The 60,948-nt window shown below is 45.8% G+C and overlaps 1 long non-coding RNA gene across 1 annotated transcript; it reads right to left on the reverse strand.

Moving 5' to 3' along the window:
• Window positions 1–5,218: 5,218 nt before the first annotated feature.
• On the reverse strand, window positions 5,219–36,639 carry LOC139256593 (uncharacterized). The gene is made up of 3 exons (XR_011592189.1): window positions 36,556–36,639; window positions 24,819–24,975; window positions 5,219–5,463 (listed from the first exon to the last, which is right to left on the reverse strand). It is a non-coding gene; the product is annotated as an uncharacterized lncRNA (long non-coding RNA).
• Window positions 36,640–60,948: the final 24,309 nt, after the last annotated feature.

The raw sequence follows: 60,948 nt of genomic DNA on the forward strand, positions 1-60,948 counted from the left end.
AGCTTTCTGCAGTATTTAGCTCTCGGTATTTGACATATACTTCCCTTTTTTGCCTTATGCTACCCCGTTCAATTCGTCCATTGTATAAGATGTTTGTATGTTTGTTCAGATATTCAAATCACCTTAAAATAACTGCAGATTACATCAAAACTCCCCAGAAGTTGAAGCAGCCTTTTATATGAAAAGTCCTCCGATTTACAAAAGTGCGTCCATACCGCAGGGTCAAGGTCAGGAGAGAGCAGCTTTTTCTCAGCATTTGTTTCGACAAGCGATATTTTCGGCGATATGTGGGCGAGATTCAAAGTAACACTCGGCGATATTATGGGCATTAGTTTCCATTTTTCTGACATTTACGGCAAAAAAAATTGGGCGGGCAGTATTATTAATTCTCGGCGTTAACTATATGCCGAAAGTAATGATGGGCGATAAGTGAGCGATAAATGGGTGTAAGTTTCCATTTTTTTGCTAAATGGGCACTATCTGGGCGTTATACCTCATCTCAGTGTTAAAATGGATATTAAGTGGGCGGTAGTGATGCAAAACTTATGGAAAGTCTAGCCTTATATCTTTTACACTGATTCTATCCAAGTTAATATTCGGGTAGTTGAAATTCCCTACTATTACTGCCCTATTGCTTTGGCTCTTAGATATTTGCCTACATATTTGCTCTTCTATCTCCCTCTGCCTGTTTGAGGGTCTATAGTACACTCCCAGCAATGTGATTGTCTCATTTTTGTTCTTCAGTTCAACCCATATGGCCTCATTTGATGATCCTTCTAACATGTCACCCTCCTCACAATTGTAATTGCCTATTAACCAATATTGTGATACCTCCTCTGTTTTTATCCCACTATCTATCTCGTCCGAAAGCCCTGAAACCAAGAATATTTAAGAACATAAGTATTAGTAGCAGGAGTAGGCCATACAGCCCCTTGAGCCTGCTCCACCATTCAATAAGATCATGGCCTATATAAGAACCACTTTCCCACCCGATCTCCATATCCCTTGATGCCCCTAGAGTCCTAAAATCTATCTCTTTCAGTTTTGAATATACTCGATTCAGCATCCACAGCCCTTTGTGGTAGAGAATTTCAAATATTCACAACCCTCTGAGTGAAGAAATTCCTCCTCATCTCAGTCTTAAATGACTGACCCCTTATACTGAGACTATTCCTCCTAGTTCTAGACTCTCCAGCTAGGGGAAACAACCTCCCAGCATTTACTCTGCCAATCCCCCTCAGAATCTTGTACGTTTAGCTGCCATCCCTGCCCTTCTTTCAGCCAGAATTCAGTAATAGCTATGATATTATACTTCCACGTGTCTATCTGTGCTCTCAGTTCATCTGCCTTTTTACTAGACTCCTTGCATTGAAGTATATACCATTAAGCATTGCCAAACCGCTTTGTTGTCTATTTTCTAGCTTTTGTTTCCTCTGCTTTCCAAACTGCTTTCCCTTCTGAATCTATGCTTAGGTTCCCATCCCTCTGCCAACAGCACTAACAAACCTCCCTGCGAGGAAATTGGTCCCGGCCCTGTTAAGGTGCAATCCGTCCAGCTTGTACAAGTCCCAACTCCCCCAGAACAGTCCCAAAGCCTCAGGAATCTAAAGCCCTCCCTCCTGCACCATCCCGCCAGCCATGCATTCATCTGTTCTATCCTCCGAGCACTCACTAGCTCATGGCACTGGGAGTAATCCAGAGATTACTACCTTTGAGGTCCTGATTATCAATCTCTTTCCTAGCTCCCTAAAATCGGCCTGCAGGACCTCATCCCGCTTTCTACCTATGTCATTGGTACCAATATAGACAACGACATGACTGTTCACCTTCCCCCCATTTATATAGCGCCTTTCACGACCTCAGGATGTCCCAAAGCACTTCACAGCCAATTTTTGAAGTACAGTGGCTGTTGCAGTGAAACACAGCAGCCATTCTTTACACAGTAAGATCCCACAAATTGCAATGAGATAAATGACCAATTAAACTATTGGCTCCCAGTCACACTTGGACATTTAACGCTGTTCCTTCAAAATCACTGGGTCAAAATCCTGCAAATCCCTATATAAACCATTGTGGGAGCACCATCACCACAAGGACTGTAGCAGTTCAAGGAAAATGCCCACCATCACTGTCTCAGGATAACTAGGAATGGGCAATGAATGCAGTCTTGCCAGTGTGACCCACATCCCATATATAAATATAAAAAATGTCTTCAGAATGGCACGCACTATTTGAATTTCTAAGTGAAAGACAGATATCCATGCTTAAGGTAGATTTTTTTTATTGTTAACAGAAAAAATAAGCCAGGCATACAATGATCACCATTTTCCTGATATCATTGATGAAACTGAAAGCATTCTATATAAAGTAATAATGTTTTAGTAAAACAATATAAATCAGCAGAAGCTTTGTGATTTCCTTTATTCACTTCAGTGAAAAATCTTGTAACAGAACTTCTGCTCCCCTGAATTGCAAACCTAGGATGAGTCACATCCTGTTAACATTAAATCCTTGGTATTGCAGTCTTCTCGCTTGCCTTTCTTCTGACATCTAAACTACTTAAGAAATCGAAATGAATAATAAAAAGACATTTCATAATGTGTCGCTGATCCATTGTATATGAAAAATGCACGTCCACATTTAGTAACATTTTTAAATCTTTGATTATCAGGACCAAAAGAAAACAAATACAAAGATCACACCCACAGTAAGTAAAGCAAGCTTTGCCATCGCTATCGAACTGAAAACTTGTAGCTACAAGTGCTCTTATAAGTTGTGTAAAGTTGAATTCTCTGTTTCCAGTCCAAAAAAGTGATTAATATTCCATTGCTCAATAGGGAATGAACAATTTCCAGTCTCCTATCAACCAAGTCTCTTTAATCTGCAAACTTTCAGTCTCTCTTGCCGTATAAAAATTAAAAAATCCTAAAGCAAAGCAGCGCAAAGGAAAAGTACATTCAATATAAAGTACTTCTAGCTAGTTCATATTAAAAATTCCAAACTTGGAGGAAATAATCGCAATTTAAATCTTTTTTACAGCATGTGATTACATCTAAGGTTGCGGGTTTAAGTCCCACTCTAGGGGCCCAAGTTTCCACAAGAAAAAAAACGGGCGCCCCTCCGAGCTGGGCGCCCATTTCTCGCGCCTAAAACGGCGCCTAAAAAAATCCTCAGTATTCTCCACCTACTTACAGGTCCTGTAGCACTCGGCGCAGCCAGCACGAGCTGTGGGGGGGCGGAGCCAGGTCCCGGCGCTGAAAACAGTGCCGGGACCTCTGCACATGCGCGCTACAGTCGGCACGCAAGTGCAGTAGCTCCAGGCGCCGAACTGTGTGGGAGGGGCCCGAAGCACGCAGCCCCTAGCCCTGGCCCAATGGCCTCACTGGGGCTGCGTGAATGAGGCTCCTCCCACGGCCAGCTCCTGCTCCCCGCCCCCGACAAGACCCGACACTCACTTCCCCCCGTCCCCCCCCGCCGACCAGACCCGACCCGACACACGCTCCCCCCCCCCCCGCCGACCAGACCCGACCCGACACCCGCTCCCCCCCCCGACCCTTACTCTCACCCCCCCGCCCCGACCCGACACCCGCTCCCCCCCGCCCCCCGCCGACCAGACCCGACCCGACACCCGCTCCCTCCCCCGACCCCCGCTCTCCCCCCCCCCCCGCCCCGACCTGACACCCGCTCCCCCCCGCCCCCCGCCGACCAGACCCGACCCGACACCCGCTCCCCCCCCGACCCTTACTCTCACCCCCCCGCCCCGACCCGACACCCGCTCCCCCCCGCCCCCCGCCGACCAGACCCGACCCGACACCCGCTCCCCCCCCGACCCTTACTCTCACCCCCCCGCCCCGACCCGACACCCGCTCCCCCCCGCCCCCCGCCGACCAGACCCGACCCGACACCCGCTCCCCCCCCGACCCTTACTCTCATCCCCCCGCCCCGACCCGACACCCGCTCCCCCCCGCCCCCCGCCGACCAGACCCGACCCGACACCCGCTCCCCCCCCCGACCCCCGCTCTCCCCCCCCCGCCCCGACCTGACACCCGCTCCCCCCCGCCCCCCGCCGACCAGACCCGACCCGACACCCGCTCCCCCCCCGACCCCCGCTCTCCCCCCCCCCGCCCCGACCCGAGACCCGCTCCCCGCCCCAACCCAAGGCCCGCACCCCCCCCCGACCCGACCCGACCCGAGACCTGACCCGACACCCGCTCCCCCCCCGACCCTTACTCTCACCCCCCCGCCCCGACCCGACACCCGCTCCCCCCCGCCCCCCGCCGACCAGACCCGACCCGACACCCGCTCCCCCCCGACCCCCGCTCTTCCCCCCCCCCGCCCCGACCTGACACCCGCTCCCCCCCGCCCCCCGCCGACCAGACCCGACCCCCGCTCCCCCCCCGACACCCGCTCCCCCCCCCCCCGCCCCGACCCGACACCCGCTCCCCCCCCGACCTGACACCCGCTCCTGTTCCCCGAACCCCCCTCTCTTCCCCGACCTCCCCCTCTCTTCCCCCCTCTCTCTTCCCCCCCCCTCTTCCCCCCCTCTCTCCTCCCCCCCTCTCTCTTCCCCCCCCTCTCTCTTCCCCCCCCTCTTCCCCCCCTCTCTCCTCCCCCCCCTCTCTCTTCCCCCCCTCTCTCTTCCCCCCCCTCTCTCTTCTCCCCCCCCTCTCTCTTCCCCCCCCTCTCTCTTCTCCCCCCCCCTCTCTTCTCTCCCCCCCTCTCTCTTCTCCCCCCCCCTCTCTCTTCTCCCTCCCTCCCTCCCTCCCTCTCTCTCCCTCCCTCTCTTGCTCAGCGGCACGAACGGCTGCAGAATTCTCCCTGGCTGAAGCACTTTCACACAGGTAGGAAGATGGTTTATTTAATCTTTTCTTGGCTTATAAATGTTTATTCAGGTTGGATTTATTTGTATAATATTTGTAGAAGTATAAATAAGGATTTATTGTCGAATTTAATGAGTTCCCTTCCCCCTCCCTCCCCCCACCTCGTTCTGGACGCCTAATTTGTAACCTGCGCCTGATTTTTTAATGTGTAGAACAGGTTTTTTCAGTTCTACAAAAATCTTCACTGGCTCCATTCTACTTTACTTTGGAGTACATTTTCACTGTGGAAACTTTCAAATCAGGCGTCAGTGGCCGGACACACCCCCTTTTGAAGAAAAAATTCTGTTCCAAACTAGAACTGTTCTACCTGACTAGAACTGCAGAAAAAATAATGTGGAGAATTGCGATTTCTAAAATAGTCCGTTCTCCACCAGTTGCTCCTAAAAATCAGGCGTGAATCATGTGGAAACTTGGGCCTAATGAGTGCAGCACATAGTCTTGGCTCAGACTTCAGTGCAGTACTGAAAGAAAAGGCTTTCTCAGGGAAACCTGCGATGGGTAATAAATGCAGCCTTGCCACCATCGCCCACATCCTGAATGTGGCTCAAGATGTGGTTCTTGTACCCTTCAGTGCAGCGTCAACCTGAAAATAAATACATCCACTGTCAGTCATCATTGATAACATAATCTGGACATCAGGTGGGTGTTAACTATTGGTGCTGCAGGGAGCCTCGCCAACGGGCAGAGCAAATTGAAAATTTGTGCATGCACGACCTACAATTTTTTATCATTTGCGCTGACAGTGGATGAAGCTCTCTGCCATTGTACAAATCTCACAATTTATAAATGAATTAGTAATGGCCCTGAAATTGCGGTCGGAGGCTTCCCGCGGGTGGATGCCGCCGACCACAAAAATATTTACAAATGTCCCGGAGGAACAAAGACTTCTACCCCGCGGCCTCGATGCACAGCCCAGTGCAGAGGCCCACTTATTCCAGGAGGATATGTGCATCCTGGGATCACGTGGGACTAGACCAGCAATCACAATGTAGTATTCTCATTCACAGTAATAGGAGCTCCGAGCTCCCATTACTCTCAATGAGAATACCCCTAAAAATAAATAACACCCACAAACATAAATAAAAAAAACACTACTTTTTAAAAATTAAGGGAGATTGCATTAAATGTTTTAGAGAAAATTTCATTTTTTTTTAATTAAAAGAAAAATGTTTTAATAGTGTTAAAAATAAACTTACCATCATAGACAGTGTTTTTAATATAAAGATAAGTAACAACATTTATTTTTCTATCTATTAAAACTCATACGTGGTAAAAGCAGACCTTATGCCTGCTTTTACCAGGCATAAGAATTTGAAGGAAATTTGCTGGGCAACAGTTGAGCAAATAACTCAAATCTCAGCCCGTGAAGGCCCTTCTCCCAGGGGTGCATGCAATCGCATGTGTCGGGTTCAGGCGCATGCTCGTGTGCCTAAACCCGGAACTTGCGGGGCCTCTTTGGGCACTTGCACACATCATACGCACCCGGAGAGGCCGCAATTTCAGGGCCAATGTTTCCTTATTGAGTAAGAAAAACTGTGTATGTCTTCAGTGTGTATTCACGCTATAATATGGGTAAAAATCTAGACTCATAATTGCTTGCTTTATATAAAACATGTAGAAACAGAAATATTTAAAAAATCTTACTAAGCTACAAATATCCATTATTAGCTACAAGTTAAAAAGATCGACAGTTAACATGAGTATAATTTTTCCTATTATTTGTTTATATGTTTTACACAACACGCTTATTCCTCACTGTAAAACATTGCCCATGCTTCATAAATTTGAAGTGGATGGGCAGGTGATTGATCCTGTGGCTTTAAGAATATTATTTTCTAACCTGCTTTCAGGTGGCACCTCATTAATGCAGGAGAATTGAGGTCCCATGAAGGGGGAGCTACAAGATTTTGCCCCTCCCTCAATCGCCAAATTGCCTGCGAATGCTGGCTCCGCATCGGACTGGTGACACCATTGTTCTGACAATAATGAAAATCAGCCCCATGATTTCTAGACATCTCAACTGAGTTTCTAGTGAGTCTCTCTAGTGAGTCTCCATGATAGCAGTGGAGATTTGCAAAATTACTCCCTGGATTTAGAGCACCCAGCGTTCCTATGAATTTCAGATTACAGGAGTTTTTATAATTCATTCTTGGGATGTGAGCATCGCTGACAATGCCGACATTTATTATCCATCTCTAGTCACCCTTGAGAAGCTGGACCACAGATACAGAAAGTCATCAAACAAAGAAAGCACAGTGGTTTATTTTTAAACACCATGTAACAATAACTCAATATTTTTGTTTTAATTAATCAAATATAATTCCAGGGGTGTATGCATATTACATAAGAACATAAGAACATAAGAAATAGGAGCAGGAGTAGGCCATTCGGTCCCTCGAACCTGCTCTGCCATTTAGTACGATCATGGCTGATCCGATCATGGACTCAGGTCCACTTCCCTGCCCGCTCCCCATAACCCCTTATTCCCTTATCGGTTAAGAAACTGTTTATCTGTCTTAAATTTATTCAATGTCCCAGCTTCCACAGCTCTCTGAGGCAGCGAATTACACAGATTTTCAACCCTCTGAGAAAATAAATTTCTCCTCATCTCAGTTTTAAATGGGAGGCCCCTTACTCTAAGATTATGCCCTCTAGTTCTAGTCTTCCCCCATCAGTGGAAACATCCTCTCTGCATCCACCTTGTCAAACCCCCTCATAATCTTATACGTTTCGATAAGATCACCTCTCAATCTTCTGAATTCCAATGAGTAGAGGCCCAACCTACTCAACCTTTCCTCAAAGGTCAACCCCCTCATCTCCGGACTCAACCTAGTGAACCTTTTCTGAACTGCCTCCAAAGCAAGTATATCCTTTCTTAAATATGGAAACCAAAACATCACGCAGTATTCCAGGTGTGGCCTCACCAATACCCTGTATAACTGTAGCAAGACGTCCCTGCTTTTATACTCCATCCCCTTTGCAATAAAGGCCAAGATACCATTGGCCTTCCTGATCACTTGCTGTACCTGCATACTATCCTTTTGTGTTTCATGCACAAGTACCTCCAGGTCCCACTGTACTGCAGCACTTTGCAATCTATCTCCATTTAAATAATAACTTGCTCTTTTTTTTCTGCCAAAGTGCATGACCTCACACTTTCCAACATTATACACCATCTGCCAAATTTTTGCCCACTCACTTAGCCTGTCTATGTCCTTTTGCAGATTTTTTGTGTCCTCCTCACACATTGCTTTTCCTCCCATCTTTGTATCGTCAGCAAACTTGGTTACTTTACACTCGGTCCCTTCTCCCAAGTCGTTAATATAGATTGTAAATAGTTGGGGTCCCAGCACTGATCCCTGCCGCACCACACTAGTTATTGATTGCCAACCCGAGAATGAACCATTTATCCTGACTCTCTGTTAGTTAGCCAATCCTCTATCCATGCTAATATATTACCCCAAACCCCGTGAACTTTTATCTTATGCAGTAACCTTTTATGTGGCACCTTGTTAAATGCCTTCTGGAAGTCCAAATACGCCACATCCACTGGTTCCCCTTTATCCACCCTGTTCATTACATCCTCAAAGAATTTCCACAAATTTGTCAAACATGACTTCCCCTTCATAAATCCATGCTGACTCTGCCTGACCGAATTATGCTTTTCCAAATGTCCTGCTACTGCTTCTTTAATAATGGACTCCAACATTTTCCCAACCACAGATGTTAAGCTAACTGATCTATAGTTCCCCACTTTTTGTCTGCCTCCTTTTTTAAATAGGGGCGTTACATTTGCAGTTTTCCAATCTGCTGGGACCTCTTCAGAATCCAGGGAATTTTGGTAAATTACAACCAGTGCATCCACTATCCCTGCCGCCACTTCTCTTAAGACCCTAGGATGCAAGCTATCAGATCCAGGGGATTTATCTGCCTTTAGTCCCATTATCTTACTGAGTACCACCTCCTTAGTGATTGTGATTGTGTTCCTCCCTCCCATACCCCTTGACTATCCACTGTTGTTATTGTTAGTGTCCTCTACCATAAAGACTGATACAAAGTATTTGTTCAGAGTTTCTGCCATCTCCATGTTCACCATTACTAATTCCCCGGTCTCGTCCTCTAAGGGACCAACATTTACTTAAGCCACTCTTTTCCTTTTTATATACCTATTGAAACTCTTGCTATCTGTTTTTATATTTTGTGCTAGTTTACTTTCATAGTCTATCTTCCCTTTCTTAATCATTTTATTAGTCATTCTTTGCTGGCTTTTTAAAGCTTTTCAATCTTCTGTCCTCCCACTAGTTTTGGCCACCAGCAGGAAAGCTTAACATTTGACATTTATGTTGTCATAAATCTCTATCCTGGAAGGATATGTTGATGGGGTTCAATGTAGTAGGGTGGGAGGAAGCTCATGTGAAGCATAAAAACCTGCATGGAACCAATTGGGCCGAATGGTCTGTTCCTATGATGAACATTATCTGTGTAATTCTGTGAAATCTTGCTCACTGTGACAGCAAAAAATCCTCCAAACTTAAACGAAAATTACGCTGCCTTAGCAGTATTTTTGAAGCTGTACATTGGGTTATGATGTTTTAGCAATCAGACATTACATTCCAAAACCCGCCTACTACTATAATAAAAACGATTCCTTGCCACACAGTCACAGAGAAATGTTCATAGCATCACAATTACTATCGCTACTCTGTGTTATTAAAAATAAAACAATAGTACCTCCACATTGTGTGTTAAAAAAAGTTATACTCTCTTTTGAAAAATGTAAAACCACTGAAAAAAATGTCTGAAAATTTTTGTTAACCTAAACTGAAAAAGAAGCACTCATCAAAATCGGATTTAACATCAAATTATGATTTATTTTATAAAAAGATCAATTTCGTTATCTGCTGGAAGGCCTGTGAGATGAGGCTTCTGCTCTGCACTGGGGATCTGTGATATCACCATGGGCAGCAACCCAGAGCAGCTCAACGGGAAACAACAGAAGGCCACAACTTCAGACCAACATGACAGCCGATCCATAGGAACAACCACGACATGCGAAGATTCTTCAGCGCAGTCAAGCCCACCTACAGATCAAGCACCCAAAGCCCGATCCCACTGCTGGCAAACAACGGAGAGACACTCATTAAGGACACCGAGGCAGTCAGGGCCTGCTGGAAGGAGCACGTCGAAGATCTCCTTAACCGAGACTCTGCCTTTGACACAAGTGTCCTTGACTCCATCCTGCAGCATGCAATCCGCCACCATCTCAGCAAAACCCCAGCCCTGCACAAGGTAGAAAAGTCAGCTCAAAAACAACAAGGCATCAGGAGCAGATGGAATCCCAGCCGAGGTACTAAAGTATGGTGGAGAAACATGATTGGCACGAATGCATGACCTCATCTCTCTTATCTGGAAGGAGGAGAGCATGCCAGGAGATCTCAGAGATGCCGTAATCGTGACCATCTTTAAAAAGGGGGCCAAGTCCGACTGCAGTTACTACAGAGGAATCTCCCTGCTGTCGGCCACTGGGAAAGTCATTGCAAGAATCCTCCTCAATCTCGTCTTCTCCCTGTGGTTGAAGAGCTCCTCCCAGAGTCGCAATGCGGATTCCGCCCACTAAGGGATAGAACGAACATGATCTTCACCGCGCAACAACTACAAGAGAAATGCTGGGAACAGCACCAACTCTTGTACATGGCCTTCTTTGACCTCACAAAGGTCTTTGACACTGTCAACCGCGAGGGACTATGGAGGGTCCTCCTCCATTTCGGCTGCTCCCAAAAGTTTGTCACCATCCTCCGCCTGCTCCATGATGACATGCAAGCCATGATCCTGACCAACGGATCCACCACAGACCCAACCCACATCTGGACTGGGGTCAAGCAGGGCTGGTCATCGCATCAACGCTGTTCTCGATCTTCCTTGCTGCAATACTTAATCTCACTCTCAACAAGCTCCCCGCTGGAGTGGAATGAAACAATAGAACCAATGGGAACCTGTTCACCCTTCCCCACTTCCAGGCTAGAACTGAGGTCGCCCTATCCTCTGTCACGAGCTACAGTACGCGGACGACGCTTGCCTCTGCGCACACTCAGAGGCCGAACTCCAAGCCATCATCAACACCTTCACCGAGGCGTATGAAGCATGGGCCTTACACTAAACATCCGTAAGACAAAGGTCCTCCACCAACCTTGACACCGCCACACAGCACTGTCCCCCGGTTATCAAAATCCATGGTGAGGCCTTGGACAATGTGGACCATTTTCTATACCTTGGGAGCCGAGTATCAGCAAGGGCAGGCATCGATGAGGAGGTCCAACACTGCCTCCAGTGTGCCAGCGCAGCCTTCAGTCGCCTGAGGAATAGAGTGTTCGAAGACCAGGACTTCAAATCTGGCACCAAGCTTATAGTCTACAGGGCAGTAGTAATACCCGCCCTCCTATATGGCTCAGAAACGTGGACCATATACAGCAGGCATCTCAAAGCGCTGGAGAAGTACCACCAACGCTGCCTCGGCAAGATCCTGCAAATTCACTGGGAGGATAGGCGCACCAACATCAGTGTTCTTGCTCAGGCCATCCCCAGCATCGAAGCACTGACCACGCTCGACCAGCTCCGTTGGGCAGGCCACATTGTCCACATGCCCGACACGAGACTCCCTAAGCAAGTGCTCTACTTGGAACTCCTACACGGCAAGCAAGCCCCAGGTGGGCAGAGGAAATGTTTCAAGGACACCCTCAAAGCCGCCTTGAAAAAGTGCAATATCCCCACCAGCAGCTGGGAATCCCTGGCCCAAGACCATCCAAAGTGGAGGAAGAACATTCCGGAGGGTACTGAGCACCTCGAGTCCCGTAGCGCAGATAGCGGAAGGAGCGTGCGGTGAACCATATGCAGCACCCACCCTTTCTTTAAATCATTGTTTTCCCCACCTGTGACAGAGACTGTAATTTCCACATTGGACTGTACAGCCACCTGAGAACTCACTTTTAGAGTGGAAGCAAGTCTTCCTTGATATCAAGGGACTGCCTATGATGATGTGAGGAACATAGTGTTATATATGTAAACTTGTATTTACTCTGTACAGCTAACAGAGGGCTCATCCCTGGGAGTCCCAAGGGATCCCATAATCCCTTGGGATCAAAGATATTTAAGGAGGTTTCACAGGTTGGAGAGGCACTCTGGAGACCTGCAATAAAAGACTAAGGTCACACGTTACTTTGAGCTCACAGTGTTCAGTCTGATTCTTTCTCCATACAAACAACTGGCAACGAGATACAGATAGTGAACCCAAAGATGCAGAGAACAGTGGGCATCCTGGAGAAATTCTCGGAGGGAGATGACTGGGAAACTTTTGTGGAGAAACTCGACCAATACTTTTTGGCCAACGAGCTAGATGGGAAGAGAGTGCTGCCAAACGAAGGGCGATCCTCCTCACCTTCTGTGGGCCACCAACGTATGGCCTCATGAAGAATCTGCTCACTCCAGCGAAACCCACGGAGAAATCGTACAACAATTTGTGCACACTGGTCTGAGAGCATTTGAACCCGAAGGAAAGCGTTCTGATGGCGAGGAAGTGGTGAGTTATGTCACTGAGCTAAGGCGCCTTGCAGGACATTGCGAATTTGAAGAACATTTGGAGCACATGCTCAGAGACTTTTTCGTACTTGGCATTGGCCATGAAACCATACTTCGCAAACTTTTGACTGGGGAGACCCAAACCTTGAGTAAGGCCATAGCGATAGCCCAGGCATTCGTTGCCACCAGTGACAATACAAAGCAAATCTCTCAGTACACAAGTGCTGCTACAAGTACTGTGAACAAAGTGATGTTGTTTTCAAATCGTAACGTACGAAAAAGTCACACATACCTGCAGCTGCACATCCACAGATGTCTGAGTCCACCATCAAGGGTGATGAATGCAAGGCCATTAATACCTTGTCGGCGCTGCGCGGGTGATCATCGTTTCCATTTATGCCGATTCAAAGAGTACATTTGCAAGGGCTGTGGAACAATGGGACACCTCCAACGAGTGTGCAGGCGAACTGCAAAGCCTGTTAAACCTGAAAACCACCACGTTGCAGAGGAGGACAGATCCACGGAGGATCACGATGAACCAGAGCCTCAGATCGAGGAGGCAGAGGTACATGGGGTACACACATTCACCACGAATTGTCCCCCGATAATGCTGAATGTTGAACTAAATGGACTCCCAGTGTCAATGGAGCTGGACACGGGCGCGAGCCAATCCATCATGGGCAAAAAGACTTTCGATGGTTGTGGTACAACAAGACCTCAAGGCCAGTCTTAACTCCAGTTCGCACGAAACTAAGAACTTACACAAAAGAACTGATTCCTGTAATTGGCAGTGCTACCACAAAGGTCTCCTACAATGGAGTGGTGCACAAGCTACCACTCTGGGTGGTACCGGGCGATGGTCCTACGCTGCTCGGCAGGAGCTGGCTGGGAAAGATACGCTAGAACTGGGACGACGTCCGAGCGCTATCGCCTGCTGATGACACTTCGTGTGCCCAGGTCTTAAACAAATTTCCTTCGCTGTTCAAACCAGGCATCGGGAAATTCAAAGGAGCAAAAGTGCAGATCCATCTAATTCTGGGGGCGCAATCCATTCATCACAAGGCGAGAGCAGTACCGTGCATGATGAGAGAAAGGGTAGAGATTGAGCTAGACCGGCTGCAAAAAGAGGGCATCATTTCACCGATCGAGTTCAACGAGTGGGCCAGTCCTGTTGTCCCAGTCCTAAAGGGAGACGGCACCGTCAGAATCTGTGGCAATTACAAAGTAACTATCAGTCGTTTTTCCCTGCAGGACCAATATACACTACCAAAGGCCGATGACCTCTTTGCTACGCTGGTGGGAGGAAAGACATTCGCGAAGCTGGATCTGACTTCAGCCGACATGACGCAGGAACTGGAGGAATCATCGAAGGCCCTCACCTGCATCAACACGCACAAAGATCTTTTTGTTTATAATAGATGCCCATTTGGCGATATTCCAGAGAAATGTGGAAAGTTTACTGAAGTCGGTCCCGCACACATGTGGTCTTCCAGGACGACATCTTGGTCACAGTTCGGAACACAGTCGAGCATCTGCAGAACCTGGAGGAGGTTCTTAGTTGACTCAACCGCATGGGGTTCAGATTAAAATGCTCCAAGTGCATTTTCCTGGTGCCTGAAGTGGAGTTCTTGCGAAGGAGGATTGCGGCGGACGGCATCAGGCAAAGACAGAGGCAATTGAGAACGCACCGAGGCCACAGAACGTGATGGAGCTGCGGTCGTTTCTGGGACTCTTGAACTACTTTGGTAACCTCTTACCGGATCTCAGCACACTCTTAGAACCACTACATGTCTTACTACAAAAAGGGGCAAAAAGGGGCAAAAGCCAAGAAAATGCCTTTGTAAAAGCAAGAAAATTATTATGCTCAAACAAATTGCTTGTGTTGTATGATCAGTAGCGGGAGTCTGGGGAGTCCGAGGCCTATAAAAGACCCGAGAGTCGAGAAGGTGTGAGTTCGAGCAGTGTGAGTCCGGGCAGTCAGAGGCCTATAAAAGGCCGGAGAGTCGAGGAGGCAGGAGTTCGAGCAGTGGGAGTCCAGGGAGTCGGAGGACTATAAAAGGCCCGAGAGTCGAGGAGGCGGGAGTTCGAGCAGCGGGAGTCCGGGCAGTCAGAGGCCTATAAAAGGCCAGAGAGTCGATGAGGCAGGAGTTCGAGCAGCGGGAGTCCGGGGAGTCTGAGGCCTATAAAAAGCTCGAGAATTCAGGAGGCGGGAGTTTGAGCAGTGGGAGTCCGGGAAGTCGGAGGCCTATAAAAGGTCCGAGAGTCAAGGAAGCGTCGGAGAGGCCAGCTGGTGCAGAGACAGAAGGTAAACAAAGAAGCAGAAAGAAATCGAAAGGTGACGTCACAGCCAATGGGGTAAGTGATTGGCTGGTGATTGGTGAGTAGTTTTTCTTTCTCTTTTCCTTTATCAGTAGATAACCTTTATTGTTATTGTTGCCAAATTAAGTTAATCTAGGGGTTAGGTCATGGCAGGAGAGCTCGGACACGTGTCATGCACCTCCTGTGCTATGTGGGAACTCAGGGACGCTTCCAGTGTCCCTGACGACTACATGTGCTGGAAGTGTATCCTGCTGCAGCTCCTGACAGACTGCATTGCGGCACTGGAGCTGTGGGTGGATTCACTCTGGAGCATCCGTGATGCTGAGGATGCCGTGAATAGCACGTTTAGTAAGTTGTTCATACCGCAGATAAAGGTTACACAGACATATAGGGAACGGGTGACCAACAGGAAGAGCAGTGGAAGGAAGGTAGTGCAGAGGTCCCTTGCGGTCATCCTCCTCCAAAACAGATACACCGTTTTGGGTACTGCTGGGGAGATGACTCATCAGGGGAGGGCAGCAGCAGCCAAGTCCATGGGTGGCTCTGCTGCACAGGAAGGCAGGAAAAAGAAGGGGAATAGATCGACGTTTCTGCGGCCGCAATCGAGACTCCAGCATGGTATGTTGCCTCCCTGGTGCAAGAGTCAAGTATGTCTCGGAGCGGTTGCAGGACATGTTGGAGGGGGAGGGTGAACAGCCAGTTGTCATGGTGCATATAGGTACCAACGATATAGGTAAAAAACGGGATGAGATCCTACAAACTGAATTTAGGGAGCTAGGAGTAAAATTAAAAAGTAGGACCTGAAAGGTAGTAATCTCAGGATTGCTACCAGTGCCACGTGCTAGTCAGAGTAAGAATCGCAGGATAGCTCAGATGAATATGTGGCTTGAGAAGTGGTGCAGAAGGGAGGGATTCAAATTCCTGGGACATTGGAACCGATTCTGAGGGTGGTGGGACCAGTACAAACCGGACGGTCTGCACCTGGGCAGGACCGGAACCGATGTCCTGGGGGAGTGTTTGCTAGTGTGTTGGGGAGGGGTTAAACTAATATGGCAGGGGGGTGGGAACCTGTGCAGGGAAACAGAGGGAAGTAGAATGGGGGCAGAAGCAAAAGATAGAAAGAAGAAAAGTAAAAGTGGAGGGCAGAGAAACCCAAGGCAAAATCAAAAAGGGCCACATTACAGCAAAATTCTAAAGAGGCAAAGTGGGTTAAAAAGACAAGCCTAAAGGCTCTGTACCTCACTGCGAGGAATATTCGTAATAAAGTGGATGAATTAACTGCACAGGCAGCAATTAATGAATATGATAAAATTGGCATCACGGCGACATGGCTCCAGGGTGACCAAGGCTGGGAACTCAACATCCAGGGGTATTCAACATTCAGGAAGGATAGGCAGAAAGAAAAAGGAGGTGGGGTAGAGTTGCTGGTTAAAGAGGAAATTAACACAATAGTAAGAAAGGACATTAGCTTGGATGATGTGGAATCTGTATGGGTGGAGTTGCGGAATACCAAAGGGCAGAAAATGCTAGTGGGAATTGTGTACAGACCACCAAACAGTAGTAGTGAGGTTGGGGACATCATCAAACAAGAAATTAGGGATACGTGCGATAAAGGTACAGCAGTTATCATGGGCGACTTTAATCTACATATAGATTGGGCTAACCAAGCTGCTAGCAATACGGTGGAGGAGGATTTCCTGGAGTGTTTTAGGGATGGTTTTCTAGACCAATATGTCGAGGAACCAACTAGAAGGCTGGCCATCCTAGACTGGGTGATGTGTAATGAGAAAGGACTAATTAGCAATCTTGTTGTGCGAGGCCTCTTGGAGAAGAGTGACCATAATATGGTAGAATTCTTTATTAAGATGGAGAGTGACACAGTTAATTCAGAGACTAGGGTCCTGAACTTAAGGAAAGGTAACTTTGATGGTATAAGACGTGATTTGGCTAGAATAGACTGGCAAATGATACTTAAAGGGTTGACGGTGGATAGGCAATGGCAAACATTTAAAGATCACATGGATGAACTTCAACAATTGTACATCCCTGTCTGGAGTAAAAATAAAACGGGGAAGGTGGCTCAACCGTGGCTAACAAGGGAAATTAAGGATAGTGTTAAATCCAAGGAAGAGGCATATAATTTGGCCAGAAAAAGCAGCAAACCTGAGGACTGGGAGAAATTTAGAATTCAGCCGAGGAGGACAAAGGATTTAATTAGGAGGGGGGAAATTGAGTATGAGAGGAAGCTTGCCAGGAACATAAAAATTGACTGCCAAAGCTTCTATAGTTATGTGAAGAGAAAAAGATTAGTGAAGACAAACGTAGGTACCTTGCAGTCAGATTCAGGTGAATTTGTAATGGGGAACAAAGAAATGGCAGACCAGTTGAAGAAATACTTTGGTTCTGTCTTCACGAAGGAAGACACAAATAATCTTCCGGAAATACTAGGGGACCAAGGGTCTTGTGAGAAGGAGGAACTGAAGGAAATCCTTACTAGGCAGGAAATTATGTTATGGAAATTGATGGGATTGAAGGCCGATAAATCCCAGGGGCCTGATAGTCTGCATCCCAGAGTACTTAAGGAAGTGGCCATAGAAATAGTGGATGCATTGGTGATCATTTTCCAACTGTCGATCGACTCTGGATCAGTTCCTATGGACTGGAGAGTAGCTAATATCACAGCACTTTTAAAAAAGGAGGGAGAGAAAAAACGGGGCATTATAGACCGGTTAGCCTGACATCAGTAGTGGGGAAAATGTTGGAATCAATTATTAAAGGTGAAATAGCAGCGCAGTTGGAAAGCAGTGACAGGATTGGTCCAAGTTACCATGGATTTATGAAAGGTTGACAAATCTTCTGGAATTTTTTGAGGATGTAACTAGTAGAGTGGACAAGGGAGAATCAGTGCATGTGGTGTATTTGGACTTTCAAAAGGCTTTTGACAAGGTCTCACACAAGAGATTGGTGTGCAAAATTAAAGCACATGGCATGGGGAGTAATGTACTGATGTGGATAGAGAACTGGTTGGCAGACAAGAAGCAGAGAGTCGAGATAAACGGATCCTTTTCAGAATGGTAGGCAGTGACTAGTGGGGTGCCGCAGGGCTCAGTGCTGGAATGCCAGCTACTTACAAGATACATTAATGATTTAGATGAAGGAATTGAGTGTAATATCTCTAAGTTGGCAGCTGACACTAAGCTCGGTGCGGTGTGAGCTATGAGGAGGACGCTAAAAGGCTGCAGGGTGACTTGGACAGGTTAGGTGAGTGGGCAAATGCATGGCAGATGCAATATGATGTGGATAAATGTGAGGTTATCCATTTTGGTGACAAAAGCACAAAGGCAGAATATTATCTGAATGGCGGCAGATTAGGAAAAGCGGAGGTGCAACGAGACCTGGGTGTCATGGTACATCAATCATTGAAAGTTGGCATGTAGGTATAGCAGGCGGTGAAGAAGGCAAATGGTATGTTGGCCTTCATAGCTAGAGGTTTTGAGTATAGGAGCAGGGAGGTCTTACTGCAGTTGTACAGGGCCTTGGTGAGGCCTCACATGGAATATTGTGTTTAGTTTTGGTCTCCTAATCTGAGGAAGGACGTTATTGCTATTGAGGGAGTGCAGCAAAGGTTCACCAGACTGATTCCCGGGATGGCAGGACTGACATATGAGGAGAGACTGGATCGACTGGGCCTGTATTCACTGGAGTTTAGAAGGATGAGAGGGGATCGCATAGAAACATATAAAATGCTGAGGAGACTGGACAGGTTAGATGCAGGAAGAATGTTCCCATTGTTTGGGAAGTCCAGAACCAGCGGACACAGTCTAAGGATAAGGGATAAGCCATTTAGGACTGAGATGAGGAGAAACTTCTTCACTCAGAGAGTTGTTAACCTGTGGAATTCCCTACCGCAGAGAGTTGTTGATGCCAGTTCATTGGATATATTCAAGAGGGAGTTAGATATGGCCCTTACGGCTGAAGGGATCAAGGGGTATGGAGAGAAAGCAGGAAAGGGGTACTGAGGTGAATGATCAGCCATGATCTTATTGAATGGTGGTGCAGGCACGAAGGGCCGAATGGCCTACTCCTGCACCTATTTTCTATGTGTCTATATTTCTATCCATGTAAGCGTTTGGTACTAGCATGTGATGCATCATCATATGGCGTCGGGTGTGTATTGAACAAGCTAATGATTTCGGGAAACTGCAACAAAAGAACATAAGAACATAAGAATTAGGAACAGGAGTAGGCCATCTAGCCCCTCGAGCCTGCTCCGCCATTCAACAAGATCATGACTGATCTGGCCGTGGACTCAGCTCCACTTACCCGGCCGCTCCCCATAACCCTTAATTCCCTGATTGGTTAAAAATCTACCTATCTGTGATTTGAATACATTTAATGAGCTAGCCTCAACTGCTTCCTCGGGCAGAGAATTCCACAGATTCACAACCCTCTGGGAGAAGAAATTCCTTCTCAACTCGGTTTTAAATTGGCTCCCCCGTATTTTGAGGATGTGCCCCCTTGTTCTAGTCTCCCCAACCAATGGAAACAACCTCTCTGCCTCTATCTTGTCTATCCCTTTCATTATTTTAAATATTTCTATAAGATCACCCCTCATCCTTCTGAACTCCAACGAGTAAAGACCCAGTCTACTCAATCTATCATCATAAGGTAACCCCCTCATCTCCGGAATCAGCCTGGTGAATCGTCTCTGTACCCCCTCAAAGCTAGTATATCCTTCCTTAAGTAAGGTGTCCAAAACTGCACGCAGTACTCCAGGTGTGGCCTCACCAATCCCTTGTACAGTTGCAGCAGGACCTCCCTGCTTTTGTACTCCATCCCTCTCGCAATGAAGGCCAACATTCCATTCGCCTTCCTGATTACCTGCTGCGCCTGCAAACTAACTTTTTGGGATTCATGCACAAGGACCCCCAGGTCCCTCTGCACCACAGCATGTTGTAATTTCTCCCCATTCAAATAATATTTCCTTTTACTGTTTTTTTTCCAAGGTGGATGACCTCACATTTTCCGACATTGTATTCCATCTGCCAAACCTTAGCCCATTCGCTTAACCTATCTCAATCTCTTTGCAGCTTCTCTGTGTCCTCTACACAACCCGCTTTCCCACTAATCTTTGTGTCATCTGCAAATTTTGTTACACTACAGTCTGTCTTCTTATGCATCCAGGAGTCTGTCTAAGGCTGAGAGAGCTTACAGCATGATTGAGAAAGAAGCGTTAACGTTAATGTCTATGGGGTAAAGAAAATGCATCAATACCTGTTTGGGCTAAAATTCGAATTGGAAACTGACCATAAGCCACTTATATCCCTGTTTTCCGAGAGTAAAGGGATAAATACCAACGCATCGGCCCACATCCAGAGATGGGCACTCACGTTGTCCGCATACAACTACGCCATCCGCCACGGGCCAGGCACAGAAAACTGCGCCGATGCTCTTAGTAGGCTGCCATTGCCCACCACAGGGGTGGAAATGGCGCAGTCCGCAGATCTAGCCATGGTTATGGAAGAATTTGAGTGAGCAATCACCTGTCACTGCCCGGTAGATCAAAACCAGAACAAGCCAGGACCCCTTATTATCTCTAGTCAAAAGCTGTGTGCATCACGGGAGCTGATCCAGTGTCCCAGTGGAAATGCAGGATAAGATAAAGTCGTTCCAACGGCGCAAAAATGAAATGTCTATTCAGGCAGACTGCCTTCTGTGGGTCAATCGAGTAGTGGTCTCCAAGAAGGGGACCTCCAGAGTACCCACCCAGGCATCGTAATGATGAAAGCGATAGCCAGATCCCACGTGTGGTCACCCGGTATCGATGCGGACTTAGAGTCCTGCGTTCACAGATGTAATACATGCTCGCAGTTAAGCAATGTACCCAGGGAGGGGCCGCTAAGTTTATGGTCTTGTCCCTCCAAACCATGGCCTAGGGTACACGTCGACTATGCAGGCCCGTTCTTGGGTAAAATGTTCCTTGTGGTTGTCGACACGTCCTCCAAATGGATTAAATGTGAGATAAGGTCGGCTAGCACGTCTGCTGCCACTACTGAAAGCCTGCGAGCCATGTTTGCCTGGTGAGCGACAATGGGCCATGTTTTACCAGTGCTGAGTTCAAAGAATTCACGACCCGTAACGGGATCAAGCACGTCACATCTGCCCCGTTTAAACCAGCGTCCAATGGTCAGGCAGAGAGAGCAGTGCAAACCATCAAGCAAACTTGAAGAGGGTAACTGAAGGCTCACTGCAGACTTGCCTATCCCGAGTCCTGCTTAGCTACCGCATGAGACCTCACTCACTCACTGCAATCCCACCTACTGAACTGCTCATGAAAAGAGCACTTAAGACAAGGCTCTCGTTAGTTCACCCTGATCTACATGAACAGGTAGAGAGCAGGCGGCTTCAACAAAGTCCATACCATGATTGCGCAAATAAGTCAAGCAAGATTGAAATCAATAATCCTGTATTTGTATTAAATTATGGACAAGGTCCCAAGTGGCTTCCCGGCACTGTCGTGGCCAAAAGAGGAGCAGGGTGTTTCGGGTCAAACTTTCAAATGGACTCATTCACCGGAAACACTTGGACCAAATCAAACTCAGATTCACGGACTTTCCTGAGCAACCCACCTTGGACCCTACCTTTTTTGATCCCCCAACATACACACCAGTGGCAACCGGCACCACGGTTGACCAGGAAGCAGCCCAGCAGGGGATAACACACCAGGCAGCCCAGCAAGGCCAGCTGCATAACAGCCCAGCGAGGGCCCAACAAATGATTCAACAACACCAGTTTTCACACCGAGATGATCAACCAGGGCAAGAAGGGCCCCAGATCGACTCACATTGTAAATAGTTACAGTATTGACTTTGTGCGGGGGGGAGTGTTGTTATATATGTAAACTTGTATTTACTCTGTACAGCCACCAGAGGGCTCATCCCTGGGAATCCCAAGGGATCCCATAATCCCTTGGGAGCACAGGTCTTTAAGAAGGCTTCATAGGTTGGAGAGGCACTCTGGAGACCTGCAATAAAAGACTAAGGTCATACGTTACTTTGAGCTCACAGTGTTCAGCCTGACTCTTTCTCCATACACAACACATAGTAACAGAAGTAGGCCATTTAGCTCCTCAAGCTTGTTCTGCCATTCAATGAGATTATGGCTGATCTGTGATCTAACTTCACATACCTGCCTTTGCCTCATATCCCTTAATACCTTTGGTTAACATAAATGTGTCGATCTTAGATTTAAAAATAACAATTAATCTAGCATCATTTGCCATTTGTGGAAGAGAGTTCCAAATTTCTACCACCCTTCGTGTGTAGAAGTGTTTCCTAATTTAACTCCTGAAAGGTCTGGCTCTAATTTTTAGACTATGTCCCCTAGTCCTAGTTGCCCCAACCAGCAGAAATAGTTTCTCTCCATCTACCCTATCTGTTCTCCTAATATCTTGAAAACTTCGAACAGATCACACCTTAATCTAAATTCCAATGGCATAGGAGAGTGAGGGATCTGGGACATCTGGCGAGTGAGTTCCCATTGTCCGTGGCCTCTCAGTGGCGGAGCAGATGGCGCAAGTGAGGTCGACCTGGAGTCCAGGCCTGAATTGTGGCCTGGCAGGTAGTTACTGCCACTTTCTGGGGAGGGGGTAAGATTCTTCCACTGCAGTATGCAGCCTCTGGGGCAGGCCGGTTCCTTTGGCAGTATTTAAATCAACAAATTTCTCCTTGGCAGGGTCAGCAGGACAAGTCCTGGGTGGGAGCATCCTATCACTTACACAAGGCTGCATATCCTGCCATGGCTTTTGGGGATGGTTCGCTATCGGGTCATTGGAGCCCTTCCTGATCCTATCTTTGCCTGAAATCGACACATGCACATCCAACAGGAGATGTTGATTAGTGATCGATTTTTCTCTTCCCTCACCTATAAATAACGAGGAAAATTGTGGTACCTCACTCGCACCTTGGCTGAATTTGCCTTCAGCATAAACCAGGAATCAAACCTGGAATCTAATGATTTGCATTGCACAATGCACTCAGTGAATTTATATACTGGGCAAAGGGTGGCCACATTCCGAGTATCTTAATATTTCATATTTTGTTTTCTATTTTATTTTGGGCTCATCCAGGTAAGAGATGTTAATATTGTGGAATGGAATAATTTCCCCATTGTCAACATCATACACTAAAGGGCAGCTGTAACACAGGCCAGCTGTAGAATAAAGCTCCTCCTACTTTGCTCCAACATTGAGGCTATTTCCAACCTCAAAGGATGCACCAGTATAAATGTTTCTGCTTCCTATTCCACCTATCATTCGATCCAAAAATTATTGACCTTTTTGGCACATTCCCAGCGTTATTCCACAAATTCCACCATAATTTCTGGCATTTTATGGTATCAATCGAATTATGGAAGAATCAACTAAGGACAACAGCTTGAGAATATATAGCTCCTTTAACATAGAAAATTGGCCCTTGGTACTTTACAGAGGCATAATTGGACAAAAAGCAACACGATGGCAAAAAAGGAGCTATTAGGAGGGGTGATTAAAAGCTTGGTCAAAGAGGTAGGTTATAAGGAAGGTCTTAAAGGAGGAGGGAAAGTTGAGGGGTTTAGAGAGGGAATTCCAGAACGTAGGGCCAAGGCAGCTGAAAATGTGACCGCTGGAATTTTTAGTTTGAAATTAGATACCTGTTGCTCCCTGAACTGCAGTGAAAGTTTGTATTCTAACAGCCGTCTCACACAGATCTCTTCTTTAAAGATCTTCCTGTTCTGTTGAACTTTTACAAATAATTTATCTTCAGTCGGCTTTCTGGTGATTTTCAAAACATTCATTTGGCTGCTTTCCTATCAACATAAACACCATACCTGTTCTGATAAAAACAAAAGATAACAACCCTCCCCAAAAACCCAAGCAAACCTCTCTTGTCACATTAAGAACTCCCTTCCACATACAGCTTACCTTTAATGTGCAATGTAAACGGGTGGAAGTAATGCTGGGTGAGATTTCTGCCCAAAGATTTGGAAATCCTTCAATACTACTGCAGGCCCTTATTAGCAAGTAGGATGCAACTTAACTAAACTCCCGCTCAGAGATTTTATTAAGCAAGCATTCACTAGTGAATGAGGAAACATAGAAACATAGAAAATAGGTGCAGGAGCAGGCCATTCGGCCCTTCAAGCCTGCACCACCATTCAATAAGATCATGGCTGATCATTCCTTCAGTACCCCTTTCCTGCTTTCTCTCCATACCCCTTGATCCCTTTAGCCATAAGGGCCATATCTAACTCCCTCTTGAATATATCCAATGAACTGGCATCAACAACTCTCTGCGGCAGGGAAGTCCACAGGTTAACAACTCTCTGAGTGAAGAAGTTTCTCCACATCTCAGTCCTAAATGGCCTGCCCCTTATCCTGTGTCTCCTGGTTCTGGACTTCCCCAACATCGGGAACATTCTTCCCGCATTTAACCTGTCCAGTCCCGTCAGAATCTTATATGTTTTTATGAGATCCCCTCTCATCCTTCTAAACTCCAGTGTATAAAGGCCCCCAAAGTGGATAACCTCACATTTATCCACATTATACTGCATCTGCCATGTATTTGCCCACTCGCCTAACCTGTCCAAGTCACCCTGCAGCCTCTTTGCGTCCTCCTCACAGCTCACAGCACCACCCAGTTTCGTGTCATCTGCAAACTTGGAGATATTACACTCAATTCCATCATTTAAATCATTAATATATATATTGTAAAGAGCTGGGGTCCCAGCACTGAGCCCTGCGGCACTCCACTAGTCACTGCCTGCCATTCTGAAAAGGACCCGTTTATCCCGACTCTCTGCTTCCTGTCTGCCAACCAGTTTTCTATCCACGTCAGTACATTACCCCCAAGATGTCTAATTGAAGGATTAAGCCCAGTCAAAAAATGAATGGGGTCGGATGACATCACTGGATGTTGGTTTTCCCAGTTACTACACAACCAGCTCGTGATAGTAAGAGTGTTCCCACCAAGTGGAAATTTTAGTTCTAAATATGAAATTCTAACATACCATTTTGATCATATTGCTGAAGTCAGACTTTAATTCTTTGTTTTCCTCAAATTGCTTTATCTTTAATTAATTTTTCAGAGATGTGGTCACCAGCTGCCATATTCTTGGCTTTGGATTCTTGCCCTGAGTTCTAATCTTTCCTCTGAAGGACTTCCATCTAAAATGAAAAATAAATTGAGTTAGCATATTTTACATAATGAAAGGGGAGCATTACAGGACAAAATTTAAGTTTATTAATGATCAGATCGTAATTAACATATCTGTTTACCCATAAATAAACTATAAGTAGGTTGGCAGATAAGGCTGGATAGATGTGTGTTATTTCCTTTTGCTTTATGCAAAAACTAGATGACAGCTTCTTTACAAAATTATTTAAAACATAGTGTAAAGTATGAAGTGGGGCTTTCGAGCTCTGTTATAATTAAAGGGTTAAGAATTACAGGAGGCCAAATTGTTGAACCACAGGAGGCCAAACTATTGAACCACAAATAGCCAAACTGTTGAACCACAGGAGGTCCAGAAGGGCAGCTAAACAGGGCAAGAGGTCAAAAGTCTCATGTTGGAAAAACTCCATTTAGTATGAGACAAAGGCGACTGATTGTGTGATGCGAAAGGGAATTCGTCAAGCAACAATTGTGCACACGGGCTTTGGGCCAATTAAACGGCACAGGGGGGCCGTGCACGAGGCTGACATGTATCATTAAGTGTATAAAAGGTTTCTTGGAACTTTGTATCATTGGAGAGGCCTGGCAACAGACAACCAGCAGGCAAGTTCCCCACCGGTGTAAAATAAAGACTATTTGAATCTTCAAACCCAGATCTGGTGTTGAGTATTTATTTTAAATACTCCACGACAATGATTCAAATAGAGCATGTAGTGCAACACCCACACCCTGGCCGGCATCTTCCCAGCCCTGCGAGTGCAGATTTGGAGGCGGCTCTGATTGACAGCGGGTCGGGATCCTGCTCTAAACCTGCCTCTGTGTGAGTTTCTGACCTGACAAGTCTGCGTGCGGATCACAGACCTGACAGCAAGCGGCAGGTCAGTTAATTAAAGTCGTTAAGGGGTAGTTGAATGCTACTTAAGAGCATTTAAAGCAGGCACTTACAATCTTACCAACCTTCTGACGGGTTTGCCGTACCTCGGGGAACACGGCAGGGGTAAGTGGAGTCAGGTTCTCAATGACTCTATTGCTTTGGCAAGTTGACAGCTGAAGAAGTGGGACAAAAGTTATAATTTCACAGCTGTTCACTTTCCAATGTCAGAATCTGAAGCCTTCAGGAACTGGAAGAAACTTTTGAGCCGAATGCAGTTGGAAGTGTTTGCAGTGAACTGTCCATTCACTGTCATCTCCTTGGAACAATCTCTCTTACCATTGACAGATCTCTTCTGTCATTTCAACCTCACCTGCCATCTACTCCAACAGCATTGGTGCCCTTGAAAAAATCTCACCTTGGTCCATGGAATCCCACCACGATCAGCACCAACACCAAAATCACCAGGCACACGAGCGTCGCCAACAATAACACCAACCTTCTCCGCAATCACCTGGTGCTGCACAGAACACGGGGCATCAGCACCCAACCACATTGCTGCCAGGGATGGCCACACCATGGCTACATTTACTTCATTTGATGCTGTGCACCTTGGCCCCACACCAGCTCCATAGAGCATTCCTGCAATGCCCAAACCATTCCTTTCACACTCATCACCATTGTGAAGGGTACCGTTATGTCTTACCATTCACTACAACTCACTAAGCCACTTCCAAAGGTGCACACAAATCTGTCCAAGAACACGAAGTGTTCAAAATAAAGATTTCAATGTTTGACAACACATTAGCAGAAACTTTACATGAAGATTGGCTAAAACCCAAGTGCCTAGCCTTGCGAGTTATTAGTTGGTATGATTGGACAAGGATGAGGGTGAGAGTGAATGGTGGCTAGTGAGATGGGGAAGTGATAATGTGGATAGCGGGATGGGTGGAGGTGCAAGGTAAATTGGTGTGAGTAAGTTTGTGCAGGAGTAGGGTACGGAATGCAGAGTGATGGGGATGTGATGAATGGCACAGCAGGATGAGGCTGAGTTTGGCTTTGCAGTAACGTTTCGTGATCCACTAAGATCATTGAAAGGTTTGTGCCACTGTAACCAGCACCTGACGACATCCCTGCTTGTGCCCTCCTGTGCAATGTGGCTGCGTTGGTGTCCTGGAGAGGTCTTTTCCATACATTGGAAGGGAAGAGAACCTCTCTGCGTGCTGTGACTCCCTCTATAAGCATCTGGAGGGAGTCATGGGAGAGCCTGGGTCCAGCCGTATACCTTTGTGCAGTGTTTCTCAGTGTTTGCAGCAGTTCAATGCTGTAGATCACTGACAGAAGAACTGTCAAAATGAATGTGGCCATGGTCCCTTTAAGAAAACCAGCTGATGATATGTCATTAGATGACATCATCAGACCAGCTTCCTGTTAATTGGTTGGGAACCTCGCAGGGCGGGCTTAACAAGCCCATTAATGGAAGATTGCTATCAGAGGGTGGGCTGCAGCTGGGAGTGCTATAAGATTCAGCAAACATCGACAGCAAAAACTTAAATTGCTTGGTAACATTTTCTGTTACTGCAGAGAGCGGACAGCACTGACCTGGGGCAGGTCCAAACATGTTTAACTTGAATACACATCAGCTGGGCGGGAATGAGAATGGCTAAAAGCAGGAACATCATGGTTGATGGGTGCCTTTTGTCATGGAATGAGAAGCAATCAATGCGACATTAAGTAAAGTGGCTGCGTTTTCAGGCCATCGAAAGACAAAGGAAAGTTATTCGACCACAGACCCATCGGAGCCACACATCGTGGTACAGCCCAGTTGACAAATGAACAAGCCACAGACTTGAGTTTGCTTTTCAGTTGGACAGCCTCAGGGGAAGTACAGGTGGACTTTTGGCGTAAAAAGGAGCATTTTTGCAAGTATAAGAGAGGCAGTTTTGGCTGCCATCTCTCTCTCTCTCCCCCTCTCTTAAGCCTGCTTGCAATGCACAAGGACTGAGCACTCCATCTGGGATGGAGAGAAGAAACACCAGAGAGCCTTGCTACTTCGACTGGAAAGCTGACCTTGAGACTGGACTTGAAGACCCAGAAGATACGCCTCAGCGGGAGAAGCAGCGAGTAAGCCAGAAGGGTAATTGGTGAGCATTTACCCCAGTCCACACATCTTTAAGACCACCGCATAGTGTGAAAGGGTGTCGTGTGTCCAATCAAGCTTTAGGGGTTTTAGTGGGGAGGTTTTTGCAAGGATCATAAGCATATGCACATTCTGTTGCACAGATCCAGTGGTGCTATTTTGAATCTGAGCAGGGGTGTTTCAGATATGGGTACTTCGCGTTATGGGTCATTTTAGACAGGCCAGACTGTGTGTTGTACTGTGTTTGTTTGTATTACATTACCAGGGTATCTTTTTACTGGGTGCAGGTGTGTTTTAACTTGAATAAAAGCATTGTGATGGTGGCGACCGAAAAGATTTGTATGTGACTGTATATTACTGTTCACGACTATAACACCTGTGTCTAGAAATACTGTAAGAGGGGTGATTCGAAACCACCAGGGGCAAAACCACTTACAGTGCACACCACCAATGCCGCCTGCACCCAACTTTCCCCCATTGGCAAAATCGTCCCTCTGACCGATTTGAAAATATATAGATAGAAACAAACCAAAGAGAAAACAAAGCTATATTTTATAAAGAATTTGGGTGTTGTGGTTTACGAATTATTTACATGTTTAATTTGTTTTAAGCTTTCATATTGCCATCTCCAAACTTTCAGAATTACTCAGATACCAGGCAATATGTAAGCTGGAAAATGTAATGTAGAGCAAAGGTTTTCAGGCTGCAGCTGAGAAGAATGGAATTAGAACCATAAAAACATAGAAAATAGGTGCGAGAGTATGCCATTCGGCCCTTCGAGACAGTACTTACCATTCAATAAGATCATGGCTGATCATTCACCTCAGTACCCCTTTCCTGCTTTCTCTCCATACCCCTTGATCCCTTTAGCCATAAGGGCCACTTCTAACTCCCTCTTGTATATATCCAACGAACTGGCATCAACAACTCTCTGCGGTAGGGAATTCCACAGGTTAACAACTCTCTGAGTGAAGAAGTTTCTCTTCATCTAAGTCCTAAATGGCTTACCCCTTATCCTTAGACTGTGTCCCCTGGTTCTGGACTTTCCTAACATCGGGAACATTCTTCCTGCATCTAACCTGTCCAGTCCCGTCAGAATTTTATATGTTTCTATGAGATCTCCTCTCATCCTTCTAAACTCCAGTGAACAAAGGCCCAGTCGATCCAGTCTCTCCTCATATGTCAGACCAGCCATCCCGGGAATCAGTCTGGTGAACCTTCGCTGCACTCCCTCAATAGCAAGAACGTCCTTCCTCAGATTAGGAGACCAAAACTGAACACAATATTCCAGGTGAGGCCTTACCAAGGCCCTGTACAATTGCAGTAAGACCTCCCTGCTCCTATACTCAAAACCCCTAGCTATGAAGGCCAACATACCATTTGCCTTCTTCACCGCCTGCTGTACCTGCATGCCAACTTTCAATAACTGATGTACCATGACACCCAGGTCTTGTTGCACCTCCCCTTTTCCTAATCTGCTGCCATTCAGATAATATTCTGCATTCGTGTTTTTGCCCCCAAAGTGGATAACCTTACATTTATCCACATTATACTGCATCTGCCATGCATTTGCCCACTCACCTAACCTGTCCAATTCACCCTGCAGCCTCTTAGCGTCCTCCTTGCAGCTCACAAGGCCACCCAGTTTAGTGTCATCTGCAAACTTGGACATATTACACTCAAGTCCTTCATCCAAATCATTAATGTATATTGTAAATAGCTGGGGTCCCAGCACTGAACCTTGCGGTACCCCACTAGTCACAGCCTGCCATTCTGAAAAGGACCCATTTATTCTGACTCTCTGCTTCCTGTCTGCCAACCAGTTTTCTATCCACGTCAGTACATTACCCCCAATACCATGTGTTTTAATTTTGTACACCAATCTCTTGTGTGGGACCTTGTCAAAAGACTTTTGAAAGTCCAAATACACCACATCCACTGGTTCTCCCTTGTCCACTCTACTAGTTACATCCTTAAAGAATTCCAGAAGATTTGTCAAGCATGATTTCCCCATCATAAATCCATGCTGACTTGGACCGATCCTGTCACTGCTTTCTAAATGTGCTGTTATTTCATCTTTAATAATTGATTCCAACATTTTTCCCACTACTGATGTCAGGCTAACCGGTCTATAATTACCCGTTTTCTCTCTCCCTCCCTTTTTAAAAAGTGGTGTTACATTAGCTACCCTCCAGTCCAGAGCAAATGATCCAGAGTCGATAGAATGTTGGAAAATGATCACCAATGCATCCACTATTTCTATGGCCACTTCCTTAAGTACTTTGGGATGCAGACTATCATGCCCCTGGGATTTCAATCCCATCAATTTTCCTCACACAATTTCCCGCCGAATAAGGATATCCTTCAGTTCCTCCTTCTCAATAGATCCTTGGTCTCCTAGTACTTCCGGAAGATTATTTGTGTCTTCCTTCGTGAAGACAGAACCAAAGTATTTGTTCAACTGGTCCACCATTTCTTTGTTCCTCATTACAAATTCACCTGAATCTGACTGCAAGGGACCTACGTTTGTCTTCACTAATCTTTTTCTCTTCACATAACTATAGAAGCTTTTGCAGTCAGTTTTTATGTTCCTGGCGAGTTTCCTCTCATACTCTATTTTCCCCTTCCTAATTAAACCCTTTGTCCTCCTTTGCTGAATTCTAAATTTCTCCCAGTCCTCAGCTGCATTTTCTGGCCAATTTATATGCCTCTTCCTTGGATTTAACACTATCCTTAATTTCCCTTGTTAGCCACGATTGAGCCACCTTCCCTGTTTTATTTTTACTCCAGACAGGGATGTACAATTATTGAAATTCATCCATGTGATCTTTAAATGTTTGCCATTGCCTATCCACCGTCAACCCTCTAAGTATAATTTGCCAGTCTATTCTAGCCAATTCACATCTCATACCATCGAAGTTACCTTTACTTAAGTTCAGAACCCGAGTCTCTGAATTAACTGTGTCACTCTCCATCTTAATAAAGAATTCTACCATATTATGCTCACTCTTACCCAAGGTGCCTCGCACAACAAGATTGCTAATTAGTCCTTTCTCATTACACATCACCCAGTCTAGGATGGCCAGCCCTCTAGTTGGTTCCTCGACATATTGGTCTCGAATACCATCCCTAATACACTGAAGGAAATCCTCCTCCATCGTATTGCTACCAGTTTGGTTAGCCCAATCTGTATGTAGATTAAAGTCGCCTATGATAACTGCTGTACCTTTATTGCATGCATCCCTAATTTCTTGTTTGATGCTGTCCTCAACCTCACTACTACTGTTTGGTGGTCTGTACACAACTCCCACTAGCGTTTTCTGGCCTTTGGTATTCCGCAGCTCCACCCATACAGATTCCACAACATCCAGGCTAATGTCCTTCCTTACTATTGTGTTAATTTCCTCTTTAACCAGCAACGCTACCCGACCTCTTTTTCCTTTCTGTCTATTCTTCCTGAATGTTGAATACCCCTGGATGTTGAGTTCCCAGCCTCGGTCACTCTGGAGCGATGCCTCCATGATGCCAATGGTATCATATTCATTAATTGCTGCCTGTGTAGTTAATTCGTCCACCTTATTATGAATACTCCTCGCATTGAGGCACAGAGCCTTCAGGCTTGTCTTGTTAACACACTTTTCCCTTTTAGAATTTTGCTGCAATGTGGCCCTTTTTGATTTTTGCCTTGGGTTTCTCTGCCCTCCACTTTTACTTTTCTTCTTTCTATCTTTTGCTTCTGCCCCTATTTTACTTCCCTCTGTCTCCCTGCATAAATTCCCATCCCCCTGCCATATTAGTTTAACTCCTCCCCAACAGCACTAGCAAACACTCCCTCTAGGACATTGGTTCCGATCCTGCCCAGGTGCAGACCGTCCGGTTTGTACTGGTCCCACCTCCCCCAAAACCGGTTCCAATGTCCCAGTAATTTGAATCCCTCCCTTCTACACCACTCCTCTAGCCACATATTCATCTGAGCTATCCTGTGATTCCTGCTCTGACTAGCACGTGGCACTGGTAGCAATCCTGAAATTACTGCCTTTGAGGTCCTACTTTTTAATTTAACTCATAGCTCCCTAAATTCAGCTTGTAGGACCTTATCCCGTTTTTTACCTATATCGTTGGTTCCGATATAGACCACGACAACTGGCTGTTCACCCTCCCTTTTCAAAATGTCCTGCACCCGCTCCGAGACATCCTTGACCCTTGCACCAGGGAGGCAACATACCAAGCTGGAGTCTCAATTGCAGCCGCAGAAACGTCTATCTATTCCCCTTACAATTGAATCCCTTATCACTCTAGCTCTCCCCTCCTGTGCAGCAGAGCCAGCCACAGTGCCATGGACTTGGCTGCTGCTGCTCTCCCCTGATGAGTCATCCCCCTCAATAGTACCCAAAGCGATGTATCTGTTTTGCAGGGGCATGACCGCAGGGGCCCCCTGCACTACCTTCCTTCCACTGCTCTTCCTGTTGGCCACCCATCCCCTATCAGGGTGTGTACACTTTACCTGCGGTGTGGTCAACTCACGAAACGTCATTCACGTCATTCTCAGCATCGTGGATACTCCAGAGTAAATCCACCTGCAGCTCCAGTGCCGCAATGCAGTCTGTCAGGTGCTGCAGGTGGATACACTTCCCACACAAGTAGTTGTGTGGGAAGTATATCTGCCTGCTTATCTGTAATGTTGACCTGAATCACTGTCCAGCTGGATATCGTGTGGCATTGGTCTGTGAGATTAAAAATTTACATTATGAAATTGTGGAGGCAAACCCATACCCTACCAACCTGTGGTACAATTCAGAGAACCATGTGCCCAACATGCACTCATGAGTGCTGTCACGACAAAACTTGGCTGATATAATATAAAAATGATGGAATCAATTATTAAGGATGTCATAGCAGCGCATTTGGAAAGAGGTGACATGATAGGTCCAAGTCAGCATGGATTTGTGAAAGGGAAATCATGCTTGACAAATCTTCTGGAATTTTTTGAGGATGTTTCCAGTAGAGTGTACATGGGAGAACCAGTTGATGTGGTATATTTGGACTTTCAGAAGGCTTTCGACAAGGTCCCACACAAGAGATTAATGTGCAATGTTAAAGCACATGGGATTGGGGGTAATGTGCTGACATGGATTGAGAACTGGTTGTCAGACAGGAAGCAAAGAGTAGAAGTAAATGGGTACTTTTCAGAATGGCAGGCAGTGACTAGTGGGATACCGCAAGGTTCTGTGCTGGGGCCCCAGCTGTTTACATTGTACATTAATGATTTGGACGAAGGGATTAAATGTAGTATCTCCAAATTTGCGGATGACACTAAGTTGGCTGGCAGTGTGAGCTGCGAGGAGGATGCTATGAGGCTGCAGAGTGACTTGGATAGGTTAGGTGTGTGGGCAAATGCATGGCAGATGAAGTATAATGTGGATAAATGTGAGGTTATCCACTTTGGTGGTAAAAACAGAGAGACAGACTATTATCTGAATGGTGACAGATTAGGAAAAGGGGAGGTGCAACGAGACCTGGGTGTCATGGTACATCAGTCATTGAAGGTAGGCATGCAGGTACAGCAGGCGGTTAAGAAAGCAAATGGTATGTTGGCCTTCATAGCGAGGGGATTTGAGTACAGGGGCAGGGAGGTGTTGCTACAGTTGTACAGGACCTTGGTGAGGCCACACCTGGAGTATTGTGTACAGTTTTGGTCTCCTAACTTGAGGAAGGACATTCTTGCTATTGAGGGAGTGCAGCGAAGGTTCACCAGACTGATTCCCAGGATGGCGGGACTGACATACCAAGAAAGACTGGATCAACTGGGCTTGTATTCACTGGAGTTCAGAAGAATGAGAGGGGATCTCATAGAAACGTTTAAAATTCTGACGGGTTTAGACAGGTTAGATGCAGGAAGAATGTTCCCAATGTTGGGGAAGTCCAGAACCAGGGGTCACAGTCTAAGGATAAGGGGTAAGCCATTTAAGACCGAGATGAGGAGAAACTTCTTCACCCAGAGAGTGGTGAACCTGTGGAATTCTCTACCACAGAAAGTTGTTGAGGCCAATTCACTAAATATATTCAAAAAGGAGTTAGATGAGGTCCTTACTACTAGGGGGATCAAGGGGTATGGCGAGAAAGCAGGAATGGGGTACTGAGGTTGCATGTTCAGCCACGAACTCATTGAATGACGGTGCAGGCTCGAAGGGCCGAATGGCCTACTCCTGCACATATTTTTTATGTTTCTATGTTTCTATGTAAAAAAGCAATTCCATGGCACGATAAAAAGAAAACCAATTTCAAGGAGGAAGTACCTTCCCAATGATGGATAGGCTTTGAGGGATCAGAAGATGAGCCATTCGTTGCAGAGTAACCAGCCTTTGTGTACTCTTGTAGCCAAGGTGTTGATGTGTCTGGTCCAATTCAGCTCATGGTCTGTGGTGTTGGTGGTTAGAGACATATTGCCATACTTGCCTCCTCTGCAGCATGATTACCCGTCTTCGGCACTAAAAGGTCTGACATTTCTCCATTACACAATTCACCAGTATTTGGGAATCTCACAGGAAAAAGGAGCTTTTCAAAGTTGCTGCTCAGTGTTTCTGAGAAATTTTTCACCTCTTTAGCTGGATTATCAACATTTGCATAATTTGTACCAATTAAGTGACTCATTAACTGAGAAATGTTACAGGATTTATTCCTATAATCGCACCATGAATGGCTTTTTTTGTCGCTCCCACAAATAAATTTGTGTTGCATCGTTACCTCTGGTGTCCCCCAAGGAGCTATCCTTGGCCCCCTCCTATTTCTCATCTACATGTTGCCCCTTGATGACATCATCCAGAAACACAGCGTCAGTTTCCACCTGTACTCTGATGACATCCATCTCAACCTCACTATCAGTTCTCTCGACCCGTCCACGGTCTCTAAATTGTCAGATTGCTTGTCCGACATCCAGTTCTGGATGAGCAGAAATTTTCTCAAATTGAATATTGGGAAGGCCGAAGCTATTCTTTTCAGACCCCACCACAAACTCCATTCCCTAGACACTGACTCCATCCCCCTCCCCAGCTCTTGTCTGAGGCTGAACTAGATTGTTCGCAACCTTGGTGCTATATTTGACCCTGAAATGAACTTTCGGCCACATATCCGCAGCATAACTAAGACCGCCTATTTCCACCTCCGTAACATCGCCCGTCTCTGCCCTTGCCTCAGCCTTTCCGCTGCTGAAGCCCTCACCATGCCTTTGTTACCTCTAGACTTGACTATTCCAACGCACTCCTGGCTGGCCTCCCACATTCTACCTTACGTAAACTAGAGGTGTTCCAAAACTCGGCTGCCCGTGTCCGAACTCGCACCAAGTCCCACTCACCCATCATCCCTGTGCTCGCTGACCTACTATGCCTTCCAGTTAAGCAATGCCTAATTTTATGATTCTCATCCTTATTTTCAAGTCCCTCCATAGCCTCACCCCACCCTATCTTTGTAATCTCCTCCAGCCCCACAACCCTGCAGAAATGTCTGTGCTCCTCTAATTCTGCCCTCCTGAGCATCCCTGATTATAATTGCTCAACCAATTGTGGACGTGCCTTCTGTTGCCTAGGCCCCAAGCTCTGGAACTCCCGGCCAAAACCTCCCCGCCTATCTACCTCTCTTTCCACCTTGAAGATGCTCCTTGAAACACACCTCTTTGACCAAGCTTTTGATCACCTGCACTAATTTCTACTTATGCGGATCGGTGTCAAATCTTTCGCGCATAATACTTCTGTGAAGCGCCTTGGAGCGTTTCACTACGTTAAAGGTTCTATATAAATACAAGTTGTTGTTCAATGAGATTGCATGTTTGAAAACAGCACGTATCTGCCACTTTTTAGCAGGTTTTAATTCATGGGAAAAAAGGGCATTAAACACTTTTTTTGAGAACAGAAGAAAATATGACCCTAAGTTACGTAATTTGGTTATACCTACATTATCTATGAGTCATAGATTACATCCCCCCAAATTTACTTTTGTCTCATGGAAATAAATTGTGGGCAGAATTTTAAATTCCACTATTCCACAGGAAAAGCTTTTGTCACACATAATCCGAGAGAGGGGGTTTGATCCCAAATAGTACACATAATATTTCTATTTACTTGGGGGTAAACATTACTCTAATATTTAAACTTAATATATGAAGGGTTTGATTAAAAGGGTTTGATTTTAGCTTCACGTTGCCAATTAGAAATTAGTATAGAGATTTCACCGCTATTCCTTACCAGCAGAGGTTCTTACAGATTTGTGTCATTTTTGAATGGCAATAATGAAGAGGTCATCAATCTGGATTTTCCAGCCATCGTTTCAATGCCTGGAGAATCGGAAGTGCACAAACTGAATGTGCTAACCTCCGTGCCTGATTCTCCAATCTGTGCTGCAATCATGTGAGACTCTATGCTGAGAGCAGAGCTTTCCTCTGAAAATCTGGCAATGTAAGAGACGGTTGAAGGCTGTGATTGGGGATTTGTAAGTTTATAAGATGGATGAGATAAGGTGCGCTAAATGGCCGTCCTCATCAGTATTTACCTTGTGATTCTGGATTCTTACCTCTTTTCATGAAGGTCAAATTCAAGCTTGGACTCAAAGATTCCAAATGCTTTTGTTACAGTCGATTTAAGGTCTTTGGACACCTAAGTAAACAATAAGATGTAGGTTTCCAATAAAAGTATGTTCTACATAACAAAACTACTCAGAACTTTAACAAAAGCAAAATACTACGGATGCTGGAAAACCGAAATATAAACAAAGTATTGGAAATGCTCAGCAGGTCAGGCAACATCTGTGCAGAAAGAAACAAAGTTAACATTTCAAAAAGTAATCGACCTGAAATGTTCACTCTGTTTCTCTTTCCACAAATGCTGCCTGACCTGCTGAGTATTCCAGCACTTTCTGTATTTACTCAGTCTTTCCCCAACCAACATCCATATCACCTGACTGACACTCAAACTCTTCCTGTCAGGTAACATGAAATGCAAATATTAGCTGACATTCTGAACCAGTGGCCTTCCGCAGTCGACAATCTAATGCTTTACTATAATAGAACAGAGTGTCTATATGCACTGTGGTTTTTCAGCGCCAGCGACCTCTGGACTCCGCCCCCGACACTTCTCGCACATGCGCAGACTCCTCGGACCCGGAACTGGAACCGGAAGTGGGGCCCTGACGAGTCCGCATGTAGTCTGCTGCTGAAACATTGCTTCCAGCCTTTGCATTATTGCAGGCTTCTGTGGGAGAGAAAACATCGGAGCTAGTGGGAGAGAGAGGGCGGGGGAGAGAGGCGACAGGTGGTGGGGGGGAGAGGCGCCGAGTAAGGGGAGAGCGAGAGACACGGGGGGGGGAGACAGGGACGGGGGGAGAGCGAGACATGTGTGGGGGGAAGAGCAAGACACGGGGGAGAGAGAGCGACACGGGGGGGGAGAGAGCGGCACGGGGGGGGGAGAGAGCGGCACGGGGGGGAGGGAGAGAGACACGGGGGGAGGAGAGAGAGAGACACGGGGGGAGGAGAGAGAGAGACATGGGGGGGAGAGAGAGACACGGGGGGGAGAGAGAGACACGGGCGGGGGGAGGAGCGAGACACGGGGGGAGAGAGAGCGACACGGGGGGGGAGAGAGAGAGACACAGGGGGAGGAGAGAGCGAGACATGGGGGGGAGAGAGAGACACGGTGGGGGGAGAGAGAGACACGGGGGGAGGAGAGAGAAAGACATGGGGGGGAGAGCGAGACACGGGGGGAGAGAGAGAGACATGGGGGGAGAGAGAGAGAGACATGGGAGAGAGAGAGAGAGAGACACGGAGGGGAGAAGAGAGCAAGAGACATGTGTGGGGGGAAGAGAGAGAGGGACACGGGGGTAAAAAGAGACGGGCGGGGGGAGGGAGAGACATGGGGGGGTGAGAGAGATGGGGAAGCGGGAAGGGGGATCGGAGGGAATTCAGGGAAGACGTATCACGTACTTCCAATCCCCTTTACACCACAGTGGATGAAATCCGGAAATCATGACACTGTCACTATTCACTCATAATCAATAAGCCTGTTAACAATCCGTGACCCACACACAATGCCCCATCTATGGCAGGGCGGGGGCGGCAAGATCATGCACCTGTACTGGGGTAAGGAACTTCGGCTTTGAGATGCATGCACTTCGGGTGGGACAGGAGTTTGGGAAGCCTTTGCTGGGAGTTCTATCCTCTCTGTGACTGCTTGCAGATGATTCTGAAGTCAAAATGGCTCGAATTACATTTTGCAAGGTCACTCAGAACTTGGGCTGGGCGGTTCCAATTACACACTCCAGAGAAACTTCTGAGTGTGGCTTATCCTCCAAGAGTACCATCAATAACCAGGTCATGTGATAATGGAGTGCCAATCAGTCAGAAGCACAGTGCAAATAAGCCTCTCCACAATAGAACCTGCAATGCAAAAATGTTTTACCAGGGTTCACAGACACAAATCTTTGAAGGTGGCAGGACAGGGAGAGCAAGATGTTAAAAAAGCATACTGGATCCTTTTACTTTATAAATAAAGGCATAGAGCACAAAAGCAAGGAGGTTATGCTAAACCTTTATAAAGCACGGGTTCAGCCTCAGTGAGGGTCCAATTCTGGGCAGCACACTTTAAGAAGGATGTTAAGGCCTTGGAGAGGGTGCAGAGGAGATTTACCAGAATGATTCCAGGGATGAGAGACTTTAGTTATGTGGAGAGACTGGAGTAGCTGGAATTGTGCTCCTTAGAGCAGAGAAGTTTAAGGAGAGATTTAATAGAGGTGTTCAAAATTATGAGCAATTTTAATAGAGTCGATAGGAAGAAACTGTTTCCACTGGCAGGGGGGTCGGTAACCAGAGGACACAGATTTACGATAATTGAGAAAAATCCTTGGAGGAAATGAAAAATAGTTTTATGCAACAAGTTATGATGATCTGGAATGCATTACCTGGAGGGGTGGTGGAAGCAGATTCAATAATAACTTTCAAAAGGGGATTGGATCTATATTGGAAAAAGAAAACACCTGCAGCGTTATGGGAAAAGAGCAGGGGAGTGGGGTTAATTGCATAGTTCTTTCAAAGAGCCGGCTTAGACATGATGGGCTGTATGGTTTTATGAAAATAATTTGTAATGAAATATATCAATTTAGTGATTAGGTTTTGACTGGTGTAAGTATTTAATCTGACCGATTTCTGATGTTCTACAAATCTGTACTGTCTCTATAATATGGTATGATTCAATTTTCCATGGAGTAGAAAAAAACTTCATGCATGAGTATATGATACTGGAGCAACAGAAGTCGAACTGTTGGGAATTCTCTCTTCTTTTGCTAACAGCGTCTGGAAATTGGGCAGACACAAAAACTGCCTGCCTCCAAATGGCTCAGCAAACTCTGGCACAGTCAAAATGTGTCAAACACATGGCAGAACTGGGTCCAACCCCAAAATCCAACGTGCCCACTCTAATCACACCCTAAATGCACTGCAAACATTGCAGACTTTTGATCCCAATCACATGCAAGTTATTTCTTTGCCTTGATGTCTGACAGAAACATAGAAACATAGAAAATAGGTGCAGGAGCAGGCCATTTGGCCCTTCAAGTCTGCACAACCATTTGCTAAGATCATAGCTGATCAATCCCTCAGTGCCCCTTTGCTGCTTTCTCTCCATACCCCTTGATCCCTTTAGCTGTAGGGGCCATATCTAACTCCCTCTTGAATATATCCAGTGAACTGGCATCTCTGCGGCAGGGAATTCCACAGGTTAACAACTCTCTGAGTGAAGAAGTTTCTCCTCATCTCGGTCCTAAATGGCCTGTCCCTTATCCTAAGACTATGTCCCCTGGTTCTGGACTTCCCCAACATCGGGAACATTCTTCCCGCATCTAACCTGTCCAGTCCCGTCAGAAGTTTATACGTTTCTACGAGATCCCCTCTCATCCTTCTAAACTCCAGTGAATACAGGCCCAGTCGATCCAGTCTCTCCTCATATGTCAGTCCTGCCATCCCGGGAATTAGTCTGATGAACCTTCACTGCACTCCCTCAATAGCAAGAATGTCCTTCCTCAGATTAGGAGACCAAAACTGAACACAATATTCCAGGTGAGACCTCGCCAAGGCCCTGTACAACTGCAGTAAGACCTTCCTGCTCCAAAACTCAAATCCCTTAGCTATGAAGGCCAACATGCCATTTGCCTTCTTCACCGCCTGCTGCACCTGTATGCCAGCTTTCAATGACTGATGAACCAAGACACCCAGGTCTCGTTGCACCTCCTTATTTCCTAATCTGCCACCATTCAGATAATATTCTGTCTTCGTGTTTTTGCCCCCAAAGTGGATAACCTCACATTTATCTACATTATACTGCATCTGCCATGCATTTGCTCACTCACCTAATCTGTCTAAGTCACCCTGCAGCCTCTTAGCATCCCCCTCACAGCTCACACTGCCACCCAGTTTAGTGTCATCTGCAAACTTGGAGATATTAAACTCAATTCCTTCATCTAAATCATTGATGTATATTGTAAAGAGCTGGGGTCCCAGCACTGGGCCCTGCGGCACTCCACTGGTCACTGCCTGCCCTTCTGAAAAGGACCCGTTTATCCTGACTCTCTGCTTCGTGTCTGCCAACCAGTTCTCTATCCACGTCAGTATGGTACCCCCAATACCATGTGCTTTGATTTTTCACACCAATCTCTTGTGTGGGACGCTGCCAAAAGCCTTTTAAAAGTCCAAATACACCACATCCACTGGTTCTCCCTTGTCCACTCTACTAATTACATCCTCAAAGAATTCCAGAAGATTGCCCTTTCATAAATCCATGCTGACTTGGACTGATCCTGTCACTGCTTTCCAAATGCGTTGCTATTTCATCCTTAATAATTGATTCCAACATTTTCCCAACCACTGATGTCAGGCTAACCGGTCTCTAATTACCCGCTTTCTCTCTCCCTCCCTTTTTAAAAAGTGGTGTTACATTAGCTACCCTCCAGTCCATAGGAACTGGTCCAGAGTCGATAGACTGTTGGAAAATGATCACCAATGCATCCACTATTTCTAGGGCGACTTCCTTAAGTACTCTGGGATGCAGACGATCAGGCCCCGGGGATTTATCGGCCTTCAATCCCATCAATTTCCCACCTAATAAGGATATCCTTCAGTTCCTCCTTCTCACTAGACCCTCGGTCCCCGAGTACTTTCGGAAGCTTATTTGTGTCTTCCTTCGTGAAGACAGAACCAAAGTATTTGTTCAATTGGTCTGCCATTTCTTTGTTCCCCATTATAATTTCACCTGAATCCGATTGCAAGGGACCTATGTTTGTCTTCACTAATCTTTTTCTCTTCACATATCTATAGAAGCTTTTGCAGTCAGTTTTTATGTTCCTGGCAAGCTTCTCATACTCTATTTTCCCCGTCTTAACTAAACCCTTTGTCCTCCTCGGCTGAATTCTAAATTTCTCCCAGTCTTCAGGTTTGCTGCTTTTTCTGGCCAAGTTATATGACTCTTCCTTGGATTTAACACTATCCTTAATTTCCCTTGTTAGCCACGGTTGAGCCACCTTCCCCATTTTATTTTTACTCCAGATAGGGATGTACAATTGCTGAAGTTCATCCATATGATCTTTAAATGTTTGCCATTGCCTATCCACTGTCAATCCTTTAAGTATCATTTGCCAGTCTACTCTAGCCAATTCACACCTCAAACCATCGAAGTTACCTTTCCTTAATTTCAGGACCCTAGTTTCTGAATTAACTGTGTCACTCTCCATCGTAATAAAGAATTCTACCATGTTATGGTCACTCTTCCCCAAGGGGTCTCGCACAACAAGATTGCTAATTAGTCCTTTCTCATTACACATCACCTAGTCTAGGATGGCCAGCTCCTGGTTGGTTCCTCGATATATTGGTCTTGAAAACCATCCCTAATACACTCCAGGAAATCCTCCTCCACCGCATTGCTACCAGTTCAGTTCGCCCAATCAATATGTAGATTAAAGTCACCCATGGTACCTGCTGTACCTTTATTGCATGCATCCCTTATTTCTTGTTTGATGTTGTCCCCAACCTTACTACTACTGTTTGGTGGTCTGTACACAACTCCCACTAGTGTTTTCTGCCCCTTGGTATTCCGCAGCTCCACCCATACCGATTCCACATCATCCAAGCTAATGTCCTTCCTTACTATTGCATTAATTTCCTCTTTAACCAGCAATGCTACCCCACCTCCTTTTCCTTTCTGTTTATCCTTCCTAAATGTTGAATACCCCTATTAGTAATTGCAATGTTTTCTCATTTCTATCAAGATATAAACAAAGGAAAGGACAGACACAGAATCACTTTGGGTGGAATTGATTGATCATAACAGAGGTAAACTATTATTGGAGGTATGCTCTAAACCTCCAGGCTATGGAAAAGCCTTGATCTGGAACTATGGGATGAGATAAGGATGGTGACTAGTCATTGTCCAACTATAGTAGTTGGAGATTTTATCTTACCAGAAAGTGATTGGGACAATAATGGGCTCAATCTTCCCCAGTTATCTGCACCATTTTTTTGGCGTGCACCGCTTTTTGGGAGTAAATTAAAATCTCCAAGTTTCCTCCAAGTTCCTGTGCCAGCGTAACTCAGTTAGGTAGGCTTATTTTAGGTTAGGATGTTTTTGCATCAGGTTTTTGTAACCTGATGTCTGCGCCAGTTTTTCAGATTTAAGCAAGTTTGGCCAACTTACATTTTTCCTAGGATGGCGTATGTGACCACTCCCAAAAAACTTTCTGGGCACTTAAGAAAAAGCAGCGCACATTAAAAAATTGTCGCAGAAAGATGCCATTGTTTTTAGGCGAAATTTTGGAGGGAGTCAAGAAGGCAAAGAATATGCATCATAAATCTTAATTGTTTCAAAGTCAAAAGGGAGAAAATGGAAGTCGAATGCAATTCTTTAATTTTTGATTTTTTCAAAGTCCCGTGGCACCACCGAACGTTTCTTCACCGGGCTCGAGGGTCGGAGCGATGGCCGGCAGAATCACTCCCTCGCCCGGACACAAAAGAAGCCCGGGGGTGCGGGTGGGGCGGGGTGGAAGCCGAACTGAACTGCCAGCCACTTACATAAGGGATGAAAATCCAGAGGCTATACAGCAGCTTCAAAAGAAGTTCGGAGGGCGGGGGGTGGCAGGGGGGTGGGTGGAATGGATCCTGAGCTCCTGTGTTTTGGTGAGGGAGCGATTCTGCCGGCCGACGCTCCAACCTTTTATTTGAAGGAATTCAGTGAGTCTGCATCCACCACATGAAACAGCAGCTTGTTCCAGAGGTCTACTATTCTCTGTGAAAAGAACCAGCTCCTGACATCTAACCTAGATCTAGCCCTATACAACTTAAATTTGTGCCCCCTGCTCCTGTATAACCTATTTAATTGATATAAATGGTCAGCTGGAACACTATCTATTCCCTTCATTATCTTGTAAACCTTAATGATATCCCCCTTAATTCTACGCTTAAGTCTAAGGAAAAGAGTCCCAACTCTTTTAACCTATCCTGATAACTAAGATGCTTTAGAACATAAGAACATAAGAATTAGGAACAGGAGTAGGCCATCTAGCCCCTCGAGCCTGCTCCGCCATTCAACAAGATCATGGCTGATCTGGCCGTGGACTCAGTGTAAAGTCCTGTCCCCTCAGTACAGATTCACACGAGGCATGTAGTGAAGTCAAGGTCACTCTGGACCTGCACCTTTATTTCACAGCTCTGGAATGCTGCACTTGCCTGAGACCTGTCCTTATATACCTGTCTCTTGCAAGTGCACCCCTGGTGGTAAGGTATGCTGGTGGTTACAGGTCATATCTTATTACAGTCATGTATAGCATGTTAGGATACAGTTATATATAATAATGTAAGATACATGACCACCCTCCCCCAAGGTCTTATTGTCTTTATAGGTTCAGCCTCTCAGGTGGTCTACGCTCTCGCGTGGAGCGGCTGAGTTGTGGTTCAGTTGTTTGCCTTGGTGTCTGTTTTTCTTTGGGTGTGGTTGCTGGTACCTCGCCTGTGCTGTCTGTTTCGATTGGTGTGATTGTTGTTGACTCGCCTGGGCTGTCTGTTGGGATTGCCCTTTCCTCAGGTTGTTCCCTCTGTCTGTCCACCAGGTGTGGTGCGAGTTCCACATTGTAGTCTGCCTCTGGTTCCACAGTGTTGTTGGTAAATCTGCTTTTGACTTGGTCTACATGCCTCCGGCAGATTTTGCCATTATCCATTTGTACTACCAGTAGCCTGTTTCCTTCCTTGCCCGTTACTGTCCTTGCAAGCCATTTGGGATCCCTGCCATAGTTTAGTACAAACACTTTGTCCCCTATCTCATTCCATCTCCCCCTCGAATTTCTGTCATGGTACTCAGTCAGCTTACGGCGCTTTGCCTCAACGATTTTGTGCATGTCTGGGAGGATTAATGAGAGCCTTGTTTTTAAAGTCCTTTTCATCAACAGTTGCGCGGGGTGATCCCAGTCAATGAGTGCGGACGAGATCTGTATGCCAGCAGCAGTCGCGACAGGTGACCCTGCAGCGTGGGACATTGGATTTTAAGCATGCCTTGTTTAATGATTTGCACTGCTCTCTCCGCCTGGCCGTTGGAGGCCGGCTTGAATGGTGCCGTCTTGACATGATTTATGCCGTGGTCAATTATAAAGTCTTGGAATTCTGCGCTGGTGAAGCACGGACCATTGTCACTGACCAATATGTCAGGGATTCCGTGCGTTGCAAACATGGTTGCGAGGCTCTCCACAGTGGAGAAGGTTGTGCTCGAGTTTAAAATGGTGCATTCGATCCACTTTGAAAATGCATCTACAACTACGAGGAACATTTTGCCCATGAATGGGCCTGCATAGTCTACGTGCACCCGCGACCACGGTTTGGTAGGCCAGGGCCAGGGGCTCAGTGGAGCCTCCCTGGGGGCATTGCTGAGTTGGGCACAAATGGTGCACCTTCGGACGCAGAGCTCCAAGTCCGCGTCAATACCAGGCCACCAGACGTGGGATCTGGCTATGGCCTTCATGAGAACGATCCCCGGGTGCTTGCGGTGGAGCTCCCGGACAAATGCCTCTCTGCCTCGCAGAGGCATGACTACTCGGCTGTCCCACATCAGGCAGTCTGCTTGTAGTGATAGCTCATGCATGCGCCTGTGAAAGGGTTTTAATTCCTCGGGGCAGGCATCGCGAGCCTCTGCCTTGTCACCGGTTAGGACACATCTTTTTACGAAGGATAATGTGGGCTCGCTGGCCGTCCAGGCTCTGATTTGGTGAGCCATCATGGGCGAACCTGTGGACTTAAAGGCATTGATTGCCATGAATATCTCACAGTCCTGTTCGTCAGACCCTTCCGTGGTCGCCAGGGGTAGCCTGCTGAGCGCATCGGCACAGTTGTCTGTGCCTGGTCTGTGCATTATGGTATAGTCTGTACCTGGTCTGTGCCTTATGGTATAGTCGTAGGATGCCAGCATGAGTGCCCACCGTTGAATTCGCGCCGAGGCATTGGCGTTTATTGCCTTGCTCTCGGATAGGAGAGATGTGAGGGGCTTGTGGTCGGTTTCTAATGCGAACTTGGCCCTGAAAAGGTATTGGTGCATCTTTTTGACACTGTACACGCATGCGAGTGCCTCCTTCTCTACCATTCCGTACCTGCGCTCCGCCCACGAAAGTGACCTGGAGGCATAAGCTGTGGGTTGTAATTTGCCCGCACTATTGACATGTTGCAAAATGCACCCGACCCCATACGCAGTCTCTCAGGTGGTCTACGCTCTCGCGTGGAGCGGCTGAGTTGTGGTTCAGTTGTTTGCCTTGGTGTCTGTTTTTCTTTGGGTGTGGTTGCTGGTACCTCGCCTGTGCTGTCTGTTTCAATTGGTGTGATTGTTGTTGACTCGCCTGGGCTGTCTGTTGGGATTGCCCTTTCCTCAGGTTGTTCCCTCTGTCTGTCCACCAGGTGTGGTGCGAGTTCCACATTGTAGTCTGCCTCTGGTTCCACAGTATTGTTGGTAAATCTGCTTTTGACTTGGTCTACATGCCTCCGGCAGGTTTTGCCATTGTCCATTTGTACTACTAGTAGCCTGTTTCCTTCCTTGCCTGTTACTGTCCCTGCAAGCCATTTGGGACCCCTGCCATAGTTTAGTACAAACACTTTGTCCCCTATCTCATTCCATCTCCCCCTCGAATTTCTGTCATGGTACTCAGTCAGCTTACGGCGCTTTGCCTCAATGATTTTGTGCATGTCTGGGAGGATTAATGAGAGCCTTGTTTTTAAAGTACTTTTCATCAACAGTTGCGCGGGGGGATCCCAGTCAATGAGTGCGGACGAGATCTGTATGCCAGCAGCAGTCGCGACAGGCGACCCTGCAGCGTGGGACCTTGGATTTTAAGCATGCCTTGTTTAATGATTTGCACTGCTCTCTCCGCCTGGCCGTTGGAGGCCGGTTTGAACGGTGCCGTCTTTACGTGATTTATGCCGTGGTCAATTATAAAGTCTTGGAATTCTGCGCTGGTGAAGCATGGATCATTGTCACTGACCAATATGTCCGGGATTCCATGCGTTGCAAACATGGTTGCGAGGCTCTCCACAGTGGTAGAGGTTGTGCTCGAGTTTAAAATGGTGCATTCGATCCACTTTGTAAATGCATCTACAACTACGAGGAACATTTTGCCCATGAATGGGCCCGCATAGTCTACGTGCACCCGCGACCACGGTTTGGTAGGCCAGGGCCAGGGGCTCAGTGGAGCCTCCCTGGGGGCATTGCTGAGTTGGGCACAAATGGTGCACCTTCGGACGCAGAGCTCCAAGTCCGAGTCAATACCAGGCCACCAGACGTGGGATCTGGCTATGGCCTTCATGAAAACGATCCCCGGGTGCTTGCAGTGGAGCTCCCGGACAAATGCCTCTCTGCCTCGCAGAGGCATGACTACTCGGCTGCCCCACATCAGGCAGTCTGCTTGTAGTGATAGCTCATGCATGCGCCTGTGAAAGGGTTTTAATTCCTCGGGGCAGGCATCGCGAGCCTCTGCCTTGTCACCGGTTAGGACACATCTTTTTACTAAGGATAACGTGGGCTCGCTGGCCGTCCAGGCTCTGATTTGGCGAGCCATCATGGGCGAACCTGTGGACTCAAAGGCATTGATTGCCATGACTATCTCACAGTCCTGTTCGTCAGACCCTTCCGTGGTCGCCAGGGGTAGCCTGCTGAGCGCGTCGGCACAGTTGTCTGTGCCTGGTCTGTGCCTTATGGTGTAATCGTAAGACGCCAGCATGAGTGCCCACCGTTGAATTCGCGCCAAGGCGTTGGTGTTTATTGCTTTGCTCTCGGATAGAAGGGACGTGAGGGGCTTGTGGTTGGTTTCTAACGTGAACTTGGCCCCGAAAAGGTATTGGTGCATCTTTTTGACACCGTACACGCACGCGATCACCTCCTTCTCTACCATTCTGTACCCGCGCTCCGCCCGCGAATGTGACCAGGAGGCATAAGCTATGGGTTGTAATTTGCCCGCACTATTGACATGTTGCAAAACGCACCCGACCCCATACGCTGACGCATCGCATGTGAGAACTAGCTTTTTACCTGGGTCAAAGAAAGTCAAAACACTGTTGGAACACAGAAGTTTGCGTGCCTTATTGAAGGCGCGTTCCTGGGCGTCCCCACAAAACCAATCGCACCACTTCCTGAGTAGCACGTGGAGAGGCTCCAGCAACGTGCTTAAGTTCTACATAAAGTTCCCAAAGTAATTGAATAGCCCGAGAAAGGCGCGCAGTTCTGAGACATTCCGGGGCCTGGGTGCCAGGCGAATTGCTTCTGTTTTGGACTCTGTTGGGCGGATTCCATCAGCGGCAATCCTTCTGCCCAAAAATTCAACCTCGGGTGCGAGAAACAGGCACTTGGATTTCTTGACTCGTCGGCCTACCCGATCCAACCGCTTTAGTACTTCCTCCAAATTACGGAGATGGGAGTCAGTGTCCCTGCCCATAATAAGTATGTCGTCTTGAAATACAACCATCCCCGGGATGGACTTGAGCAGACTCTCCATGTTGCGCTGGAATATGGCAGCTGCCAACCTGATGCCGAATGGGCATCGATTGTACATGAAAAGGCCTCGATGTGTGTTGATGGTGGTGAGTAGCTTGGATTCCTCGGTCAATTCTTGCGTCATATAATTTTGAGAAAAGTTTACCTCCAGCCAATGTGGCAAATAAGTCCTCCGCTCTGGGCAGCGGGTACTGGTCCTGTAGGGAGACTCTGTTTATGGTAGATTTGTAGTCCCCACAGATTCGTACAGATCCATCAGACTTCATGACTGGAACGATGGGACTTGCCCAGTCGCTAAATTCCACAGGTGATATAATGCCTTTCCGCAGAAGCCTGTCTAGTTCGTGTTCAATCTTTTCCCTCATCACATAGGGTATACCTCTGGCCTTGTGATGGACCGGTCTAGCATCCTGTGTGATGTAGATTTTGAATTTGGCCCCTTTGAAAGTGCCCACACCTGGCTGAAAGAGATGTTCAAATCGCTTTATAACTGTTGAGCAGGAGGTCTGTTCCTCTAATGACATGGCATGGACATCATCCCATTTCCAGTTTAGTTTTGCCAGCCAGCTTCTCCCCAGCAGTGCTGGGGGGTCTCCGGGGACAATCCACAGGGGAAGTCGGTTCACTGTCCCTTTTTTGTGTGACAGAGAGCATGGCGCTGCCGAGGACTGGTACGATTTCTTTGGTATAGGTCCTTAGTGTGGTGTCGACCCTTGTGAGTTTTGGTCTGTCTCTTTTATGCAGCCGCAGTTGTTCAAATTGTTGAGCGCCCATGAGAGATTGACTCGCTCCCGTATCCAGCTCCATGTTGACAGATATCCCGTTGAGTAGGACCCTCATCATTATAGGAGGCGTCCTGTTGTAGGAGCAGCGGCCATTGATCGTGTTGACCCGCTGTACACCGGTGTCCCGGGTACTGTCCCCACCATTTTCTGGTCCGCTTTCCGACCCATCCGAATCGTATACCAGCCGAGCTGCCATTTTTTTGCACATGCGGGCCAGATGCCCTCTATTTTCACAATTTCTGCAAACAGCCTGCTGAAATTGACATCCCCTTGACGAGCACCCACCCCCACACCTCCAGCACAGATCTGTTCCATTGTTCAAAGTGTTCCCAAAGAATGAGCTGCGTCTGGCTGATCTCTCTTAAGCTTCTCTCAGTTTGTAGTTGATTGCTCGCATTGTGGGTTGATGAGGTGTGAACAGCCGTTCCTGTGGCACTTGATGGCTTCTGCCTGCTGTCGAGAGCCTGTTCTCCCGGTTTTGTCTGTGTGTGGGAGTAGCAGCTTGTTTAGTGCTGTGAACTTCTTGTTCCGATATTTCGTTAGTTGTCGTACCTGCATTGTAAATCAACCTCGTTTCTTCTTCCCCTACCAAGAATGTCTGTGCAACCAGTGCTGCTGCCTCTAAGTTCAGGTTCTTGGTCTCTATGAGCTTTCAGAATATGCCTGTGTGGCCTATTCCTTCAATGAAAAAGTCTCTCAGCATTTCTCTCCTCAGTTCATCGGAGAACTCACATAAACTAGCCAACCTCCGAAGTTCTGCCACGAAGTCGGTTATGCTCTGACCCACACAGCGTCTGTAGTTGTAGAACCTGTGTCTGGCCATGTGTCGGCTGCTCGCTGGCTTCAGGTGGTCTCTTACCAGTGTGCTCAATTCTTCAAACGACTTGCTTGCTGGTTTCTCGGGTGCCAACAGATCCTTCATTAAAGCGTATGTTTTCGAGCCACAGCTGGTCAAGAGATGGGTTCCTCTCTTGTCTGCCTTATCGTCACCTAACCAGTCTTTGGTTACAAAGCTTTGCTGGAGCCTTTCTATAAAGTCCTCCCAATTGTCTCCCGCATTGTACTTTTCATCTGATCCGTTGTTCGCCATTCTGTGGATTCTGTAATCCCGTAACTCGTCGCCACTGTAAAGTCCTGTCCCCTCAGTACAGATTCACAAAAGGCATGTAGTGAAGTCAAGGTCACTCTGGACCTGCACCTTTATTTCACAGCTCTGGAATGCTGCACTTGCCTGAGACCTGTCCTTATATACCTGTCTCTTGTAAGTGCACCCCTGGTGGTAAGGTATGCTGGTGGTTACAGGTCATATCTTATTACAGTCATGTATAGCATGTTAGGATACAGTTATATATAATAATGGAAGATACATGATACTCCCCTCCCCTTGCTGTCACTTATCTTACCCTTATGCATCCATCCACCCCCATTGTTCCCCCAAAGGTGGTGCCGAGTGTTCAGAGACACTTCACCCTCAACTAATTCTCCTTCTCCTCTTCTCTTTCGCCATCCTCCCTTCCTATCTATTTCCCTCAAACAGGCTTTGTTTGCTTTCAAAATTCAACTTGTTTTATAAATAAAATAAAATTAAAATAGGACAGGAACCATCTGTGCTTCTCGCTCTCTCCGTCTCATATGTGTTTGAAATTAAAATTACCACGAGAGAGCTGGCCATCCTAGACTGGGTGATGTGTAATGAGAGAGGATTAATTAGCAATCTTGTTGTGAGAGGCTCCTTGGGGAAGAGTGACCATAATATGGTAGAATTCTTTATTAAGATGGAGAGTGACACAGTTAATTCAGAGACTAGGGGTTCTGAACTTAAAGAAAGGTAACTTTGATGGTATGAGACGTGAATTGGCTTGGATAGATTGGTGAATGATACTTAAAGGGTTAACGGTGGATAGGCAAAGGCAGACTTTTAAAGATCACATGAATGAACTTCAAAAATTGTACATCCCTCTCTGGAGTAAAAATAAAATGGGGGAGGTGGCTCAACTGTGGCTAACAAGGGAAATTAGTGTTAGTGTTAAATCCAAGGAAGAGGCATTTAAATTGGCCAGAAAAAGCAGCAAACCTGAGGACTGGGAGAAATTTAGAATCTAGCAGAGGAGAATAAAGTATTTAATTCGGAGGGGGAAAATAGAGTATGAGAGGAAGCTTGTTGGGAGCATAAAAACTGACTGCAAAAGCTTCAATAGATATGTGAAGAGAAAGAGATTAGTGAAGACAAACATAGGTCCTTTGCAGTCAGAATCAGGTGAATTTATAATGGGGAACAGAGAAACGGCAGACCAATTGAACAAATACTTTGGTTCTGTCTTCACGAAGGAAGACACAAATAACCTTCCGGAAATACTAAGGGACCGAGGGTCTAGCGAGAAGGAGGAACTGAAGGAAATCCTTATTAGTCACGAAATTGTGTTAGGGAAATTGATGGGATTGAAGGCTGATAAATCCCCAGGGCCTGATAGTCTGCATCCCAGAGTACTTAAGGAAGTGGCCATAGAAATAGTGGATGCATTGATGATCATTTTCCAACAGTCTATCAACTCTGGATCAGTTCATATGGACTGGAGGGTAGCTAATGTAACATCACTTTTCAAAAAAGGAGGGAGAGAGAAAACGGGGAATTAGCCTGACATCGGTAGTGGGGAAAATGTTGGAATCAATTATTAAAGATGAAATAGTAGCACATTTGGAATGCAGTGACAGAATCGGTTCAAGTCAGCGTGGTTTTATGAAAGAGAAATCATGCTTGACAAATCTTCTAGAATTTTGGGGGGATGTAACCAGTAGAGTGGACAAGGAAGAACCAGTGGATGTGATGTATTTGGACTTTCAAAAGGATTTTGACAAGGTCCCACACAAGAGATTAGTGTGCAAAATTAAAGCACATTGTATTGGGGATAATGTATAGATGTGGATAGAGAACTGGTTGGCAGACAGGAAGCAAAGAGTAGGAATAAACGGTCCTTTTCAGAATGGCAGTCAGTCGCCAGTGGGGTACCGTAAGGTTCAGTGCTGTGACCCCAGCTATTTACAATATACATTAATGATTTAGACGAAGGAATTGAATGTAATATCTCCAGATTTGCAGACGACACTAAGCTGGGTGGCGGTGTGAGCTGTGAGGAGGATGTTAAGAGGCTGCAGGGTGACTTGGACAGGTAAGGTGAGTGGGCAAATGCATGGCAGATGCAGTATAATGTGGATAAATGTGAGGTTATCCACTTTGGTGGCAAAAGCGTGAAGGCAGACTATTTTCTCAATGGCGGCAAATTAGGAAAAGGGGAGGTGCAACGGGACCTGGGTGTCATGGTACATCAGTCATTGAAAGTTGGCATGCAGGTACAGCAGGCGGTGAAGAAGGCAAATGGCATGTTGGCCTTCATAGCTTGGGGATTTGACTATAGGAGCAGGGAGGTCTTACTGCAGTTGTACAGGGCCTTGGTGAGGCCTCAGCTGGAATATTGTGTTCAGTTTTGGTCTCCTAATCTGAGGAAGGACATTCTTACTATTGAGGGAGAGCAGCGAAGGTTCACCAGACTGATTCCCGGGATGGCAGGACTGACATATGAGGAGAGACTGGATCAACTGGGCCTGTATTCACTGGAGTTTAGAAGAATGAGAGGGGATCTCATCGAAACATGTAAAATTCTGACAGGACTGGACAGGTTAGATGCAGGAAGAATGTTTCCAATGTTGGGGAAGTCCAGAACCAGGGGTCACAGTCTAAGGATAAGGGGTAAGCCATTTAGGACCGAGATGAGGAGAAACTTCTTCACTCAGAGAGTTGTGAACCTGTGGAATTCTCTACCGCAGAGAGTTGTTGATGCCAGTTCGTTAGATATATTCAAGAGGGAGTTAGATATGGCCCTTATGGCTAAAGGGATCAAGAGGTATGGAGAGAAAGCAGGAAAAGGTTACTGAGGTGAATGATCAGCCATGATCTTATTGAATGGTGGTGCAGGCTTGAAGGTCCAAATGACCTACTCCTGCACCTATTTTCTATGTTTCTATGTTTACTGGGGGAAACATTAATCTAATTATGACTTCAACGGAAAGTAAAATTGAGCAGGTTGTAAACTGTTGGCCGATTTGATCCCGTCAGTTCCTCTCTGGCGGGGGTTCTGTTAAAATGACCCTCACTAAGGGCGTTCTTCACCCTCACTGGGCAGATTTGCTGCTGTGACTGGTGCTCCAGAGGCATTTTTGCTGCTGAAGTATTGGTGGGGGGGAGACGGGGGGGGGAGGGGGGGTTAAGACTGGTGTGCGAGGGCTGGTTCCACTGCTCACTGGGAGTCCTGTGCCACTTTTGGAAGTTTCAGTGGAGGGGGTCTAGTGGTGTGCCAGGAGCTGTTACGATGCTCTGTATAATGCGGGGGTGGGGCGGGGTAGGGGAGGAGCCGGTTTGGAGAGCCGGGCATGGAGGCGTTTTGTTGCTCAGTGGGATGGATTGTGGATGTTAATTATTTACCAGTGGCCATTGGTTGTGCTCGGATGATCTGATACTGAGTTATTATTGGGATTGGCCTTGGGAAAAGTAAAGAGATGTGATAAGCAGGAACGGTGTTTTTGAAAGCTGACTGTTATATTAACAGTTCAACATAGACATGAGGATTTTTAAAGAGGACTTCAAGAATGGGCCACTGATGGTGCACAGATTATCACTGGGGTGGTGGTGAGGGGACATTTAATACTAGGAGATCAGAGGTCCTCAGACAATTGATATATCAGGGCCCAAAGTTTTGCTCAACATGAGTGTGAGGCAGCTGAAACTAATCTTTATTAACAGCAGGATGAAAATATTTTATAAATGGTGGGGTAAGGGCTGGAAAGTCGTGAATTGCAAACAAATTCACTGACATTACTATTTTGCCTCAGTTTTACATTGCAGAGCAGGAATTATTACATGACTTTTACAATACAGTCAGTCCTGCTGTATGAGACTCCAGGGTGGGTGAGTGTGACAGGCAAGGTGTGACACGCTGGACATTAACAATTAACTGGTATTACATGTAGTATGAGGGATTTGCCCAAAGGGACAAGATTATCAAGAATATTTTTAATGAAGCACGCACTCCATCTACTTAATTTTACATATATATTAGATAGGTAGATCAATATTCAGTTCAGTAAATAGTAGTGCAGACATGCTGTGACAATGTCACCAAAGGAATCGCCTTGGGTTGTGTTTGCTCCTTAATACTGATATCGATGGAATTTCAGTGAACATCAGCAGCAACAACTTGCATTTATATAGTGCCTTTAATGTAGAAGAACTTCCCAAGATGCTTCACAAATAGGCATAATGGGCCAGAATTTGCTGCCAATAGATATAACAGCGAGTTTAATAGCGCTCGCCATTATTAATGTGTAAATGACTCAGCAACTTGTGGCGGGAAAGCGAAACCCCATGAATTACGAATCATCACAAGTTGCTGGATGATTTGCGCCACTCCACTGTTAGCTTCAGGAAAATATCAGCTCGTCCTCAACCTCACTGTGAGTTTCACAAAGTTGCTGCATTTGCACATTAATTGCAGAAAGCTAGGGCTGATACTTAACAGCATAAGTTACATTTTAATGACAAGATTTATGTTCCTACATTGCCACACAACTTTTCTAGCCCAGAAAGGGAACAATTGGAATTATGGAATCTTAGTCCTACAGGTTGTAAATGATTGCTACAGATTTTTAAATAGTTTAAATTTTTTTTAACTTTTCCTTTCTGTCTCTTTTTTCTTTCCTTTTATCCAATCTTTCTTTTCCTCTCTTTATTTCTCTTTCTGTATCTAATTTGACTCTAATTCACCCTATTTCCTTCTCCGTTGTTCCTCTATTTATCTTAAATCTCATTGGTTAAGGAGATAGACTATTGGTCCTGTCACTCACCAAGGTCCTAGATGCCCTGTTGCACTCGGTGCGCTGTTATCAGCTCACATTTCTAGCAATTTGAAGTGAAAACAAATTTCAAACTGAAAGGTAAGGGGAAAAATTCTAACACAGTGGGGGCTGAAAGATGTCCACTCCAGAAAAATCTGGGCCACTGAAATCAGAGGAATGAGTCTGTTTGGAGACCAGCTGAGGGCTATTTGTGGTGTCCTTTCCTCAGAATCTGCTGTCCATTTGGTTGAACAATAAATATTCTGGCCACTGAAGAAGTTTCACAAAAGTTTAATAGGTAAAGGTATTTCCAAAAATGTGATAAACGGATAATAATCTTTAAAAAAAAACAAGCGAGATGACCCCCATGTATCTCCCACCCACATGTAACACAGTTTTAGTTCTAAAAAATAGGTGTCCACCCACAAACTGATAATTATTTGTCAATGTCTCTTGTTGAGGTATTATTGGTTGAAGCCATGAGGCTACATGCCTCGTCTGATGGTGTGATTTTATTTCATTTGCATTCTTAGTATGTTCCCTAAAAACCTTTGTTCATAGTTTATTGAAGGATTGGTCGTGTAATCATTGACCTTCAGGAATTATATTCTTTTAGTGAATGAAAGGTTATTTCGTCCTAAAAAATAAGTCCTAGTACAATCTAAGCAGTATAGTACTGTGTAGTATGTTCTTCGGAATTGTAAATTATCAGTGAGATTGTCAGTGTTTTATCCCACATTGTGAGATATATTTAACACTCATGGGCCTCTCATGGTGTATTAATAATTTCTGGCACAGTTCTGGTAAAATTACAGATATTATTTAAAACATTACTGTTTTTTTTTTAGCACTAAAAGTGTCTTGTTCAATAAAATTGTCTTGTGTTAATTAACTAACTGAATCCTGTATCTGCCTCCACTGAGGAGTTACGAGCCTTTCTTAGCTTGATGAGGAGACAACCTCCTCCTTTTTTTTTTCTTTCTAATTTTCACTTTATTTCCAGTTTCCATTCCTGTTGGGGAAGTGACCTGCTCCTGGGCGTCTTCCAATGCTGCTTTGAACTGGCCACATTGAGCTGCAGGTGAACAGCACAGTGGTGTCCCGACCTCTGATTCCTCTTCTTTCCACATGCAATCCACCTGGAAATATGATCTTCACCACCTGATCTGCTGGAGATCAGGAATTCAGTGCAAAGCCACTCAAAAGAGTTTCACTCAAAAGAGTTTCAGTGCAAAGCCATGCCCCTTCGCAATAAGGCATCACGTTTTTACCACTCCATTGCTCAGAACCTAATATTTCATAAAATATGACTTTTTCAACCTCCTTCGTTTATTGAACAAAATATTTTTATGTCACTGAACAATGTATCGATCCCTCAATTCCTTTTAAATGTTTAAAGTTTTGAACACTGTGAAGCAAATCTAAGCTAAACCTAGTTTCTCACAGAATGCAACTCAGTCTGAAGAGGAAATGTATAACTCTCCGGGGAAGTGGTATTGTTGACCTTGACACTCTTCAGCTATCAGTGTGCTCTGCTGGATACTTCCAATCAATAACTGAAAAGATGATTATCAACATTATTCTACTTCACATCATGATTGCCTCTACTCAGGAAAAACTTTACAATCAATAAGCAGAAATATGTTCACGTGTGTATAATTTGGCATTTTTGTTTGTCAAATAAGGATCTAAAAGGAACTTTTGTAAGACAGACAGTGCCTTTCATGACCTCAGGATGTCAGAAAGTGTTTTACATCCAATGAAGTACCTTTTGAGATGTAGTCACTGATGTAGTGTAAGAAATCCCTCTTGTATATCCCTGAGCTCTTGTAAAAACTATGCATTTCTTTCTCCACCAGAAACCTGCGGCCAAAGCCGGCAATGTCCCAAACGCGCATCACCTTAACACTTCAATACATCGGGCTCAATTTTGCCCAAGCCCGTTTTCTGGCGTATTGCCAGAGTTACGCCCGTTTTTCGAGGCCAGAAATGTGGCAGAAATATTTTGCCAAAGTTTCCCCAAAGTATAATTCAAATTTGGCACTGCGCAGCGTGTCCAGTCGCCTTGGGGGATAGAGCCTGCTGCCTGCGCCGAAAAATGAAGCTGCACCTTCTGCACATGTGCGGAAAAAAAGTTATGTTTTTGACGTCGTTCCAATGTACACACATGCTCAGTACAGCTTCGAGTTGGCAATTGGACATTTTTAAAGAGCCAGTTGTGTGTGAGAAGGAGTGCTGTGTGAAAGCATTGGGAAAATCACAGCTGGAGCAAAACCAGATGCAACGCAGTGCAAGGATCAAGAATTTCTTACAGGAAGAAGTGGAGGCACTAGTTACTGTGATTGAGAACAGATGGCAGGAGCTGGACACCAGCAGAGGTCACATAAAAGTTCCACCCAAAGAAATGAAGAAACGCTGGAACCAACTTGCAGAAAATTACTGTACAATGGTGACCACTACGAGATCTGGAGGCCAGTGCAAAAAGAAATGGCAGGACCTTGGTCAAGTAGTTAGTGCAAGTAATATTTTCATTTATTAACTGGAATTGCAATTGCAATTGTAAATGTGACCAGCTGTATATGTCTCACCTAGCAGAAAGACACCCTCTCTAAAAAGTTGCATTTTCATCTTTGCAGAGGAAGGTGGCACATAATAAAAGGGAAAGAACTCAAACAGGAGGAGGCTCGGCAAATCTGCACTCACTGACACCCTTGGAAGAGAGGGTCGCTGCTTTGATGGGTCCTGCCTGGAGAAAAGCAATCACCACTGCACAAGCTGGGCCCACACTCGAGGGCGAGGGTAAGTCCTGCAAATTCATCGTGGTCCTTCAAATCAGCCTGCTGCCTGGCCTGCAATGTGTGAACCTACTCTTGCCACCCACCTTGCCCCCACCTCTGCTGCTAACCATTTGACTGTTCTGTTATCTTTTGCAGAACTTGAGGCCAACCCTGACAATGCAGAAGAAGATTCAGAAAAGGATGAGCCTGAAGAGGAGAACATCTTCCAATCCAACCCTCCAGACCAAGAACATGGGGTTGAGGGGGAGGGGGAGGGGATGGAGCTGGATGAAGCTCCCACTGTTTTCCTGACTTTGGAGGAGGTGCGCTCATGGAGGCTACCCCGGCTACCCCCACAGCTTGTATTAGCTGAGCCCGTTCGTCCAGGCGCAGGGACGATTTTGTCGGCCAAACCTATAACCCACCAGCCCTGCTTCAAGCCATTCGCTGGTGGCATGTGAGTGAGTTAAAAAATGAGAGAACTTCTGAAATCCAACAAATTTACACTAAAAAAAAGTTGAACTTTATTATTGATTTTGACAGTGTTCTTGACTCCCTCCAAAATCTTCGATTTAACAACAATGGCGTCTTTCAGCGCAGAGTTGTGAATGTGCGCTGGTTTTCCTAACTCACCAGCAGGTTTTTTGGGAGTGACCAGATACGCCGACCTAACAGAAAAAATTTTTGGTCAAACTGCGATCAATTGAAAAAACCAGCGCAGACATGAGAGAACGTAAAAAAATCATAACTAAGTCAGTTACGCCGGCGCAGATCGCAGGGGGAAACTTTGAAAAAAATAAATACGCAAAACAAAACGGCGCAAATGAACGGAGAAAATTGAGCCCAAAGAGCGGGCCATTCAGTCCATCGTAAGCAACATAACATTAAGACATTCAGCAGAACTTTCACAAACAAAGAGAATTATTTTCAAACCTGTGTGTAGAATATTATGTAGTTCCCAAAACTTGACCACATTTCTCACAACACAAAGTTATGTTTTTGTTAACCGGTCTGGACTTGTGAAAAAAAATTGGCATTTCACAGGCTTGGAACAAATTAACCATGGAATGTAAATGTGTGGAAATGTTGCAAAATTAACATGTTGGGAAAAACCAAGTTAGAAAAGATTCAGAAGAAAGCAGCGAAGAAATTTCTGGGGTCTTTCCTTGTTGTCGTGTGACCAGACTGTTCGAGGAAGAAAAATGATACTCTGGTGGAGAAGGTCTTCCGCCTACAGTTATGTTTTAGTTATTACAAAACATAAAATGCTCGAATTTACCTTCTTGACCACAACCTGTTTAGAAATTACACATGTGCACTATATACAGTTCTATGGAGAATGCTCTGGATCCTGCAATTAATGCATTCAGGTTAAATGTTCTTATAAATTATGTTGGTGCACGGAAAGGAAGCTTGAAAAAGTATTTGAACCTCTAAGGCAGACACGCAGTTTTGATTGAATAGTTAAAATTACTTATATAGAAGGAAATAAAAATAATATTTTTGAACAAGACTGTGTCAATAACTATAAACTTTTCTTTAAAACAAATGTGTAAGGGATATAAATTATAGCAGGCAAAAGAGTAGACAGATAGGTGGTCAGAACACAATGCTGAAGGTGGTGAACTAATCAGTATTAGATCTGAGGAATTGCCTATGTGCGTAACATTTGCGTATGTAGGTATAGCACACTTATAACACATAACAAGTCAGCAGTTACAATTTTGATCAGAAGTCTCTGAGGAAAAGATAAGGAAGCCAGTATTTTGAGAACAGTTACTTTCGGCGATATAGACTAAGGCAAAGTGCACATTTAAGTGAACAAACACAATTAACCTATGATGGGAGATAGACAAATTGCATGTACCATTTAGAGCCAGTCTGATAAGAGACGACAACTCAATGTAACTCCGCTGATAGCAATAGACCTATCGATGATTTTGTAAGAGAGTAGCTCCTCTCCAAAACCTGTATAAATTATACTCGAAACCTCTTATATTTTGAAGGTTCCACGACTGAACCTTCCCTTGCATTGCTCGAAATTAAGCCGGTTAAACCTAAGGTTTCATTTGTTTACTTCCGTGGTCGCTATACAGAGGGCGAAGGGTGAGGTGTCGATTATCTATATCAAGTAATCCACCCCGAGGGAGAGAAGCCTTCCTTTTACCCCAACAGAAGGGCGAGGTGTCAATTACCTATATCAGGTAATCCGTCCCGAGGGCTAGAAGCCTTCCTTTTACCTCTACAATTGACGCTGCGAGCAGGGTACAGACCCTCCTACCTGGATGATGTGACAGCTAGCAATGGCAGTGAGTATGATTTTGTACCACCTGCAGCTGTAGCATTGACGGGGAAGGAGGTAATCTGTATAAAGAACTAGAAGGGGGTAATCTGTGGAACAAAGTTATAGCGAACCACGGAAGGATGAAAACCAAGATTGGGGATAGGTGTATTGCCTGAAAAAGAAGGAATACAACCTAAAAAGGGGAGTGGGACCCCAAGATGTTTAGGAAAACTGGCCAGTGGGATAAAATGAAGATCAAGTGCGGTCTCTGAGATATGGACCAAAAGGGTCCCAGGTACAAGTGCTAACAGGGAAAAGACGAAAAATAAAACCGACACTTCCAGTCGGAGTAACCAGATTAGGGAGGCAAGCAGTATTGTTAGTCCGCCCGGACATTAGACGGGTCCAAGGGCTTGGAAACAGTACACGGAATCTGGTAGAGGTGTAAACGTATCCAGATGAAAAAATGTTTGCGATTAAGTTGCTGAAAAAAACATCGGATAAGCTGTATTAGGTGTGAATGTCAGTCTTTAAGTGAAAGTGTTCGCGTGGAAGCTTGACTGTTGAGTTCACAAAGGACAGCTTGTTTTTTATCAAAAGATAAAGACGCAACCTTGAAACTAGACTGCTAAAAGAAAAACGAATTGAACGTCTAATTGGGAAAGAGATACTAGTTGATATTGGCTGTGAAAAAAATATTGGTTTTATTGGAGGGTAATTAACAAACGAAAGCCGAATTTTCACAATGGCCACAGTGAAATCTCGGCTTTGTTTCAAAGTGTGAATATTGGAAAAGAGATAAAAGACACTCTATGTTGATAATGATTTTAAATTACAAAAAGGTTTCACTGCAGTAAAGAAAAATTTTAATTTCGAGTTTGAAAACCTTTTCAAAATGGACAGTGCTTATCGAGAAAAAGTCCCGAACGGTCTAAACACCAGGAGAGCTTTTGAAAATAATGAGGGAAAAAGATCTAAGCTATGTGAACTCAGCAAAGGAAGGGAAAAAAACTGGGAATTAGAAAATGTTGCTGAATTTTAAATTCTTAAAAAAGATGGAACCGGCATGGAAGTTTAACTTTTGTGCTGAGAGAAATAAAACACAAGATTTGCTCAGTGAACAGAACCTGGTATATAGCTTGTGTGAAAATGTAAAAAGTGTGTCAGTTTCCCTGATTGTTTTGATT

This window comes from Pristiophorus japonicus, unplaced genomic scaffold, assembly GCF_044704955.1.
Source record: "Pristiophorus japonicus isolate sPriJap1 unplaced genomic scaffold, sPriJap1.hap1 HAP1_SCAFFOLD_743, whole genome shotgun sequence".
Lineage (NCBI taxonomy): Eukaryota > Metazoa > Chordata > Chondrichthyes > Pristiophoridae > Pristiophorus > Pristiophorus japonicus.